Source organism: Nicotiana tabacum, chromosome 15 (genome assembly GCF_000715075.1).
Source record: "Nicotiana tabacum cultivar K326 chromosome 15, ASM71507v2, whole genome shotgun sequence".
NCBI lineage: Eukaryota > Viridiplantae > Streptophyta > Magnoliopsida > Solanales > Solanaceae > Nicotiana > Nicotiana tabacum.
Window position 1 is genome coordinate 128,988,448 of NC_134094.1, and position 71,856 is coordinate 129,060,303.

Genomic DNA, 71,856 nt, shown 5'->3' on the forward strand with positions numbered 1-71,856 from the left:
AAATAGGGCTGGCATCTCATCCGGTGATATTATCCTAGAAATTGACAATACAAGCACAGAAAACATGGGTATATATGATGCAGCAGAACGGTTACAGTAAGTTTTCTTCCGGTCCTGAAGTGCAGTGTCATTTTTCTACTTAAATGTTCTTTATTGTTGATGAGATAAGTGTTATTCTGGGTTCACTAGACATCAGTTTCTGTTTGTAGGATAAGTTCATTGTTTTTATTTTGTTCTCTTCATTTATTATTTTTATTTTTGTGGTATACAGAGGACCTGAAGGAAGTGGTGTGGAGCTAACTGTACGTCGTGGATCCGAGACAAGGCAGCTACCACTGATGTGTGTTCATCTTGTTGAACTCTTCTAAAGTTCTCTATGATCTTCATACTTTTGTTAGTTTTAAACGTCACTTGTTGTATGCATAAAAGAAAAAGCTAGTAATGCATTTACTATTTAAGATTTCTCTACTTTGGAGTGTTGTGAATAAGTTTTAGGGCATGCCTTGTTCCTTAGCTTTTCTTCAAGTGAAGATGTGTATATGTGTGCAAATAATTTTTGTATGATTATGTACGTTTATCTTTTTTAGCTAGAGATTCATAGTTTTAGCAGATACTAATAATCTGTTAACTTCCAGACGGGAGAAAGTTTCGCTTAATCCTGTAAAATCAAGAATCTGCAAGCTGCCCACTGGAGGAAATGATGCTCCACAGATTGGATACATCAAACTATCAACATTCAACCAAAATGCTTCTGGTAAACTATGTTATGAACCAATTCTAGTATTAAAGCCATTATCCTACTTACTAGGCTAACAGACTACACTCAGATCTTCTGTTTCATTTTAACGCCCATTTATCTGAGTTAGTGACAAGAGTAGGTTGTTCTAGTGGTGAGCACCCTCCACTTCCAACCAAGAGGTTGTGAGTTCGAGTCACCCCAAGAGCAAGGTGGGGAGTTCTTGGAGGGAGGGAGCCGAGGGTCTATCGGAAACAGCCTCTCTACCCCAGGGTAGGGGTAAGGTCTGCGTACACACTACCCTCCCCAGACCCCACTAGATAAACAGATTACGCTCAGATCTTCTGTTTCATTTTAACGCCCATTTATCTGAGTTAGCGGCCTTGGCTTGTTTTTTTTATTTAATTAAAAAAGGAGCATTTTGTCACTATGCAGATACATTGCATCGAATTAGAAAACCTTCTTTTCTACTTTCTGATTTGGTAATCTTAAATTTGTTTTCATCATTATAGGTGTGCTCACTATTAGTATGCCATAGTTGAAAATAGCCTTTCTGTTGTAGACAATTAAATCGTTTGGAAAGTGAATTCTGCCCTTGCTGCTATTGGACTTTCTTTCTCTTTCTCGCTATTGCATACTTCCACCAAAAATTCTCTAGAATTCTGATGATTTGGCTACATGTTCAAAGAGTTAAACATCTAGATAGTATTTTCATAAATTTCGGATTAATAGTTATATGATCTCCCTGTAGGTGCTGTAAGAGAAGCGATCGAAGCCTTAAGGAAAAACAATGTTAATGCCTTTGTGTTGGACCTTCGGGATAATAGGTGACATGCTCTCAACATGTCTTCATTTTGGATATGTTTAATTGTAATCTGAAAGTCTAAATCTTTGTGCAGTGGTGGTCTCTTCCCAGAAGGAGTTGAGATAGCAAAAATTTGGTAAGCTTTTTGTATTTGAATTTTCCAGCTTGAGCATTTTACGTGTTGCCCCTTTTAACACTAATATTATGGCTATGCAAGAAGACTAAAATGTGTCATGCAATGAATTTGCTGCCAACCAGGTTGAACAAGGGTGTGATTGTATACATTTGCGATAGCCGTGGTGTTCGAGATATTTATGACACGGATGGGAGCAATGTGGTAGCTGCTTCAGAACCCCTAGCAGTGCTGGTAAGTCTAGTCCGTAAATTATTCAGTCATGTGTAGAGACTAATAGCCTACTGCTGTTATCACTTTCTGCCTAACCTCAGCTAAGTAGTTTTTCTGTTGAAGGTAGAAAATGGAAGCTGGTTTTGTTTTTCCTTAGTGTACTTACATAACATGGGCCAATTTCTTGTTTCAGTGATGCTCTTGGAGTGAGACTATAGTTTCATTTTGCCAAATATTAGCGCTTAATGATGTATAATAATCCTATGCTTCTTGTGTACTTGAATTTTTCTTTACTAAAACATGAAATTCATAATTTTGCACCACAACCAAACTTGTTCTAGTTTCTCTTTCCGTCATTTCAAGTTCACACACTGATTCCAGCCATCTCCCCCTGACTTGCCAACTTATGTTTGGCAGGTAAACAAAGGGACTGCAAGCGCAAGTGAGATTTTAGCAGGTGCTTTGAAAGATAATAAGCGAGCCCAGCTTTTTGGTGAACCAACATATGGCAAGGGGTAATAACTATATTATGTTCAAATATGCTATAGCTGGCAAAAGAAGAGTGCTATTCTTACTTGTTTCTTCTTCTGATACAGTAAAATCCAGTCAGTTTTCCAGCTATCAGATGGCTCTGGCTTGGCTGTTACAGTTGCTCGGTATGAAACTCCTGCTCACAACGATATAGACAAGGTCCAGTCTCTCTCTCTCTCTCACTCTGTATAGGTTCCACGAGCAAATAGGGTTATCGAATGACAGGTTTTCTCTGTATGTATTGTCTTTTTAGGTTGGTGTTATTCCAGACCATCCTTTGCCAGCTTCATTCCCAAAAGACGACGAGAGCTTCTGTAACTGCCTTCTAAATCCTGCCTCTGCTTGCCACCTAAACAGAGTCGAGCTATTCTCGAAATAACTACTTCCCTACAGTCTGAAGAAAAGATTTTTTTTTCCAACTTTTGTTTGTAGATTCCATAATTTCCATTTGATTCTTTTACCTGATGCAAGTTGGTGAATTTGCTCGCATGCATCTGATGTCTGTACATACCAAGAACAAAGGACAACTTCAATTTCTTTTGTTAAACTCTTGCTGTAATAGAATCAAATTCAATTGTTTAGCAATCATCTTTTGAACTCTAAAGCAACAAAATTTCGATTACACATACTTTTTCCTTTGTGGTTTTAAATATATTATTAACATCTTTTTTTTTTCCTTTCATAAATTGCAAGACAAAGCTACACATTAACTTACATATTAACAAGTTTTTCTCTTATGCGTCAATGCATGAATTTGATCTTTTCAACCTCTTTAAATTATAATCCTATTAAAACAATTATGAAGATAATATCAAGAAAAGAAATTATACCACCGTATACGGATAAAATCAAGCTCGATATTCGATCGAGCTTCCGAACTCCCTCATTAGGCCAGGGTAGAAATATCTGTGATCGGGTGAAGTCGAGCTCGAAGATCGATCTGATGTCTAACACCATCATCCAAGATCGTCACATGGTGATTATGATCGAACCCAAAGCATTGTCAAAGTTAGCCATCGAAACCATCAGATTTGCACTCGAGTTTACCGAAGGCGTAACTGGTTCTGTTTTTAATGGTCTCGAAGAAAGATTTGCCAACTCATCCGACAGGGATCCGTAATTCTCGCCATTAACCAATCATTATGGCAGAAATCACAGAACGAGTCAAAAAGGGACCAACGGTCAGCAAATCATGGACTTTTGCCTTTTATAGAACAATAAGATAATATCTTAAAAGGTAGGTTTCCCCTAATATATAAAGGAGACTTAACAATTCATGAGACAGATGGTAACATATATTGATAAGCAATACATTCTCTAAGTTCTTACTCTCTAATATCTGTGTGTCAATAAAAGTACATTCAACTCAAGGGTAACTAGCTTTCTTAAGCTGAAATCATCCAATTCGTGTGGTTTGCAGTTAATTTATCGCTATTTATTTCAATTGCAATTTAATTTATTGCTTTGTATCAAGTTAATCTGCATATCTTTTAAACCACTAACAAATTCAATTGTTATCCGATTTCGAGGGTAAACAATTTGGCGCCCACCGTGGGGCTAAGGATAATAGTGGTTATTTGATACAAAACTCCATAACACACACTACTTTACACTTTCTCTTTGAAGTGTCTTTGATTTTAGGCTAAAAATGGCAAACTCTCAATTAGCACCCCTACATATCGACAACGAGTCCGGTCATCAGGGTGAGAATAACAACATGGCGCCCGGTAACGTAGGACCACCAGCTGATCCCGTTGGAATTTCGCTCGCAAGTCTGATTGACGTTAATTCACATGTGGCTATCGACACAAACTTGCCTACCGACCCCAAAAATAGGATCCGTGGTAGGGCCCGATCGGCAGCACGAAACACATAAAATAATGAAGAAGACGGGATCAGCCTACGGATAATCTTTGAAATGCTGCAAGCTCAACAGGTGGCGATAACTCAGTTGCAGAGACAAAGCCAAACGCCGAGCAGTGTTGAACCCGATCCACCCCGTGAGGTCACCCGTAGAAATGAATCGGTCATAGTAAGGTCAACTGAACAGGAATCGGGTACTAATCCCGAAATTATAAAGATGCTCGAGGAACTGACAAAATGGGTAGAATCAGGAGGGAAAAAATCGAGGCGAACAAAAAAAAGGCGGAAACCTACAATTCCAGGGTGGATCAAATCCCAGGAGCACCTTCGATATTGAAAGGACTGGATTCCAGGAAGTTCGTGCAAAAACCTTTTCCCCCGAGCGCGGCTCCAAAGCCAATCCTCAAAAAATTTTATATGCCCGAAATACCAAAGTATAACGGAACGACCGATCCAAATGAGCATGTAACTTCTTACACATGCGCCATCAAAGGGAACGACTTGGAAGACGACGAGATAGAGTCGGTTCTACTGAAAACAATTTAGGGAAACCCTGTCAAAAATGAGCTATGACATGGTATCACAACTTACCTCCTAATTCTATTGATTTATTTGCTATGCTTGCATAATTCTTCGTGAAAGCACATGCCGGTGCCATCAAGGTCGAGACCAGGAAATTAGACCTTTTCAAAGTTAAACAAAAGGATAACGAGATGCTCAGAGAATTCGTGTCCCGCTTCCAAATGGAATGAATGGACCTGCCGACAGTCACTAATGATTGGGCTGTTCAAGCTTTCACTCAGGGACTCAATATTCGGAGCTCGGTGGCTTCACACCAACTGAAGAAGAATCTGATATAATACCATGTCGTTACCTGGGCCGATGTACATAACCGGTATCAATCAAAAATCAGAGTCGAAGATGACCAACTCAGGGCCCTCTCGGAGTCTGTTTATCCCGTCAGAACCCTCGACAGAGTCAAAAGAGACATAGATCGTGAACCAAGATCAAATAGGGATCAATATCTGCCATATAATGGAGATCGGAGGAGCAGTGGGTCCGGGCGGAACCCCATAAGAAACGAAATGAGAAATGACCAAGGTCGAAGCAACCGGGGGCTCATGACCAAAAATATCTTCGATAGGTCCATCGGGCCTAAAGAAGCGTCGAGGCTATCAGAAAATAACTTTAATGTCGATGTTGCCGCCATCGTATCAGCTATCGGACGCATCAAGGATACCAAATGGCCCCGACCTCTACAATCTGATCCAGCTCAAAGGGATCCTAACCAGATGTGCAAATATCATGGGACTCACGGACATAGAATGGAAGATTGTCGACAACTGCAAGAAGAAGTAGCCCGACTATTCAACAATGGGCACCTTCGAGAATTCTTGAGCGACCGGGCCAAGAATCATTTCAGGAACAGAGATTCTAACAAACATACATAACAAGAAGATACCAAGCCTCACCACATCATTAATATGATCATCGGTGGAGTCGATATCCCACAGGGGCCGATGTTGAAATGCACCAAAGTATCCATCACTAGGGAGAAACAAACTTGAGACTACATACCAGAAGGAATTTTATCTTTCAGCAACGAGGATGCGGAAGGGATCGTACAGCTTCACAATGATGCACTGGTAATATATGTACTCGTAAATAAAACTCGAATTAAACGTGTGTTGATTGATCCAGGTAGCTCGGCCAACATCATTCAGTCGAGGGTCGTGGAGCAGCTCAGTCTACAAGACAAAATTGTGCATGCGGTCCGAATTCTAAACGGATTCAACATGGCATGTGAAACCACCAAGGGGGAAATAACATTGCCGGTCAATACCTCTGGAACCATACGAGAGGCCAAGGTTTATGTGATCGAAGGAGATATGAGGTACAATGCCCTTCTCGGAAGGCCATGGATCTACAACATGAGGGGCAGTGCCCTCAACTCTTCACCAAGTGTTAAAATTCCCAACTCCAGGGGAGATTAAGACAATCTACGGGGAACAACCGGCCGCAAAAGAGATGTTTGCAGTCGAAGAAGTGATTCCAATATCAACGCTCGCAACATCGAAGGAACCGAATTCGGGGGCAAACCAAGAGGCTAAATAGCAGTCACCAATACCGGTCGCAATCCAACCGGATAAGCAGAGGACTTATGAAGATGATGATTACGAGGTTTCCCGATCTTTTATAATCCCTGACGACTTTAACGCAACCAAATCGACGGTCGAAGAGCTGGAATAGGTTATATTGATCGAACATCTACCCGATCGAAAGATATACCTAGGCACAAGGTTAACTCTCGAGTTTAGGAAAAAACTTATTCAATTTCGTGTAGCTAATATAGATTATTTCGCTTGGTCCCATCTTGATATGTCAGGGATCCCATCGGAGATAACCACTCACAAGCTAAGCATGAACACGAAAATCAATCCGGTCAAGCAGAAGAGGAGGCCCCAGTCCGAGGTCAAACATGCTTTCATCAAGGATGAGGTATCTAAACTCCTTAAAATAGGGTCCATTCGTGAGGTTAAATACCCGAATTGGTTAGCAAACGTAGTGATAGTACCTAAAAGGGGGACAAATTAAGAATGTGCGTAGATTATAAGGATCTGAACAAAGCATGTCCCAAGGACTCTTTCCCTCTGCCCAACATTGATCGCATGATCGATGCCACGACCGACCATGAGACCCTCAGTTTTCTCGATGCATATTCCGGGTACAAACAGATACAGATGGATCTGGATGATCAGGAAAAAACCTTATTCATCACTAAATATGGCATGTACTGCTATAACGTGATGTCGTTCGGATTAAAAAATGCTGGTGCCACTTATCAACGTCTAGTAAACTGAATGTTTGAGGAAAAAATAGGAAAATCGATGGAGGTTTACATTGACGATATGTTGGTTAAGTCCCTGCGAGCAGATGACCATTTAAAAAATTTGCAGGAAACCTTCAGCATATTGAAGAAGTACAATATAAAGTTGAACCCGAAAAAAAGTATGTTCGGAGTCGGATCAGGTAAATTCCTTGAGTTCATGGTATCCAATCGAGGAATCGAGATCAACCCCAACAAGATCAAAGCCATCAAAGATATCACGGCCGTGGACAACGTAAAGGCCGTGCAAAGGCTAACCGGGCACATAGCCGCCCTGGGGCGATTTAGTTTGAGGTCGTCCGATAAAAGATACTGATTCTTTGCACTATTGAAAAAGAAGAATAACTATTTATGGACTCCGAAATGCCAACGAGATATGAAGGAGCTAAGGAAGTACTTATCGAGCCCGCCGCTGCTTCACACACCAAAGACAGATGAACGACTGTACTTGTACTTGGCGGTCTCGAAGATAGCGGTAAGTAGAGTCCTAGTTCGGGAAGAACGAGATACGCAATTTCCAATTTATTATATTAGTAGGACCTTAGGTGAGGCCGAAACTAGGTACCCTCACCTAGAAAAACTGGCACTCGCCTTGCTGAGCGCCTCCATGAAGCTAAAACTATACTTCCAATATCACCCCATATGTGTCATAACAACTTACCCGTTACGGAACGTTATGCATAAACCCAAACTCTCGGGCCGATTGGACAAATGGGCGGTGAAAGTAAGTGGTTACGATATTGAGTACCAACCCCGGACCACCATTAAATCCCAAATTTTGGCAGACTTCGTGGCCGACTTTACGCCGACCCTAATACCCGAGGTCGAAAGAGAGTTATTGATTAACTTGGGGACTTCCTCATGAATCTGGACCCTCTTTACGGATGGCGCCTCAAATGCAAAAGGGTCCGGATGTGGCATCGTACTAAAGCCACCAACAGGTAATATAATTAGGCAATCTATTAAGACTGTGAAATTGACAAACAACGAGGCTGAATATGAGGCCATGATTGCAGGCCTTGAATTAACCAAAAGCTTGGAGGCAGAGGTTATCGAAGCCAAGTATGACTCACTCCTTGTGGTAAACCATGTTAATGAGACATTCGAGGTCAGGGAAGAACGAATACATAGATACTTGGACAAGTTACATGTGACATTATATCGGTTCAAAGAATGGACTTTTCAACATGTACCTCAGGATCAAAACAACGAGGTCGATGCCCTCGCTAACTTAGGATCATCGGTCGAAGAGAACGAGATCAACTCGGGAGAAGTCATACAGCTTATGAGATCGGTGGTGGAAGAAGGCCACGCCGAGATCAACTCAATGAACCTAACTTGGGACTGGAGGAATAAGTACGTGGAATATCTCATTACAGAAAAACTACCCTCAGACCGAAAAGAATCGAGGGACCTAAGTACAAAGGCAGCCCGATTCAGCCTGTCCGAAGATAGAACCCTGTTTAGAAGGACATTCGATGGCCCACTTGTAATATGTCTATGGCGGGGGGATACTGAGTACTTTTTGAGGAAAATCCACGAAGGTACCTGTGGAAATCATTCGGGCGCCGAATCACTTGTTTGAAAAATAATCAGAGTCGGTTACTACTGGATAGACATGGAAAAAGATGCAAAGGAGTTCGTTCGAAAATGTGATGAATGCCAAAGACACGCTCTGATAATTCATCAACCTGGGGAGCTGCTGCATTCGATTTTGACACCATGGACGTTCATGAAGTGGGGAATGGACATCGTCATCCCCCTTCCATGGGCACCCTATAAGGCTCAATTTATATTATTTCTGACTGACTACTTTTCAAAATGGGTGGAAGCCCAGGCATATGAGAAGGTCAGAGAGAAGGAAGTAATCGATTTCATTTGAGACCACATCATATGCCAATTCGGGATGCCGGCCGAGATTGTATGCGATAATGGGAAATAATTCATCGGAAGCAAAGTAACTAAATTCCTTGAAGACCATAAGATCAAAAAGATCCTATCGACACCCTATCACTCTAATGGGAATGGACAAGCTGAATCTACCAACAAAACCATACTCCAGAGCCTTAAAAAGAGGTTAGCCGATGCCAAAGGAAGATGGAAGGAAATACTGCCCGAGGTCCTATGGGCATACCGTACAACCTCGAAGTCCAGTACCGGGGCTACCCCGTTTTCTTTGGTTTATGGCACCGAAGCTTTAATACCGGTCGAGGTCGGAGAACCAAGCATCAGATTTCGATTTGCATCAAAGGAATTGAACGACGAGGCTATGAGTACGAGCCTAGAGCTATTGGATAAAAGGCGCGAAGCCGCCCTTGTCCGGTTGGCCGCCCAAAAACAGCGGATCGAAAGATATTACAATCGAAGGGCCAACCTTCGACACTTCAATACCGGAGACTTGGTACTAAGAAAAGTCACACCGAGCACCCGAAACCCGAACGAAGGGAAATTAGGGCCAAACTGGGAAGGACCGTACCAAATTATTGAGATCACCGAAAAAGGATCCTACAAGCTCGGAACAATAAACGACGGACAATTACCAAACAATTGGAATATAAATCACTTAAAGCGATATTACTTCTAAGGTACGACCCTGATTCTTTCTTTTATTTTTACACTTCAAACTAACACCAGCAGGTAACCAACAAGGGATGATACGAGATCCTAGGTCTGAAAGCACGCGTTGCACTCTTTTTCCCTTGAACCGACTTTGTCCCAAATGGGTTTTCCGGCAAGGTTTTTAACGAGGCAACAAGTAAATCGTGCTAACATAGAATTGAAGGCCATCTACGAACCGGTGACAATGATCACAACAGCATTCGAGGCCTCTCTTCGGTCAGCCCCGAACACTGGGGGCAATACCCTCGGATATCGACTTTAACAAGGAAAGAAACTTCGTGATTAAAGGGTCTAGGTCAATAGGATTTATTGTAAGGGCCAAACGGTCAAATGAACCGTGCCCACACAGACCGATCGAACCTTGGCACAAAACATGTATATATGTACAACTATTGTGCACAAGAATAAAAAAGAAGACTCTTCCTTGCACATAAACATCTTGTCCTTTAAAATATTTCTTGCATTTTTCAAGGAATTTCCTAAAGCTATCGAGCCCAAGGGCCACCTTAATCCGAGTTCGAACATTCACTCTCACTCGGAGACTGCCGACCGAAAATAATCTCAGGCAGTCTGAGCTATCAGATCTCGGGGGCACAAGACCTATTAGGCAACGCCCAAATTTCAAAGGCCACGACCACCCCAACTCGGGGACTGTTATCTTAGGCATACCGGGATAACTCGGGAAAGCAAGCCCACTGGGAGACGCCCGAACTAAAAAGGCTACGGCCATATTAACACGACTTGGAGACGTTCGAGGCTCGTAACAAAAACAAGGCTTTCAAAAAAATTCTTTTTCATAACCAGTTCTAAAGGCTACCCTCGGCAAACCATAAACCTAAACTATTTTGGGGAAAAGTTTCGGTAACACCAAATCCCTCCGATGCCTAAACACAAAATAATGTTAAAGGCAAGGTTTGTTCGAACCTTAGAACACAACCTAATTATTTCATGCTAAGGCATTTCGACTTTTGCGAATACAAATAAAAAAGTAAAGGAAAAATTCAAAGTTGTGAAAGGGAAAAGCCTTAGATATATCAAAATTTCTTTTTACAAGAGCTGAATAGCCCCGATACATATTTTTACAAAGGCCGAACAGCCTCGACAAAAGGATAGTACAAAAAACAAAAGGCAAAAACACCTAAAAAGATCCTAAACGGCCTAATCTTCATCAGGGGCCACGTCATCACCTACGGGGTCTTCGCCACCATCGGACTCACCCGACTCTTCAGACCCCTCAGAATCTTCCTCGGAATAAGCCAGCTTCATGGCCTTGGTTTCGTATATATTGGTTGTCTCGATTTCAGCCAATAAGTCAAAATTCTGAGCATGGACTCCCTCGAGGGCCTCCCTTCGGGATTGCCACTTTGCATGCTTCACCATGTGTCTCGCTTGGTCCTGAATCACCTTGGCATCAGCCTTGTGCTGGGCCACCTTATCATCGGCCTCGGCCCTGACCACGGCAACCTCTGACTTGGCCGCCTCAAGCTTCTTGGCCAGATTCTCTTGACCGAAGACAACCTAGTTCAGCTGAGACTGAAGTCCCTCGATCTTTTTGGCATGCACCAAGTTTTTCTCCTTTTCACCCCGAAGCTGAACCTTAGCCGAAACCAACTGAGCCTGGGCAGTCTCCTTCTCCGAGGTTGGGTGATCTATGTTCTTCTTCCATTCTTCGGCCTCGACTTTGACCGTATCCACCTCTCCCCAGAGCTGCTCGATCTAGTCAAGCTTCTTTTGAACCTGTGGGTTTGGATCGTTAGCCACTGTGTCTGACTCATCATGACTAACTTCAAAAACTCTTCTTACCTACTCGACTAGGTCGACATGCTCTTTCCGAGCTGCTTTTAGCTCAGCCTGGGATTTCTCACTAAGAAGCTTGTAAGCATCCTTCTTCTCAGTAAGCTCCCGAGTCTCGAACTCGTGACGTTTGAACTCTTCCCGGCATCGAAGAAAAGCCTTGTGATGAAGTACCGAGGCCTGCAAGCATAAAGGAAAATGTCACAATTATTTACGGATAAATCTAACTACAAAATGAAGGGACATTCGAAGTTATCCGATTCAACGCTTGTTGAGTTTTGTTGAAAAGACATGGCGTTTCCACCTCGTTCATTTTGGCCTGATCCTCTTCAGTCACCAAGCACTGAAGGTAACTGGCAATCCCCACGGGGGAATAGAGAACCCGGGCATCCTCCAGAATGGATATAAAGATTGCTCGCTTCCCAGTAGGATCAACACTTGGAGCTGGGATTCAATTCACTAATTTTAGGCTCGAAGAAGACCCGCCAACTCACAAAGACGGTATCTTCTTTGGTACCGGTAGGTCACCCAACCCGGTGACATCCTCCGAGATGGTAGAATCCAAGCCATCGAAGAAGTTGTGAAAAGAATCTGCTGCTCCTTGGGGGCCCTCGTTGAGGTAACCTTTCAACATCTGAGCCTCGTTTATCATAGAATCAGTAAATGAAAGTGACCCGAAGAGATCTATCACCCCGAGTGCATCCTTTGAAACATTATCTTATGATCGAGAAGTACCGACCACAATTTCTTTGTCAGCCTCCCCAGCTCAGGGCAAAACGGCCTCAACCCTCCCTAGTTCGGGGGCCTCGGTCATTGCTTCTTCATGGACCTCCCTAGTTTGAGGCAGTTCGGAACTGCTTCTCACGCGGGCCACCAATTCAGATTCTTCTTCTTCGGACTCATCCCTCAACTGGTGGAATGAGTACGATGGGAGTTCTTGGGCGCTGGTATTTTCTTTAGGTTTGCACGCCAACCAATTTCTCAATTTCTTCTTTTCAAGGCTCGAGGAGCTCAGAGCTTTTCTCCTCTTTACCCTGCTTCGGAGCAGGGGGATCGATGATTATGTCATCATCGCCGGACAGAGGCCTCATTTCGACATCTTTTGGTAAACCTGCAAAAGGAAAGTAAAACAATTCAGAAATCGAGGGCGTAAAAGTAAGGTCGAATGTAACTTAAAGAAAAAAATCTCACCATGAGAACGGGCCTCCTATTGGCCCTTCGAAAGCTCATGCCATGAGCGCTCGAAATAAGATCTCTATGTTGCGATACCCTCAACCCACTGCTTGAGTCGAGGAACTGCCTCCGGAATTTGAGCAACAACTGCAACATCACAAAATATCGATGAGAAGGGAGGAAAAAGAAAAGCAACAAAAGAAATCTTAATGGCAAAGTTATACTTACGTTTTATGTTCCATTTCTCAAGAAATGACATATCCTCGTCCGGGATTAAATTCGAGGTCTTCACTCGAACAAATCGGCCCAACTAGCCTCGGTCCTGATCCTCGTTGATGCTCGAGAATAGGGCCTTACTGGCCCGACGTGCAAGCTTGATTAATCCCCTTGATAGAGTCGGGGGCTATACATGCGCATAAGGTGGTCGATGGTAAAGGGACAACCCTCGAGTTTGCTCACGAAGAATCGAAGAAGAATTACAATCCTCCAAAACGAAGGATGAATCTGCCCGAGAGTCACCTCATACCTTTTGCAAAAGGCTATGATGACTGGATCTAAAGGACCTAGCGTGAAAGGGTAAGTGTAAACACTTAAAAAAACCCTCCACGTGGGTGGTGATTACTTCCTCAGGGGCAGGGACCACTACAAGCTTATCGGCCCAGTTACAGTCCTCCTAGACCTTCTCGAGGACACTGTCAGTGACCGAACATATGTACCTCGAGACCAAATCGCACCAACCCGGTACCCAGGAGGTTTTCTCAACCTTGAAATCGGCTCCGATTGGACACCCTACAGGGGCGAACATCTTTAGAGGGGGTTCCAGTGTCGGTTCTTCGGTGACAACATGCGAGACGTTCTCAGACGGTCTCGAGGAAGAGGGGTTTTCTTTTTGAGGAACGGACTTTGAAGTCTTTGCCATTTCTTCTAAATAGAAGAGAACAGAAGGTGCTGATAAAAGAGGAGGTGTAATTAGCAGATAACTTATGAAAGCTTTCAGAAAACCATAAGAGAAGAAGTTTTAAACTTAAGTTTTCAGAAAATCAGAAGATGAGAGTGATGAAGTTTTCTTAAAACACAAGAGCCCAATGTAAAAGTTCTAAATGAATGGATGAAATGGGGTATTTATAGTTTTCTCAAAAGGCGGTTCGCATCCTGTAGCGGCCGACCATTAACTGACACACATTTAATGCCTTGAAGACTGGGCCGACGAGACATTTCAACTATTCTTGTCACTTACGTCATGAATTTGTCGTCATGATTTATCGGAGTGAGAATCGAAAGCTCGTATCGTTTCTCACCATTTACTCTCCAAAAAAACAAGGGAATTTGACGTCATGTTTTTGTCACTTATGCCATGATATGTCGAAGTGAGAATTTGAGGCTCATGTCGTTCCTCGTCATCTACTCTCCGAAATATCTGTGATCGGGTGAAGTCGAGCTCGAAGATCGATCTGACGTCTAACACCATCAGCCAAAATCAACACATGGTGATTATGATCGAACCCAAAGCATTGTCAAAGTTAGCCATCGAAACCATCAGATTTGCCCTCGAGTTTACCGAAGGCGTAACCAATCCTGTTTCTAATGGTCTTGAAAAAGACTTTGCCAACTCATCCGACAGGGGTCCGTAATTCTCGCAATTAACCAATTATTATGACAGAAATCACGGAACGAGTAAAAAAGGGACCAACGATCAGCAAATTATGGACTTTTGCCTTTTTATAGAACAATAAGATAATATCTTAAAAGGTAGGTTTCCCCTAATATATAAAGAGGACTTAACAATTCATGAGACATATGGTAACATATATTGATAAACAATACATTCTCTAAGTTCTTACTGTCTAATATCTTTGTGTCAATAAAAGTAAATTCAACTCAAGGGTAGCTGGCTTTCTTAAGCTGAAATCATCTAATTCGTGTGGTTTGTAGTTAATTTATCGCTATTTATTTCAATTGCAATCAAATTTATCGCTTTGTATCAAGTTAATCTGCAAATCCTTTAAACCACTAACAAATTCAATTGTCATCCGATTTCGAGGGTAAACAACCACATAATCCTAAAAATGATAAAACTAACACAAAAATGTCATATATATCAATCAATATATTAAAATATATTTTTGTTACACAAAACACTAAAGATAAGCAGTTTTAGATAATTCTTTTGGTTACATGTCGAAATTTTAATATAATAGTGCGTGATGTGTGTGGATTTGGCACATAGCATAGGGATGGGTCTGTTATCCACCTAATTTTGAATTGCCTTTGATCTTTCTCCGTTTTAAAAAATAAAATCTTTTTAATTCTATAAAATCTATATTAAGTGGTAAATTTGTCTTATCAATGCTTCCTAAATCCCACACTTGCCCATTAATCATATCCAAATTACGAGAAACCCCACTATAAGATATTTTGAGAGTCTATTCCTTTCTTCGTGCAGAAGAAGAAATCCAAAGTTTTAAGAGGTTTTATAAAAGGATTTACAGTTCCACTTTTTCTTCTTCTTCTTTGTGTTCATCATTGAGAGTAATCAACGATGGCCGCTTTAGAGTACTTAGATTCACTTCGGAATGCACATCCAGAGCTATCCGATTGGTACAATACGCTTTCAGATCTGTACCAGCGCAAGCTCTGGCACCAGCTTTCTCTTAAGCTTGAACAATTCGTTGCCCTCGCCGTTTTTCAGGTCTGTTTTTTGAGATTTTATTGTTGAATTACCTCAAAATTCTGCCTAATATTATTTGAGTATATGTTATTAATGTTATATTATAGATGGGTTTAGGTTTGTACAAAAGTTAGGGTTCTTGCGGATTAATTTGTTTTTTCTCTCACGCTTGAATATTTAGTATAAAGAGTTTTAAAAAGATTGAACCCATTTGACTTTACATGGAATTTAAGAAAAAATAGAAGACTTTGATATTTGTGTGATTAATGAGAAAAAATTAAAGTTATATTGTTTTCAAACTTAGAAAGGGGTCATTCTTTCTCTAACAAAGTAAAAAGGAAATAGGTTAATTATTTTAGAGGGAGTACTTTTTATTTCTATTTCTGTTCTGCATAGTATTGGCCTGGGATGAAATCATGTTCAGTAAGGATTCATATAGATGGCCCCAATAGAATTCAGGTATACATGACTTGTTTAAATAACAAACACAAGTTCTGGGGAAGTTTTGAGATAATTTTAACTAATTGAAAAGACCTTCAATGATCATAGGTGAATCCAAAATTTGAACTCTATGGGTTCTAAATTCTCAGATAGCAACATCAACTAATTGGGTTTTGAATTTAATTTTCGTACATAGTGAATTTCTTAATATAAATACAAGGTTTGGACTAAAGCTACTGGTTTGGCCAAACCCGTAGTTTACCTTCTATCTCCGCCCATGCTTCCATCTCTGAATGTCTTAATTTGTGTTTTGTTATTTAAACATGTCATGTATACCTGAGTTCTATTGAGGATGGAACTAGTAAAATTATGTTGCATTAGATCTTCTCAGAAGCGGGTAATACTCCAGAGGTGGTGATGCTTTTGGAGCTTAGAGTGTAATATTCTAAACGCATTTCTTGTTGTTCCCTTATTTTACTTTCAGGCAGGCGATGCACTGATACAGCTGTATCACAATTTCATCACTGATTTTGAGACAAAGATCAATCTTCTCAAGCTTGCACATTTTGCGGTCATTGTTTCCCGGCGGTATGCAGAGAAAGAAGCTGCTATAGGTTACCTTGAAGGAGTGATCGAGAAACTTCAAAATACTAAGGAGACACGCATAGAGGAGCCAATTCTATACATTAAGTTGCAGATTGCCCTATTTAAGCTTGAACAAGGGGATCAAAAAGATTGCAAGAATCTTTTAGAAGGGGGGAAGACTACACTTGACAGCATGACTGACATTGATCCCTCTGTTTATGCTAGCTATTATTGGGTTTCGTCTCAATACCATAAAGCTCGCCAGGAGTTCGCCGAGTTTTACAGAAGTGCTCTTCTTTATCTTGCATACACTTCTGTGGACTCTCTTTCTGAATCGTTTAAGCTGGTAAGTAATTGTTCGGTTGACATGTCACATTACCAAAAATAAAAATATTGTCATTTTTACTCCAGCCTCCTCTCTGTGCTGTGTATCCTTGCATTTTTTTCGTGCTCTCTCTCTCTCTCTCTCTCTCTCTCTCTATTTTTCCGTGTGATAAATGTTTTTACATTATGCTGTGTTCCAGTCTAGGTAGAGGTGGAGAGTATTCTTGGACGGAGCTGCTGATGCTATCATTTAGTTCCTTAACATATACAGAATTTGAACTTCTGTATGGCAGTGGCAGACTGGCAGCTCATGTTCATAGTTTGGTCTTGAGTGCAGTATTATTCACTAGGGTTTCTGAACTGATGATCATCTGTTTTTTTCTTCTTATTAATTAACTCTTCATAGTTTGGGAGAAATGGTTGAAGATCCTTGGTTTTGGATTTGTGATAAGTGTTTGGCAATCTATCTTGAGTCTTTAAAATGTTTATTCCCATAATGCTTATTTTGATTTTTCTATCAATTGATTGCAATAATCTGGATTGCCACTTGGTTTGTTATTGAGGGCCTTTCGTACTAGGTATTTCTAGTTTCTGAGTAGAAATAGTTGTTGGTTGTGGTGCCTTGCAAATTTTTGTAACTTTAGTTTGTTAATGAAGGTACACCTAAAATTTTGTGATTGCCATATGTTTTATTCTTGCTATTTTTAGTGCTAATTGTTTCTCCTATGTCATATAGGATTTGGCATTTGATTTGTCCTTGTCAGCTTTGCTGGGAGACAACATATACAACTTTGGTGAATTGCTTGCTCATCCAATTGTAAGTTTACACCATACATTTCCTTGTTTTTTATGCTGTCCATATGCTAGAGAGCCTAGAGTTCTGGGATTGGAAATGTCCGGTAAAGCTATTTCTTGAGGAAGTGGCTAAGTGATGACCCTTCTGGGAATTTGCTATTGGCGTCCTCTCCCGAGGACCTGAATGTTGTCAGAAGTTTTAACATGATGTCATCTGTGCTGCTGGAAGCTCACATCTTCTCCTGAAAGTTTATTTTCAGGGCTAATGCCAATGATACTGGTTGACTAGGTTCTTCGATCCATTAAACTGTGAACGGATCATGTTTCTAGTCTGGTTAGATACTAGATTTCTCCTAAGTCAAGGCAAAACCAGTCAACTGGTCTAAACCACAATGGACCTTCTTCAATGGCGCTTTCCAATTCCGAGTTCTTGAGTTGGGTATTATTAAGAAACCACTGCTTGTGTGCCTGTGTTTCTGTACTTTGCTTCCTCCTGGCTTTTGCTATAAGGATTTCAAGCTTTCCGCCATCCAAATAAAAGGATAAAAACCGTCTTATGGTATTAGCTAAAAAAAATTCAAGGATGGTGACATTTAGATGTCCGCTTCTGTCTGAAATTCGTCGTAGTTTGTGTCTTTGTGATACTTCTAAGTGAATATGTTGCTGGGAGATTTCCAGATTAATCATTAAAATTTATTCTATTTCAATTTGCCTGCTGATTAATCTTTGCACCATCTTCTAGGAAGTTTAATGATAAAACTTGTGTCTTCTACTATTTTGCTACTTTCAGAAGTTATTTATCATAATGTCTTCAAAAAAGTTATGGTCTACCCTATTTGTACAGTATTGGTTCTGGGTATCTAACATATTTTACTGTGTTGATCCAGAACATTCAAGGTCCTTATGGTAGAATTCTTTATCATCAGAGGATACTATGAATATTACATGTTCTGTGTGGATTAGGGACGTAATATCTTCTCTCTTTTTTTCCTTTTTTTCTTTTTAGGAATAAGGGTAGGGGATGTCGTATATTGTCCTAACTATCACTGGTCGTTCCTTACATCTTTCCTCTCCTCCATAAAGATCTTGTTTCTTCTCATTGGAATTTGGAACATCCAAGTTGGCTGATAGATAAACTACCTGTCTTTTCTTCTCTACTCCTTGAGTTTTCACATGAATAGGGTGGATTGAGTCTCATAGTCCTACACCTACTCCAGAATTCCAGATACCTTAACCTCCTTTTGAAGAGCTTTGTGACTTTAAAAGCTGTCATATGAGGCAAAAGTGAAACTATAGTTTTTCGTTAAACACTTATACCCGGCCATCCTGATAGTGAGCACCTTGACTGACTTTTTTCTTATTTCCCTTCAAGTTATCATAAAAGGGAAGATTTTCTTTTTCTTCTTTTTATTTTTTGTGGGAATTTAGTTAATTCAGTACCGAAAGACTGAAACCATGTGCAATAGGGTCAAAAATGTCCAGATCAATTATCAAACTGAAAACAAACTATCAACTTAGGAACAGCACTGTTGGCTAAGGAACTTAGTAAATTCCTTTTTGACTACTGTTAGGCTTCAAGAAGTAATGGGGGATGGACCAGAATTTGAACCACGGGAGCCATATAGCAGTCTTATGTTTGTATGTTGATGATGTCATGTAGAATCTAAGGGGACTTGTTTTAACTTGTTATAGGTAAATAGCCTCATGGGGACTAAGGTTGAGTGGCTCTATCATATTCTTGAAGCATTCAACACTGGCGATTTGATTCGTTATCAAGAATTGTGCCGTGTCCATCAAGCTGCATTGAATGCTCAACCAGCATTAGTGCAGAACGAGAAAAAGCTTCTGGAGAAGATCAACATTCTCTGCTTGATGGAAATTATCTTCAGGTACTGTTATGGGAGTTCTGCAGGAAATGAAAATATTCGTCCTATATTGCCTGTTACTATGATTTCTGAATTTCTGGATTATGTATTTTGCATGCAGTCGCGCCGCAGAAGATAGAACTATCCCATTGAGTGTCATCGCAGAACGCACAAAGTTGGGTGTGGAAGATGTTGAATATCTCCTCATGAAGAGCCTTTCTGTAAGTGGACCTCTTAGTAGTTAAATTAGAAGAGTTGCCTTCATATATCTTCGAGGGACAAGGGAATTTGGCTCTACCATCTATTCAAGGAAAAGAAAGAAATTAGATAGGTTGTTGAATCTTTCGCTTTCACGCTGCACCTTCCCTTTCTACTTCATCCATCATAGCTTCACGATCCTCTTTTCTTTAGCACAACCACCTATGATCTTCCTTCTTTTTATTGGTTTTGTGGATTAATGAAAATGAGAGATGTGTGGTCAATATTACAGTCATTCTGACGTACTTTGCTTATTCCACGCCTGCAGTTCTGATGTTAGCTGTCTCCCCTTGGAGGCGCCTGGAGGTTTAGGAAAGCCTTTTTGTTTTTATTTTACTTACGACTGTTTTGATGTTATCCTACTGTAGGTGCATCTGATTGAGGGAATAATTGATCAAGTGGAGGGGACAATTCATGTCTCTTGGGTGCAACCAAGAGTTCTTGGAATTCCCCAAATCAAGTCATTGCGTGATCGGCTAGACAATTGGGTGGAGAAAGTTCACACTACTTTGCTATCAGTAGAGGCTGAAACTCCTGATTTAATTGCATCATAAATCATAATCAAGCAGAGAACGTAGCGATACTAAATCTAGTAAATCAATGATCTCAATGTGTTTTTTGAGGGAAGCAGGTGCTTGTTATTGTATTTCATTTCTTCAGGTCCATAGTGACATTCCTAGGACACAGGGAGCCAAGTTGTGAAATGGCTGTATTTTACTGCCTTTAGATACTTCGACCTTTTCTGCACCAGCATTTAAAAGAATCCAGTTTCTGATGGATGCTTTGCGTCCTTTACTTTCTGGTTTTTGAACTATTCTTTTGTTTGCTACGTTCCCTGAACAGTTAAAGAAGTGGACAAGAACAAGCTTGTTGGACATGATTTCCATGCGATTTTGTGGGTTATTGCTCAATTTAATACGTATAATTTCATTAATTTTTTTCCACATGAACTATTTATATGTTATTGATATTAGGTATATTATGTTGGCTCTTCATTTATGTGACGAAGCAACGGTGTTATTTTAGCATAAATTGTACTTCTGGTTAAAGCATCGTACTCGTCTATATGTTTCAGTTTTCTCGTGTCAACTGAGAACTCACTATTGCAGAACAATGTTTGGTCACTTATTTCTTCACTGTAGAATTAATGGCATATCAATGAAAAGTGTCAGTGGCTAAATTAAAAATAATAATTTTAATGCATAACTAGTTGGGTCTGCAATGTAAATTTCAATACATTCCCCTTTATTCGTTCTCATTTCATTTCAATTACTAAATTTGTCTTTATGTTTAGATCACCTTGAAACTAGAAATAGCACACTTATAACTAATATGACAACAAAAAATTCTTTAAACCGACTAGTTTGCTAGCATTGTCTTAGTGTAGTTTAAAACTTTAAACTAAAGAAAAAATCTTATCATTGAGGTAGTTTCTTCCGAGTACTGCTATACCAGGTCACCCCCAAGATATTTACATATAATTCTTCATAAAAAATTAGAAATAATAATAGTAAAAATAATGTAGAAAAATATATCTACAATAAAAATTATCTTAAAATAAGGTATATTTGTAATAAAAAATAACTTGATAGTATAAAATAATTTTATACGTTGGTGGCTAATAGTTAAAGGGCAAAAGGGCAGCCCGGTGCACTAAGCTCTCCCACTATGCGCGGGATCCGGGGAAGGGCCGGACTACAAGAGTCACTTGTACGCAGTCTTATCCTACATTTCTGCAAGTGACTTTTTCCACGGCTTGAACCCGTGACCTCCTGGTCACATGACATCAACTTTACCAATTATGCCAAAACTCTCCTTCCTATTAGTTAAACTCAAAAAAAATTAACATAAACAGCTGTAATCTCAACTGTATAAACTAAAAAGAGGCGCATATATATAATGTATGCATAATTTATATATGATATATGTATAACCATATAAAATTAATGTATATTGACTAGTAAAAGGAAACAGCGAGTCCAACTGGCTATTTGTGTAAAGATGATGATTGAGTAGGTCCATGTTTGACCCGATTCTTCAACTTAAAACGCTATCCTTTGTATAAATAGGCCATTGCACCATTAGCCAAGTTTGTACAATTACAATTCGCAGTGCAACCGTAGAGAGAAAGAGAAGAAAAATCAAAAATCCCTTGAAAATCAACACTAATGAAGCCAATGGTTGTGGACTACTTAGCAGACATGGAAGAACAGGGATCTACAATGGCAATGGACGTTGACGAAGTGGACGCGCTCGACTTTTTCGGTGAAGGCCCACTCGCCGCCGAACACCTCCGTCTCGCCGACGCCGACTTCTTCAATTCCTTTCAGGATGATTTCGATGACTCTGACATTAACTGAATTTTCATCACCAAAAAAACAAATGTATGTTCTGTTCCTATCCTTTTAGGGTTTAACTTCGCCCTTTTTCCTTCTCAATGATGGTACTTTGTACTTAAATTTCTGAAGGAATAAAACAAAATTTCGAGTGTTCTAGAATTTTATCATAGTTTATATGCTTATTCGCGTCAATGTTTAGCTTTAGGGCTGTTTTCGGCTTTGTGTTCCAAATTTATGATCGTGAAGCAATATTTAATTGGATGTAGAATATTAGCTGATTATGAGTTGTGGAGCTGATTTTGGTCTTTTTGTTTGATTAATTGTTTGATTTTAGAGTTCTGAAATTGGAATTGTTTTGATAAAGTAATAATTTTATTGATGTACGCCGTGGTTCTGAACCCTGGCACACTCAAACGTCTGGTATTTAAGTGGACAAGGAGCCATTATCGCTGACTTTCGAATCGTACCCCATTGGCCCTGGGGGATATCTCGGTTATTAGAAAAAAGAAGAAGTTATTTAAGTGGACAAGGAGCATACGGGAGTTGCTTGCTTGCAATTCTATCACTAAATCATGTACAGTGTTGATGGAGGTGTAGATCTTCTCCAAAATTGCAGGTGAAAAAGAGGGGCTCGGTAGTGGAGGTGCAGTAAAAAATTGCTGGTGGTATGGGTGTGGAGGAGGTAGAAAGGAGGTCGATACCCATTTGGTAGAGGAGGGACAATGAAAGCACCAATGTAATGGATCCATACTTACTGAAGAAGATAGAGACAATTTCTATTAATTCTAACCATGAACAATACTAAGAACAAGGAACTAAATAAAACAAGAATGGAGGGAGGTTCCAGAATGCTCCAACAAGAGCTAAGCTAAAATAAAGAAAAGACTCAGTATTCGCGTAAGAATCCTCTCAGCAGCTATCCCACTTTATATCCATATAGCCTTGTCTTAGCCAGGGTCCCAAACGTCATTTGACAGGTTCTTTGGCGGATATTTGGGTCTGCTTCTCTTTTTAATGGATCCACTTTCACCACCTTTATTATCTTGGGCTGCATTCATAACAAAAAAGTAATACTAATTTTATTGATTTAGGAAGAACTGTCAGAACTGTCTTATGCAAGCCATAGATAGAAAGGCAGCAAATCTACCCAAAATATGGTTCTTCACTAAGACACTCAGTCATCTATAAACTACAATAGGTATAGAATATCTCGAAATCCGAGATAGAATACAAAGTTGAGAATCCATATAGGTTATAGCAACTAGAAGACAAATGCTTATTAGAGGACTCTTAGTATATTAGAGATATAACCAATAGTGTATGTTAGAGAATCCCTAGTCTTGGATGATCTTTAAGTATGGAGTATTGAAATACTGTATTTTGGATTCAAACAGAGCATTTATGTTAATGAGGTTTCATACTGTCGACGCCGACTAGCTTGGGATTGAGGTGTAGCTGCTCTTGTTGTTGGTGTGTTGGTAATTTACCTATGTGCAAAACCTTGTGTAGGTTGTGTAGGTTTCATACAAATTTACCTATGTGCAAAACCTTATTTGCCCCGAATCTGGATAAAGAAGGAATCTTGTGTAGGTTGATTTTGCTTGATAATAGGATGAATCCTCGACATAGGTGGTATTACGATTCATGTAGTCAACCTCAATTAATTTTAGGCATAGTCGATTAATTTTTCATATTTGTTACGTGGTGGTTGCCCAAAATCGAGCTGCGTGATTCCATTCATTGTAGTTCACTATTCCTCGTAGAACTTAAGCTGTCAGCTTCTTTAGTATCGTTTTCTTGGAGAGTCGAATTGCTGCACCTAAGTTTAGATTACTGTATTCTGGCATTTCATTGCTGATGGAGTACAGGGATAATACTCTGGGTGGCTTGATTCCACAGTTCTGTTAGGCATCAGTGTTGGCTTAATCTAATATCTCATTCGTACTTAAAAGGGCAGACCGGTGCACAAAGCATCCCACATTCACGCAAGGTGCGGGGAAGGGGCCACATTGCAAGAACATGAAGGCATTTTAAAATGCTTTTATCTAGGTTATGTGTTTGTTGGTTGTTCATGTATAGTAAGTAACAAGGTATGTTTGGTTTTGTATGAAAGATTGTATCTTTTGCTTTCCATCTCAAGCCGGGGAATATATTAACCTTTCTTTCATAACGGACGGTGGTGTTCTCGCCAACTTGTGTGCGCCTTGACTAATCCACCGAGTACATGCTATGTGTTGGTATCTAGGGAATATTCCTATCGTTGGAAGTTTAGTACTCAAGTGAATGTTTCCGATGACCAGTGTCTTGTTTATGTGGTTGCACGTCTGTTGCTTATTGACATTGCTGGTATTGATACTGATGTTATTTATGTAGCATGTGTAAGTACTTGACGCCTAAATTGGGCGCTTTAGGATCCTTTGCAGATAATGATTTACAACCTTATGATGATGATATTTGTGTTGGGATCCTTTGCAAATAATGATTTACAACCTTATGATGATGTTGATACTCGTGTTGTTTAAAGATGTCTCCGTTTCAATTTATTCTGGACTTCCAGCATAATATACTGGTCCAACATTATGCTGAAAGTTCATACACAGGTGCTCCAATTTTCAGTATATTATGCTGGAACTTTTCGTGTGTTGGAGTTCCAGCATAATATGCTGGAAGTTCATACACAGGTGCACCAGTCTCCAGTATATTATGCTGGAACTTTCTGTGTTGTAGCAAAATATTGGCTATTTTTCAATGACTTTGCAAACGCTGGCTATTTTTCAATTACTAGTCTGAAAACTGGCTAGCCCGTGCTATTTTTACTATTTTTTCAAGTGGATAAGGGCGAGACTTGATTACTGGGTCGGCCTTGTAGATTGTAGAGCGTAGTTAAGATGGGTTAATCTATTTAACTAACAACTTGTTTTGATTGTTGTTACATGTCGTTTCATAATGTATTGTATTGTATTATTTGATGAATACAATATATGGATCGATTATATCGTTTGTCGTCGTTTTATGTGTCATGCATCAACAATATAAAGAATAAAGTTGTAACATTACTAAGAAAAAATAGGATATGGAGTAAAATTATTATATAAAAAAGTAGGGTAAATGATAAAATATGATTATTTAATAATAAAGAGGGCAAGATGAGAGAAAAAAGTAAGGAAATGAAGCCATCACACTAAATTCGTTGTTCCATAAGGTGATATTTTTTGTCTTTACATAACAATGGATTTAAAGAAGAAAATGGACAAGAAGAAAAACTGAAAAAGAAAGAAAAATTACAGGTGGTATCATACACACTACTGAAGAATTTCAAGTCGGCTAATTTGGAGAGGCTTACAGTGTACATCAAAAAATTTCAAGTCGGCTGGTTTTGAAAGGCTTGAGAAACTGGACTAGAGCTTTGATAAACTTGAAAAAAATAGTATTATTATGCCTTTTTAATTTAAGCGGTTGGATGGACGGTTATTGAGTTAATTCTTCAAAAATATATTTGATTCAAAAAGTCGTTCAATCAATTCGAGATTGGTGCAGAAGATCCGAAATTCGTACTTGAAATTAATGAAAACAGGTTCTTCGACATCACCATCTATTTGGTTGAGTCTTTAAAACAAAAACTTCAATATAATATAATCAAATTAAGATTTATCATGTTTTTTCTTAATAATGAAATGTCGTAAGAACTAAACTTTTTTCAAATAGTACATATTATTGTAGTTTATTATTTACATTTAGTTTCCTTAATTTCTTCTTAGCACGGCCTTTTTATATTGTAGGAGAATTCTAGAAAAACGAAGAGAGATAGATATTAAAAGGAAATGAAATAAAACAGGATAACATTTAAACATGTATGGATTAACATAATTTGCGCACTGGCAAACAAAGATAGCCACAAAAAAAGCCAGATCAATAGCAGCAAAACAAGCATATCAATAATCTAAACCAATCACTGAAAAACCTCTCTATAAAAGCTTTTTATCAGCCCAGAAGTTTTTTAATTATACTGAATTCAAGTCCTAAACAAAAACAAATAAGGAGCATTTCTATAACTAATATCAAGAATCAAATATGGCAAGTGCTCAATTCAATGCTGATCAATCCCATGACCAAGCTGAGGTGAAATGTCATCTACTCTTTAGTTATAAAATGTATTCGAGTTATATGTATTCACATCATAAATATATTTTTTATAATACCAATGTAGTTTAGTATGTGATTTATAGCAGGTTAATTATTATTTTTATCATGTTATCAATTAATTTTGTTTTAGGTATCTATATGTAATCACCTTAAAAGTGACATAATTTGAAATTACTTCTTACGTTGTTGTCAGCATGTGCGTAGAATTTAAACTTATTAAAAGAATTACGATTTGACAAGTTCTCATATTTCTTTCTTCTACTCTACGTGCCATTTTTGGTAGGCCAAGACTGAGCAATGGGTAGAATCAGCAAACAGTACAGCAAATTCCTCTGTTAATAAAATTGAAGATGCAATCCAAAGAGCTCGTGAGTCAGCTCAACAAAAAAGGGAACAGAATTCTGGATTCCTTCACCAGGTAATTTTATTTGGGTAAAATACAGAATTAGTCGACTGAACGAAACTAATTACATTCGCTAGTCAAAAAGTATATAAAATATGTATATTATATGTATATAGTATAAATATATACAAAAAAATACATTTTATCTGTTATATTTGGGAGCGACTAAAAATATATATTTCTCATTTGATTTTTTACCAATGATTTTTAATAAATATTTTTGGCAATATTTAATTAGTTTTTTTCTCCTTGTTGGTTGTCTTTTAGACTGGAGAACAAATGATGCACATGGCTCAAGGTACAGTTGATGGGGTGAAGAACACACTAGGAATAGGATCGAACAAAAACAAATGAAAGTCAAGATCACTAAATAAATACTGTACCAATTTTTTCCATTGGTTTTATTCTTCCCCCCCCCCCCCCTTTTAGTGTGCCTTTATTAAGGTACGAGTGAAAAATTACTAGTTTGTATGTGATTTGAAGTGATTCTATAGTGAATGGTAAAAATTTATTCGCATTCGTAATCAAAATTATGATCACTATGTTATACGCATATAAAGTTTTATTGGCTTTTGGGTAATATAACCAAAAAGAAGAAAAAAATACAAGATAACTCATTACAAGTGTTCAGTATTTCACGCCCAAATAATAATTTTGTGACAATCCCCTAAGATATTCAGATTTTGGTGCCAATGAAAATTTATTTGCAACCGATATTTATATCAAATTATAAGTATAGATTTACCATGTATAATTATCTGTATTTTTATAAAACCATGTATTGCTCAATATTAATACAGATTGTTCAAGCCAAACGAAACAACCTCTTACAAAAATGAAATGTAGGGTGAGGCTGCATACAATAGACCCTTGTGGTCCGGCTATTTCTCGGATCTCGTGCATAGCGGGAGCTTAGTGCACCGAGTTACCCTATTATTTTTAGTTTAGTCCATTGAGCGTGCAGAAGTACAACTCTTTGTGAAATTTGAGATAGTAAATCACAGGAAGAAAATGAGGAGCATAGTTCAAGTCTTGTTTTCGCAGAGTCTGATTCTCTTATAGGGTGTGGACGTCTTTGATTGGAGGGAGATGGATATATAAAAAGTGTGCAGTAAGAGTGCTTGTAAATCACTAGGTAGCCATACTTAACTCGCTCCTAGCAAAAATTAACCGTCTCTTTGGTAAAAAAATAACCATAATAAACTGGACAAAGATGTCAAAACTACTATGTGAAGCACATTAATGCTTCAATGGAACCAAAGAAAACTATTTTAGAGTAGAGACAATAGTATAATTGCAATATGCAAACTCTTTTATGACACGCATATAAATGCTAGCCTTTGTTAAGGATTGTAACCTTCTTGTTGTAGCTCATAATTTTCAAACTTTGCCTCAAAATATCCACTTCTCTCTCCCTCTTCACTTCTTGTTTTTCCATTGAAGCAATTCTTTCTTTTAAATATGTAATTGCTTCTTCCTTTGCTTTCAACTTCCCATGTAGCTCCTCTAATAACTCCACCTCTTCTGTTCTACAGTAGAGTCTTTCTCCTATAAAACACATTAAGCACATCAAGATCGAATCTAAAAAAGGTTACAAGATTTGAATAAATTCTAAAGGATAACTTTAGTTAAACCACTCACATCACCAAAGGATATGTTTGAATGATAAAGAGTCACACAGAGCCAAGATTTAAACTATATGAGTTATGTATTTTAGAACGAGACTTCAAGTGCTAATAACTGAGTTTTAAATCAATATTTATGCATATTTAATGAATTTTTTTTATACAAATATATTATTTGAACAAAAGTTACCAGATTCGACTTAACCCACATTCAACTTCTAGCTCCGTTCCTCATTCCTTAACCAAAAGTTTAAAGCTCGAGCCCAGGGGAATAAAGTCCCTTAGCTTTTCACTCTATAGTGAACCTTCCTGATGCAAATACATATAGTCTAGACTGAATTTCGAAAACCGAATATTCAAGCAAATAACAAAACAAAAAAAATAAACACCCTCCTCCCCCTTTCACCAAAAAATAAGGAGTTGGAGATATAGGGAAAAAAGAAAATAATCAAGAAGAACTCTTTTTGTAGGGCATGAGCAAATAATTTGAGAAGGGCATAAACCGAAAAATACCATCAAAATCTGATCTTAACTGGTTGTTTTTTCCCCCTAAAGCAGTGCTATCTATAATTATGAAATGACAGCAATCAATACATTATGATACACGTAATAAGAAAATGAAAAATACCTTGATTTGTCCTCTGAATAAGTTCATCAAGTTCAATTTTGATAGCAAAATAGAGCTGTTTCCACTTCTCAATTGTCTCATCTCTTCTTACTTGTTCTTCCCTAATATAACACTCTTTATCCCCTTTTTCACTTATCATCTCATGATTTTCCACTCCAAATTTGAACTTCTCTTCTTCTTTCTCTTCCAACGTCTTTTTCCATTTATTCACTTCCTCTTTAAGTTTCTTCCTTTCTTGTTTCCACTCTGCTTCTTTCAATGCAAAAATAATCACCTCTTGTTGGTAAGCTTGATTCTCATGTTCCCTTATGCACATAATTTCATTCACTTCAGCTTGGAGATGCCTTACTTTATACTTCAACCCTTCAATAATTTTGATATTTGGGTTGCTTTTATCCTTGGTTTGAAGACTCCCCATTTGCTACAGCCTATCTCAACTCCCTTGCTTCCTATTCTTTTAGTTAGATTATTACAATTGGCCCCTATATACGTGTATATATAGAAAGTGTTTGAATATGCAGGTTTATTTGAATAAAGGGCTAACTCAGTGCAAGAGTCCACGAGGGTTCTCATAATAGAGTTGGCTCTAACACCAACAGGCAACAACAACAACAACATACGATCCCACAAGTAAAGTCCGGGGAGAGTGGGGTAAGCGCAGATCTTGGCCCTACCTCAAAAAACTTTTTTCCAACAAACCCTCCGCATAAAAAAGCGTTTTCAAAATAGGTTTGAGAAATACGAGAGTAAAAAAACTAAGATGAAAATACTGGGAAAAAAATTGACAATACAAATAGTAAAGATAACCAAAATAAAAGAAACACTAGCTCCAACACCTTCTTAATATATCTTTAAAAGAATTATCATCACATAAAAGAAAATAAGTGGGATTGGTAATCTAAAAAATAAGGTAGATAACCAAAGGCGAATCTTAGATTTAAATTTGATGGATTCGACCTTTAAGTTCTCAGCATTAAACTTATTAAACTAGCAAGATTATAAGTTCAAATATGATATTTGTTCAAATTTTAGTGAGTATTTACATATATGTCTATGCACCGCATAGAAAATACTAGACCGAATGAACCCGTTGCCGAAGGGTTGCATCCGCCACCTAGAGGTGTACATGGACCAGGTTGGTTCCTTTTTTTTTTTATCAAAACTAAACCAAACCAACTATATCGGTTTGGATTAGTTCGATTTTGTCGGGTTTTTCTGATTTTTTGTTACTTAAATATTATTTTAATCTTATTTTATTTTATTTTTGATAAGTAAATATATGTTTAGTAAAAATATAAAAAATTGACAAACATATTATCTATTAAAATATTTTTATGGGAGAATTTTCTTAGTAACACATAATAGTTATTTTTTTAGTCGTTTGACAATAATATTTTGTTGATGTACACTTTCAAGGTTAACCAAATTTAGTAATTAAACATAAAAATCAATATGGTACCTAAATAATAATAATCACTTAACATTCGAAAAAGATATAAGAATTTAATAGATCTTAACATATGATATAAATATGGAAGAACAAAGAGATTGACACATTTCAGTAACACTTGATGAGAAAGTGATCATTCAACCCATTATTTAAGGTTAATAAATATGGAGCACTTCATATACTATTAATATATCCCACAAGAGAATCCCAAATATTTTTAGACATTTTTAAATTTTTTTTTAATATAAAATCTTAAAAGTATATACAAAAATTATATATTTATATGTCGGTTTGATTCGGATTTTTTTACTCAATACCAAACCAAATCGGTTTGGTTTGACTTTTTGGTTTGGTACGATTTTCCGGTTCGATTTGTGCATCCTTATCGCCACTATAGCTATAACATATTAAAATATAGTGATACTGTAATTTTGTTTTACACTATTTGTGTATATAATTTTAATCCTAAAAAAGAATTAGTATAGCATTGTTGCAAAGGTAAAATTTTAGGATTGTAAAAAATCTTGCAACTCTTTGCTTGCAGTAATGGAGCTTTGAATTGGTGTGAGAAAATAACAAAATGCAAAAAAGGGTGTCTTGGATCAATAAAAAAAGGAGAGTGGAAAGGGACATAAATGCCTGAAAAAGAGGCTCCAACCATAGAATGTGAAGTGATAGCACTAATTCAATTATTAATGGGACTGTGTAAGATGCTTATGAAAGACGAGTAAAGCCAAATACTTTGAAAATTTTGACATGAGAATTGACAGCGTATGAAAGAGAAGTAAAGCCAATACTTTGAAAATTTTGACAAGGGTGCATGGAATAAATGAAGCAGAATCTAGAACTCAAATCATGTGAGTTTAACTTTTAAGATTTTAGTGTTGAACTCATTATATATTTAAAATTTTAAATTAATATATACTACTTCTATTTGTTATAAATTCAATAAATTTTTATATATAAATTTATAATTTACGTCAAAAGTACTGAATTAAGATAAATTTCATAATAGTAGGTTACAATATTCCACATATTTCCAAAATCACATGTAACTCATTTATAGGAGCGTTTTGTGTGGGGTATTGAATTTTTGATCTCTTTTTGCTAGCTCTTTCTTCCTGGGCCTACATTCTCGGCGGAAAACATGGTGCGCATATTGGCGCATATTTGACAACAAATATTTGTTTGAATATACCTTTTTTTTAGACATTATAATATTACTCTCTCACAATTTTTGTACTGTCACTGTAGAGTTTAATTTTTACAGCAGATGACCAAGAGTATTTTTCTATCTCATTTATTATACACCCACACCTTTCTATAATATGATTCTTATATAACAGTCATTCATTATCAAAGTCAAATTTTCATCTTAGAATAGATTTTTCAAGTTATATTTTACTTCTCTATAACAACTTTTTACCTATAACAGCAACAACCATATTTATAGCAGAACGCTCTTTGTAAAATTATCCCTCTATAACAGCCATATAAAATCTTTAATATTACTAATAATAATTCTAAAAATTCATTAAATAAAGTTTCTATCTTGCATACAATATATGATTTGAAGATTTGCACATGACATCATCATGTATATTCTTTTCTTTTATTTCACGAGAAATCCAAAAAAATTAGATAGAAAATTTTACTATTAAGCTCTTAGATTGTCTTCAAAGGAAAGCTATTGGATACTTTTTTGCTAAAAATTTGGACACGAATCTTTGCCAATTCAAGTGTTATATCGCTAGTAAGAGAATGAAATCTACGAAACAAGCTACAATTACAAAGTTCTTCCATCAGTCTTGAAAGAATTTTTTTAGGTAGCTTTAAAAGGTCTGCCTTAGAGTTTAAACCTGTATATGTTTAGTTATGAATTTATTAATAATGTATTAGCTTTCTTCAACATTTAACTAGTGAAATATGCATATCTTTTGAGATTTTAAATTTAAGTAATTTTTTTTTATCTTTTATATATAACATTAAAAAAGAAAAAATAATTGATTTTTTTTTAATAATTTTTATCTATAGCAGCCAAAAACTATTTAAATGTCAAATGTTGTTATAGGTGTATAACAACCATTCACTAAAAAAGCCAAAAAATATGGGAACAAACGAGGCTGTTATAACAAGGGTTGACTGTACGTGATAACATGTAGTTATTTTTTAGGTGAACTAATGTAAAAAAAAAATTCATTGTCAATCCATATAAGTTCAACTCGTGAATAAAAAAATTGATGACTAATAAAAACTAACGATCTTCATTTCGAAGATTAAAGAGAAAACTATCTATAGCCCTTCAAAATTTTATTAGCCCATCCTTTACCCCATGGACCCGAAATAGCCTTTAGACCCAATTTATTGATAAATTATAGCCACTATTCTCAATACACTTCTACTCTCTTTCAACCGCACGCTCCTCTCTCTTTCTCTTCTCATTTTCTTCAATCTTCAATCTTTCCCTTTCTTCTTATTATCTTTTCCCTTCTTCACTCCCTCATTTTTTTTTTCTTTTTTCTTTTCTTCTCGTACAGCGACACCAACACACTTTTTTTTCCTTCTTTTTCTTTGCGATCTCCTCCTCTTTTACTTAGATACAGAAATATCTATCTTCTTTGAGTAATTTCTGGCAAAAGTATAGCGGTGGTTACCGCTTTCTTCGCTTTCTGTCCACTTTCAGATATAGTATTGCATGATATTTTTTCGGATGACTTTTGCAAGAAGATGAGAAATAGAGAAAATAAAATAGCCGCTGTCGGAGAAAAGCTTTTTCCGGCCAAGTTCGATGTCCTCCATTATCGTCAGTGCTCCTTTATTTATACACTGTATAATCAGTGTATAATAATTGCATAATATAGTGTATAATCGATGTGTATACATTATATACTAATGATACAATTATTATACATTTATTATACACATATTATACAAAATTGGACGTAAAAGATTACTGTACTATGGTGAGTGTTGAAAATATTGTATATAATATGTATATATTATGTATGCACATTTATATGAAAAGTGTATCTACATTGATATAATGCATATACACTTCTTATACAAATTTAATGTTCATATAGTTTTGTATATAAAGTGTATAATAGTATATATATTGTTCGACGATGTATAAAAAATGTATATACACTTTATACTAGTGTATAATGTGTATAGTACGTGTAAAACCTATACATCACCTTCTTCCTCTTCTTATATCATGGGTATTTTTGCTTATGCAATATTATATTTTTTCTAGATCGGATCACTAAAAATTTAATTTTTTTTGTAAAAGATAAAAAAGGGGATTTTGGTAGTTATGGAGAAGACGGTTGGGTTTAATGAAATTTTTGGGCTGAAGGGGTGGATTTTGACGGGGATTTCACTAGGTTTGAAGGATTACTGGGGTGCTTTGAAATATTTTGACTACTAATATTAAGTGTAAAAGAAGGTTGCATTGAGGAGCTAGAGTGTCCGCTTGTTTTCTAGGTTTCACTTGCTAGCCCTTATAGTTGGTTTTGTGCTATGAATTGTATGCCTTATTTTATGGCTAGCAGTTGTCATTTGTTTTTATTGAGTGGCTAAAAATGAAGTTCTCTCAAGATTAAGCACAAAGTGAGGAGTAATTTGTTGATAAACTGACTCTAAAGTGCTTATAATTCAGGTAACTCAATAAAAGCTACTAATAATTTTTCAAGGCAATTTCATACTAATAATACATACTAGACATTATAAAACTTATCACAATCATTCCAGAGAATAAAGTCTTATGCTCCTACCTAGGTTGTAGCACTTACCATATTTACAAATATTTTAATGCACGGGCATTGTCATACATAGGATATAGGATTTCTAGGGCGGCTACAAATCCAACTAAAAATAATATAGTATAACTTTAAAATTTCCAAGAAAATAAAAAAGGTAAGCCTTTTGTTTTTCCCGATCTCCTCTACACCTTATCTTTGGGTGTTTTACTCTCTTTCAAAGAGATGACTATTCAAACCTCAGAGTATTCGGATGCACGTGCTTTGTTAAAATTCCATCTCCTGCACAAGACAAACTGAGCCCTACACCTCACTCTATGTGTTTTCTTGAGTAAGGTTGGGGTACTCCTCTCTCAAAAGGGCTACAAGTGTTAATGATCCTTCTACACGACGATTCCACCTTTCTTGACATGTCACCTTTTTCGAACATGTGCCTTACTCTAAGGAGCTCGGGGCTTTGAGATTCCCTGTGATGGTGGGCCATTACTCCCAAGATGATGAGACTCATGGCTATACCGTCGAGTAGTGCTTGCGAAGCAACCGTCACATATGTAGACAATAGAAAAGATCAATAGAAAAGATCCACATGTCTATAAATAATTTAGTAATCGGCCAAGACAATTCTTGTGACAGTTGGGTAATATGAGGAAAATGTGCACTAGTGCAACACAGGTGAGTTGAACCCGCTTTATCAAAAAATAATACTGGATATATAAATAAATTAAGATTAAAAATGCATAAATTTTGTATAAATATTTTATTTGAACCCACTTAACAACTACTATTTTACGACTAAAGTTATGTACTTCTAAGATTGAACCCACTTGCACAAAATTCTGGATTCACCACTGAGTGCGAATATTGATGTTTACCAACAACATGAAGATTTTTTCTTCAAGTCAGCAAAGTGGTTTCAATTGTTTTTTTGTTAAGAAAATTCGAGTAGTTCAACACTTCAACTGGGTTGATAAAATGTGTTCGAGAAGCACCTACCTTCCTTTTTTTTTCTTTTTTTTTTTGAGAAATTAAAAAATAGTCAGATTTATAAGTAGTAATTAAAAAATAGCCACAGTTTCAAAAGTAATTGAAATTTAGCCGCTTTTCATGTAAAGATAAATCTGAACGAAAACACTATTAAAAATATTAGCTCCAGCATATTATGCTGGAGCTCCAGTATAATATACCGGTACTCCAGCATAATATACTGGAGTTCCAGTATAATATAACGGTCCAGCATAATATGCTGGAAGTTCATACACAGGTGCTCCAATCTCCAGTATATTATGCTGAAACTTTTCGCGTGTTGGAGTTCCAGCATAATATGCTGGAAGTTCATTCACAGATGCACCAATTTCCAGTATATTATGCTGGACCGGTCCGTGTTGCAGCAAAATAGTGGCTATTTTTCAATGATTTTGCAAACGCTGGCTATTTTTCAATTATCAGTCCAAAAACTGGCTAGCCCGTGTTATTTCACTCTTTTTTAAGGTGTTTTTTACTCGGGGTCTGCTACCTGCTTTTGGCCTCGACTAATTCGAATTCATGCCAACATATTTTCATTTTGTGGGGGTAAATCCCTACCAATAGCAAACCAATACCCAGGACTTGAACTTGATACTCTGGAAAGTAATTATCACGACACCACAACCCTTGGTGGTTCAGAAGCACTTAACAACCACCACAAGGGATGTAAAGAAGGCTGTGCACACATTTGATCAAGCTTCCTGAAGAAGATTTTAGTTCTACCATCCCTGAAAGCAAGTTTCCTTATGCATTTTGTTTTTAACCCCTCCATCCTTTCTGGTGATTTACTTGTATGCTAAGTTATAACTTCAACCACATTAGCAATCTTGGTACTGAGCATGTTGAAAGAATTGACGAGATCATTCTTTTGATATTTTGGGTTAAAAAACAAATACACTAGTACTAACAACACCAAAAGTAATTAATAAAAAAAAATCCAGCAGGAAAATGATACATTTAATCCTTTTCCTCTTCCTTTTCCTATTAATTCACAAGTAAAACCATCTCCTAAATATAATACTCCTATTAACAAACTTCATCTTGAGTCTCTCCGTAGTAGTTTTTCATCATCCCCTAACTTTTTCTGTAGCAATTTCTCATCTCCAGTCTCCGATTGGGCGTTCAGTAGGTGGAAAAAATGGACAAAGGTTCTGCTCTGTTGCCAAATCTGTGAAATTATCAAATATCACATCTTCTAAAATGCCTCCTAGAAGCAATTTTCTTCTGGGGAAAAAATGGGACTATGAACCATTAATAGTACACATCAACCATCTCCATCAGGCCACAAAAAATACAAGGCGCAGAGGAGAAAAGATGAACTTTTGATGGATAACACTCGTCGAACTCCATCATGGAAACTAAATAAGCTTGCTGGTTCTCCGCCTTGATGGTCCTCCAGGAAATAGCTTTATGATCCATCCCAAGACTCGTTCCACCACCTGATGCAAAAGAAGAAAGTATACTCAAAGACGAAGGCAGCAACTATCAAATTTAATGTTAAGGAGATGAGTAGGTCAAAGAATGAGAATGGTTGACATGCAAGAAAATGAGCACCTGATAACCAGCTGACAAGCTGTATTATAATACTTATTGCAAGATCTCTAAATTACATAAATCTACAAAAGGTTAGAGTTTGTTGGAGAAAAGAGTGTTGGTAAGAAATTGGTATTGCAACATGATCACTTCATTGGTTGATTAACGAAAACATATATATTCTCTTTATTCATGAATGAGTTTGGGTACATTTGATTTGGTGTTCAATTCGTAGTTCTAGGTGTTATTTTGGCGATTTGATCGCGCGAGCGAGTTCGTATGATGTTTTAGGACTTGCGTGCATACGTGACAGGACATGGCCATGTCCTGCCATGTCCTGGTCCTGCCACGGTCATGTCCTGCCACGTCCGACGCCACCCAGCCATGATAGAAGCAACTAGAACTGCCCGAGGAATTGGAAGATAGGTCTCATTCTGGCTCGGGTCTAGCCTGCTACAGAAAAAGGTTTGCCACCCCTGAAGTGCAAACTGAACTGGCTGACCCACAAAACCTCTACCATGTCGTACCCTCCCTCCAAAATAAGGACCAGTAGATCATTTTCGTGTGCTATAGCCCACTCCTTCTGCGCGGGTTCGGGCCGGCGGACCCGAACAACCTAAAAGTTTTCGGTGGTCTTCTTTCGTTCGGGCCGCCAGCGCGGACCTATCATTTTCTTCTTCTTCTTCTTCTTCATCCCTTAGACGCAGAACCGATTCTACGGTCAAAGGAATAGTATTCTTGTTCGGCTTACGAGCCGTCCTCTTCTTCGCTTTTGGATATTCGGGAACGGAGGCCCTTTTCCTCTTATTATCTTTCACCGGATTTGGGACAAAGGGCTTCAGAAAACATAAAGTAACAGTCCTTTAGGTGGATCTTTTAAGGCATCGTTGCTTCATATCATTCCTGTAACCAGTTATGCTATGTTTGAACCTCTACAATTTGCAGATACTTGAAAACTTATATCTGTATTTTATAACGTTTCTACATCTCTGACAGGTCCATAAAGCTCCAGCAAGCTCAGGAAAAAAAAAAGAAATTCAAATTTAGATCTCTTAGACTATTCTATAAAAAGAATTAAAGCAGCTCACTATTGAAGCATGGCTTAAAAATTATATAACAAATCCAAGGGCACAATGGTGTTCCCTTCTTTTTAACAGGGTACTACGTGCCAACTTATTCTTCAAATTCCAAATACAGAGTGAGATAGAAGTAAAACTGTTAAAATTGACAGATTAAAGGGCAAGAAAAATAACTTTAAGAGGATGATATTTCACAAGCATACAGAAGCAGTTATATGTACAGCAGTACAGGTCATATTAGAGTACAAGAAAGTTCATACAGCATCATTATAGAATGAAAAATTTCAAGGTATGAATGTTACCTCATCACCTTCATCAGCATATGTGGTGCTGTCGTGCACAGATAGAGCATCTGGTTGCCTTGCTTGGTTGTTACCAGTTGCCATGCTTTGAGCAGTCAAAAGCTCTAATCTTTGTGTTTGAGCTTCAAGCTTTCGGGTCAAGTCCTTGTTTACCTCCTTTACTCCGCAAGGAACAAAAGAAAAATCCACCAAAAAAAAGTTGAGAGAGAATATTGTTAGTATCCACCTTTAAACTAAAGGTGAACCCCGTGAATGTTTAATTGCACTTCCCAAAGCACTATATGAAGATTGAAAGATCTTGAAAAAACATGTGCAAGCATACTAGAGGGGCTGGCTTACAGAAGGAGACACACGGCCAAAGAATGGTACATTTGCAGTTATACATCGGTGATTTATGTAGAAGCAACAGAAAGGGAAAAAGCGCAAAAGGATCCTAAAGTTAAGGTGAAACTATAATTTGACTCACATATTAGATCCAAAATGAAAAAGAATACTGAATGATATTACTAACAAGGGTAGTGCTGCCTTCATCAAATTACCTGCAATTTAGAGCACTGAGATGATTCCAGTGACAAGCCTTTCATCAACTCTTCTTTCTCCAAGGCTAACTGTAAGCATCCAAGTTGGAAGAAAATTGTTCAGATCTTTTGGTATGGTAAAAAATGCCTTAAAATATAAGCAGCTACGCAGACAGGAAGTAGAGGGAGCAAAAATGATCAATCTCAAATATGTTATGCGAAGGAAGCTACCTCAGAAAGCAATGTATTGATGTTTTGGATCATCCTTATCTGATCTGGAGGAATAGCCGTTGATAAACTTTCAAGACTGAGCTGGTCATTCTCAGGCAGATCTGAAAAGGTCGGGCCCTCAGTACTGTGAGCTTCTAAGTCAGGGTCATCCATGGTACTATTTACGACTTTATCTTCACCTGAACCAATACAACACCGAATAATTAAAATTTATGAAAATGTAAAAACAAATATAAAGAGACATTCTGAAGATGTAATTGGTGAAATCTGACACCACATACAGAGATCCTCTGTTGAAGTTGATACATCTCTTTTACTAGGCATACTCCTGCTAACATCAAGTGACTTGCCACTACCAGAAGCTTTTCGTAGTTTCGCCTGCAACAGCTTCTTTTCTGTTGAGAGAAAGAAAAATAAGATCTGACTACACGTATAGGAAACTGGTGGGGAAAGAAATGGAAACTCTATATCACTCTAAATAAAGTACAAACAAAATCACTCAAGTCAAAAATAGGGTCTCTAATAAACTGGCAGGGGAAGAGATGACGCTTCAATATTTCTCTAAACCAATTACAAGTAAAACCACTTGACATTCCTTGATAGCTTAATATTGCTCTAAATCAATTACAAGCAAAAAACTCTGAAGAGTCCAAATAGGTTCTTGGATAAAAATAACAAATGCCTCTAACACCTGCAGCATTTGTCCAAGCAGACTCTGAGAGAACGATACAGCTTTTAAATTTTCAAGGTTTGAAGATCAGATATCAGAAGAGGAATTAGTGTATATATTAGAAAGCAAGACCAAGAGAGAAGAAAACTCAATCATTTGCTGGCGCAGTATAAAGAAGACAATATTTTGAATTCCTGCATGATAAACTTACCAACCACTCAAAAAGAAAACGCTCACACATTTCTTCAAAAAAAAAAGGTCAGAAAAGAAATCGTTCATTGTTTTAAAACATGTCGAATGGGTCTATTATTAATAGTCAGACCCAGACTTTAAAGACTCTCCGGATGCCATACTGTTTCAGCTTACAAGATAAGCATTTAAAGACTCTCCGGATGCCATACTGTTTGAGTATGATAATTGACTTATATAATAGTTGATGTCACAGAAAAACATTGTGAAATAGCTTGTTTATATTGACCCAAGCTGCCATAGGAGGAAGCAAGAAGTATTATCTATGTGAAGTTTATTTAAGGCAGTGAAGAGGAGACATCTATCAATATAGCCGCAGCTCATGTATTCCTACAAATCAAAACCACCTTGTTATCTAGCACACAACAACTATCAGCATCTTACCTTCTTTTAGAGCATCAATCGTCGACAACAGATCCTGACGGTCCTTTTCAAGGCTAGCCATTTTCTTTCTGCAGAAAATCAAGAGAAAGTTGAATGAGATCAGCACCAACATTTAATGCAATTTAGAAGTCAATGATTAAGGCAAAACGAGTCATATGCTACTCAAATATTTGGCCCATAAGACAGGCGACTTTAGATAATTTATCTTTTTATAAACAAGATGAGATGGGCGCAAGTGGGGACAAGGAAAGCTGCTTTCTTTTCAAGAGGTAAGGTTTGGAGCATATAACGTTACTTTTGGGAGTAGACATGAAACATATTTCTTATTTTCAGAAGATCGATGTCAGGTCAAGGAGCCCATATAATTAAATTCCTGGAGTTAGAAGTATTTTGGTACTTTGGCAAATTGCCATATCTCAAAAGGAATCATAAAGTATTCAGCAGTTGAGTGTAAAATATTCAGCGGTTTCCTAACTCATTCCAAGTCCAATTATCTGAGTGCAAAATCAAGTCATTGAACTTATTTTAATATTAGTAAGAAATAAGAATCCTCGTGGGAAAATGTCAGTTGGCAGCTAATTTAATTTCTAGATTTTCCTTTCAAACCTTTTCATCCTCTAATGTTGCCATTCTTAACTTTTCAAACAGTAACCTCTATCCACACTTCCAGAGCATTTGCTTTCATTCCTCAAGCTGTATATCCTTATTAGCATATACCTTTAATCATCACAATAGCACTCTAAATCAGCCAACTAACGATTAACATCAAACTCCAAAATAAGTGAATCAGATCAGATTTACTTAGTTTCTGGAGATATGTCTTTATTACCAGTTGCACATCTTTTCTATTACTGAAAAGCACAAGAAGTCCCTTGCCTCTGCAGTGCCAGCTGTTCCAAGACATGCATGGGGCAGACTTGCAGTGCAAAAGGAAAAAAGCACCAGCATGATTCCGTTGTTTAATATCTAGTATGCGGGATATCCTTATCATAGTAATCAACTATTTTTTATTTTTTTTTGATAAGGTAAAGTTTTATTGATTGAGGAAGGGGAGCCTTGGCGTAACTGGTAAAGTTGTTGCCATGTGACCAGGAGGTCAAGGGTTCAAGCCGTGGAAACAGCCTCTTGCAGAAATGCAGGGTAAAACTGCATATAATAGATCCTTGTGGTCCGGCCCTTCCCTGGATCCCGCGCATAGCGGGAGCTTAGTGCACCGGGCTGCCCTTCAAAGTTTTATTGATAAAAGTACCAAGATGGTACAGAAAATTACATAAAAGGACCAGACAACATCTACAGAAACCTCCAATTACATCTTTCCTAGCAAATCCAAAAATTCCATATACTGATCCATGTTTTCTAACAGACACCTCTTACACCAAAAAAACAAGTTATGTAGACAAGAGTTTTTGATTCTAGAAATATGATTTCTTTTATTTTCAAAACAAACATTGTTCCTCTCACTCCAGATGGTCCAAAATATGCATAATGGGATAGTTCTCCAAATCTGCCTCATTTCCTTTCTTATCTTCTGTCCTTGCCAGCTAGCCAGTAGATTTCTAGTGCTTGAAGGCATAACCCAAGTAACTCCACAAAGGTTCAAGAATAGCTCCCAGCATTGCTTTGCAATTTTACAATGAATGAACAGATGGTTGACTGATTCCAAACCTTCTTTACACAGATAGCACCTATTGCTTAAATTGAAACCTCTTTTCTGCAGATTGTCTTGAGTTAAGCAGGCCTCTCTGATAACTAACCACCCAAAGCAGGCTACTTTAACAGGTGCCTTTGTACTCCATACCATTTTCCATGGCCAATTAGATACATAATGGTCTGCTTGTTCCTGAAGAAGTTTATAGCCACTTTTGACAGAATACTTCATATCTGCGCTTGCTGTCCAAACCATGGTGTCCTCCTTATTTTCCTCTATCACAACTGTATCCATTAACTGAAAAAACTGACAAACTTCTTCCATCTCCCAATCATTAAAACCTCTTCTAGAATTTAGCTGCCAGCCATTGGAAGAATAATGCTCAGCCACACTTCCTTCTTTATTAAGAGAGCAGTAGTATAAGGATATTAATTTCACTAAAATGATAGTGTTATCTAAGTTTCCCTTAGCTTTTACCCCAGTTATGATATCTTGCTATCAATAATTTCCACCTGCATTAAACAAGAAAGAACGAAACCACAAACCAGTTTCCATTCTCGCTCCAAAAGAAAAAGAGGCATCTCCACTGTCGAAAAGGGTGGGTCGTCCAGAAAGGACAAGGCGAGGATAACGAAGAGATGGTAGGAGGGGATGAACAAATATAAGCGAAAGATGACTATGACCAGATCAGATTGGGAATGAAAATTATGGCCTAGACGTGTTCACAGGAAAGCTATGAGCATACCTGAAAGAAGACATTTCAGCTTGTGATTTCTCCAATTCCCTCTCCAGTTTAAGCTCATTAGATCTCAGACGAAGTGCCTACAAAATTGTTTAGTCAAAGTTATTATCTCAGAGTGGAGATTATCATTTATCAAAAAAATAAGTGATCACACTTAATCATCAATTCTGAAGAAAAGAGAACTAGAGAAGGCACAATTACAAAAAAGAGAGAAGACAGTCCCAAAATTCTAATATCAACAGGAAATATAATAAAAAAAGAAACATGAAAGCAACCGTATGCATCGATCCAAAGAAAAATAAAATAGACAACAAATATTGGACATATAAATTACCCAAGTCAGCATTGTGACCAAGTTAATTTCAATTTTATTTTTAAACCACAAGAAGAAGGGACAAAAGATCAGACTTCACATACCACACCAGTATTACATGTGACTGACATTTATCAAAAACTAAGTATTGCATGTGACAGACATTGAAAAGATACCTCGGTGGAGGACTTAGCAGAGAATGTGTGAAACTAAAAATTCAAGACAAATGTAATTCCCTTGCAGATTTCTGGACAATTGATGAAGAAAGGCTAATTTCTTTGCATATGACCAATGCATTATTATGAGGCTACCATATGAGTTCTCCGATAGCCTCACTCTACACTCTTAAAGTGAATATGTCAAGTGACTCCGCATAAGATGTGTTGGCTAAAGATTAACCAAAAAAAAGGACAAAAAGGGAACCGTATCTACAACAGACTTTGCTGGCTACACCCACAAAGCTAAGTTGCTTTCAAGTTCAACAAACATGAAATATCAATATAAACAACACTATCTACGATTAGATTTTAAATACGATAGCGTTCTAGCGGAATATAGATTCTCTTTTGAAAAAAAGAAGGTATGTTTCTCTTCCAATAAGTATAGCTCAATAGTTTCATTCAAGTTTTAAATTCATTTTAAATTCTCAGTAAGGGCTTTGTGAAGGAATTGGTTCAACATCAGGCAATGCTATTGTTGGTTACCTTCTCTTCCAATCCAATAACTTCAGAAGCCAATAGCTTGGCACGTTCATCTGCAGCATTACATTCCAATTGTATGTTTGCATATTCCATTTTCAAAGCTTCAAGTTCGACCTGCTTACATTGAACGCAACAAATAGAAAATCACATATCTCCAAGATTATGGTAAGAATCAAGTCCATTACTATGAATAGCTAAAACTCATCAGGCTATGTTAGTACAAAGATTGCTTGCCAGAAATCTGAAATAATCTCAATATGAGAAACCAGTTCATTCCACCATTCCAATTGCAAAAACTTTCTACAATAATAGGATTGCAGATGTATCCTTTACTATAGAGTTAAGATGAATGAACACATTCTTCAACAGGCATTAACATAGAAAATAAGGTTCAAATGGTACCCATTACAAAAAATTTATCTGGAAAACCATTCAACATAACTCCGAGAATCTCTTGCCTTGCTGACATAGTTTCAGACTAAATGAAGGTAAATATACTTCATGAAGCCCCTTCAAAGGAAAAAAAGAAGAAAGAGGGGTGACCAAGAACTAAGGTTCAAGACCAAGTTTTTAATGTCAAAAATCTATGTATAAGAAATAAAGATGTAAATCACTACAATTTATCAAGAAAAACAAAAATCATTAGTGCGACATGCTCAGAGAAGAAAAATTGTTGGATCCTTCAACATACTATCAACTCTCTAGATCAATCATTTGTAATCAGGCATTTCATACATAACTCATTTATAAGAGTCGAAATGCTAGTTATGCAACCCAGCAGGAGAAAGAAACTAAAAATGAAGAAGGGAAGATCCGAACAACCACATTTATAAAAAATGAAGAATGGAAGATCCGAACAACCACATTTATTTGTACTGTTTAGAAACAATGGAAAATATTTATACTAACTTTCTGCAACATCCTTGTTGTTCTACCACTTTTAAGATGTCATATCAACAATAGCAAAGCAAATAGGTCGTTTCATTTCTTGGTCGATCAAATTGAAAATGCACACAGATAAAATCAGTGGCAGACACTGACACCTAATAACACCAATTCGCAATTTTAGCTATGTTGTGCAATGAAATTCAATGTGTCAACATTCAAAAAGGAAAATACAGATCAGCTAATACAGCAATTATTGGGAGTAAGTAAGCAAGATATGTACAAACCAGTTGTGCTTTAATTTCCGCCTGCAAGTTTTCTATGTCGGCCTTTAATTGGGTTACAAAACTGCCCTGCAAGGAAAATTAAGCAACTGATTGAAGTAAGAAAAATCTTTTCTTTTAACTGATCAACAAAACTTTCCGAGAATGTTAGACATGTGCAGACAATACTTAATGCAACAACTGTTAGCTGGTGTTACGCAAGTAAACCCTCAAGGAGAAGACGTGGACCACTTGTTGATACACGTTCAGGTTGTTAATCACTTGTGTACCGAATCAGTTTGGAATACAGTAGTCAACATCGGCTATACTTAAGCCTGTGACGTTCAGCAGGTCTTTCAGAAGGAAAAAAAGATGTAGATCATGGGATGTAGCCCTTTTAGCTATCATGTGGGTTCTTTGGAGAGTAAGGTACCTAAGATCCTTAAAGGAAAATGATTTGTAAAAATGAAGGCCTACATTGTGTTTCTTAATTTTTTTTTGTGCACCCATGAAGTTCATATTAGTACAGATGATAGGTGTTATTTATAGAGAATCATAACTTTGTGTAGATTTTTCCACCACGTTAATGAAATAATTACTACTCCTATTCCATTTTATGTGGCATCCTTTCCCTTTCAAGTGTCTGTCTATGTATTCAGCCAATCTGTTTTACATATATGAAAAGAAAATGTGTACCTGTTGGTTATAACTCTCTGTCAGGGCTGAATTTTCAGCAGCTAGAGACTCCGCTAGAACTCGCGAAGCCTCAAGAGCACGTTGCGAAGAGAACTTCTCTTGCGTTAAATCTTCAATATGCTGTCAAAAATGCAAAAGTACACATCATACAGGTATTTAACAATTTAATACCCTGATGCAAAATCCTACATCCCTGAGAGTTATGGAATCATGCATGGCCCCTATCATCCCTGTTCACTGCCCCTCGATGTAAAAGTGAGTATTCTTGCACTAGTAAACAAAGAATCTTTTTTAAAATTAAAGAAAAAGAGCGTGATTAGCCAATGTTTACTTCACATCAGAGTCTATTTATTAAGATATTTAACATGTTAAATTATTTTACTTCTTTCAGCTTAATCTCTTGTGCACCGGGCTGCCCTTCAGCTTAATCTCTACACAATCACATACCTTTCCAAGTGCATATACCACAACATAAAATTAAATCAAATCTGACTAACGCACACGTCAAAGTTGCGGCAGTATTTTACCTTACTAACATTTTTGCATTCCATTCAACTTTACCGAGCCACCATCCACTATATTTTATAATGAAACTTTTTTAGTCTTCATATTTCAATGTGAAAGACTCAATATCTTGCATTCAATCCACAGAATCTGTATCTTTGAAACTATATGGGAAATTCGGTAGCTCAATTTCTGCAGTTCTCTCCAAGACGCATCACATAACTAGTAAGTGAACAGCTTTATTATTAGTGCAACGTTCTCACTACTAAGAATAATTTTTAACAGCAGAGCGCTTTTCATATATTAGCCATCACATAGCAGTAGCTTCAAACTATATTTTGACTTCGAAGACATCCTGACCTAAATTTCTCACTTCTAAAGCGAGGGAAATAAATGAAAAAAAAGACCTGTTCTAAAGCAGCAAAATCTTCATTCTGTTTTTTTGCATAAAACTGATAATGGTTGTCCATGTTGCCCGTGTCTTTCTCAGTATGATGATTCAACTTATCAGACCCCTTAGCAGAAAAAGTTGAAGAGTTCATCATGTTCATGGAGTTGGACGATTCCAAAGTGTCCGTGGGATGGACCTTCGGGTCAAATCTGTCTGCAGAAACTGATTCAGTTTGAGAAGGGGATATAGCAGGAACTTTTGAAATGCTGATAGAATCGAGGAAGGATGGACGAGATCTCCTTCCAACAGTGGGAGGAGACATTTTTGAATAAGTAGAAGAACTTCTTGCTTCTGAACTGATGCCATCAGATGCCCAAGAAGATGAATTGTTGGTCATGTAAAAACCAGAGCTGCTAAACTGGCCATGCCCAATATCAGAAACCATAGAACTATTAGCTTCCACGGCACTATCTTTTTGCCCAACTTCCAAAGAAGAATTTGTACCGCTGGTTGCAGGGTGCATATAATCTATCAAAAAATGGGAATAATATGTCAGATTATGCAACCCCAAGTGATTAACTGAATAGATATATAGCACATAGGCAATGAGGTTTGCTAGGTACAGGGAAAGCACAATACAAGGGATAAAAGTAAGTTTAAAAAAAATTAAACATACCACAAAATTACCTTCATATGATGATGAAGTCAACCCACTAGCCCAAGGATCCATGTAACCTGGTTTTTCTTGCAGTTGAGGACCAAGGGAATTTTCAGGTGAAACATTAGCAGGAGCAGAATGAGAAGTACCAGTATCTATTACAGAAAGATCCTTTCTGTTGTTATCCTCTGGTATGCTTTTACTCAGACCATCATGAGTAAACTGACTGGAAATTTTACTGTAACTAGGGGCTGATGAAAGAAAATTAGCTGTAGAATGACTACCATTAAATCCAAATCCAGCAGTTCCTAAGGCTCCATAATTCTCTGTTTTCTCAGAGGAATCATAACTATTGCTGAATTGTTTAGACAACTTCGGGATTTCAGCACCCTTAAACACTTTATCTCCCGAATGAGATGACACTGAGATGGAAGAATCAAAACCATTATTGTTTCCACTAACAGAAGAAATAGTGCTAGCATCATTGTCATTGTTGTATAAACTGTGAGTAAAACTAGCATTAGCATCATAGGAAGAAGCAAAACCACTCTTCCGGGAAAGATCAGGATTCATGAAATCATGCTTAACATCTACTCGAGCTAACTCTAAAGCAGCTCCACCAGCTGCATCAGATGTACCAGCCCTACGAGAGTCAATGATTCTTGCGTGTTCATTTTCCGAAGACTGATTCTCAGAGCCTCCATCCGGATTGTGAAGCTGATTGTTGGACGTAGACTTTTTAGCCCTTTGTGCTGCTCTCTGTTTACGAAACTCTTCTAGCTGCAAATGATACAAAATAAAGAATTAAAAGATCAAAGAAACATTGCACCAAAATTTAATATAAGGAAAAAACATTCTTATACTCCAACCAAATATTCACCAAAATCAACACTCCCCATCACACATCGTTGCTATTGCTAATCAAGGCATTAAGCATAGGCATATTCTTTCTCAAAAGAATAGGCATAAGGGAAAACAGAAACTACAGAGGCTAACACTAATTCTGCAAATGGTCACCCTATCTAAAAGATAATGTGCATGTGAGAATACAAATAAGATAAGTATTGAGAAGATCCTGTTGATCTTAACTGAAATTCAGATCATTAAGGCTCAACGGTTCGTTATCACCTTTACATGTTGTAGCAGGTAACCTGCCTTATTCTCAAGATTACGAATGCCATTTTTATGCATTACAACAGGTAAATTACAATTGTTCCTGAAACATAGTCTTTTAAACTTTTAATGATAGTGCATATAAGTTAAAACTTACCGTTCATTAACATTATTCAGAACAAACATTAAGCAAAAGATAACATAAAAAACTGATCAAACAAACAGTAAGAATATCCTTAACTACAATGACTCATTATTTTCCGCCAATCTAGTAATTCAACACATAAATGAATTAAATAAATACAAAAGCAATTAAATAAAAACTTTCTAGAATGTTCGAATTCGTACCTTCTTTTTCCCAGCTTGCAAATGCTCTTGCTTACGCAGCACCTGAGCCGACGCCATTAAATCCGAAAATCTCAATCAACAATTTTTTTTAAAAAAAAATCAGTTAAATCATTGTCGAAAACCCCAAAATAATTAAATCAGGTTATCCACTAAAACAAAGATCAATTAGCAATGTAAGTGAATCTGGAAATAAATCGGTGCACGAATGGAAAAAAATAAAGAACTGAATTGTCGTTTACAAGTATTTAATGGGATAAAATTGGAAATTTTGGAAAATTGAGGAGAAAAATGAATCCTAAATTCGATTAAAAGGAATCCATAAATTGGATCGGAGAGGAAGAAAATAGAGGGAGAACGGCTCTCTTTATTTTGTAAATTTGATATTTTGGAGCAAGATCTCTCTCTCGCTCTCTTCTCTTTTAATTTCTTTTTGTTTTTCCTTTTTAATCTCTCTCTTAATTTCCCTTATTTTATTTTTAATCTCTTTCTTTTTATTTTTCTTTTACTTTAAGGTTCATATATTTATTCCTTTGAAGTTTTTGGAGGCTGAGACGTATACTTGAAAGTTGAAACCTTTACGAATCGTTTGGTTCAAAGACAAATTATAGAGGGATTAATAATGCAAAAATTAATTGAATAGCTTCTGAAATAATAACCAAACAATATTTGATTAAAGCTTTGAACATAAGAATTCTGCATATTAGACATAGGAAAGAAATATTTTTTTGTCATCGTAGTACTAATTTCTGTAATGTTATTCCACATTATAAAAAATAATCTATAGATTCTTGTATTGCTTATGCATATATTATTCATACACAAAAGGCGAAATGCAATCATTGTTTATGGTAAAGTTTATAAAATGATTGTTATGCAACCAAACAACGTATTATACTGAAACTTATACGGAAACAACTTGTATATTAGTTATGCTCCTAATTATGTATTTTTGTTTGTCCAATTAGACAATGATAAAACTGATATAATAGAAACTTCTTCTTTTTTTCCCATGAAATATATCTTAGTTTTGTAGGTAATCGTGGCTCGAAGTCATAAAACTGTTCGTATTAGCTTAACATAGAATTCATAAAAGGATTGAAGCATTGCTGATTAACGACTGAACAAGACAAAATGGATACACAAAATTCATATAGAGATTGAAGCGTAGTTGATTGAATCAATAATGAAGATAGTTGGTGGAGGTTTTACTGATAAAGAAATCTCCCTATGGTGATGCTAACATCTTATACATATATATATTTTTTTTAATTTTATCTTCGACAATTATACAGAACGAAATAGATATCGAGAATTCATATATAGGGATTGACGCGTAGTTGATTGAGTCAACATATGAGAAATTTCCCTATGGAGATGCTAACATCTTGTCCCTAGCATTCTTCATATACACAAACATCTCATGACGATCAGGGAGATTTTCTTTGATTGCTGGAACTTTTTTGAAATTCTTGATCCATGTGTTGATACGAGGAAAAATTTGAGGATCAAGTAACTTAACTCCCACAATATCTTCTATAATCTCCATCCACTGAGCATACCCTCCAAAGGCTATGTCCACAAGCCCAATATTTTCACCACCAAATAACTTCTTTTCTCCCAAAGCATTTTCCCCTATAGTTTTAAGCATTTCCAAGCTCTCTTTTATGGCATTTTGTTGCTTCTCTCCAGTGTTGCAAAACACATTCCAGGTATTATATGACTGCAACATAAATTAAAATCCTTTGTCAAGCATTTGAAAGGAAAGAAAGAGAAACTAAGGCATCTGTTTCTGTATTTTAGTTAAATGCATTAGTACCTAGTTCTTTTATGTGACTATGTTTGCTTTGAGCCGAGAGTATATCGGAAACACCTTATCTATCTACAAAGGTAAGGGTAAAGTCTACGTACACACTACCCTCTGCAGATCCAACTTGTGTAATTTCACTAGGTATGTTGTTACTGTTGTTGTTGCCACTAGTAATTCTTTCTTCTAGCTTGTATAAAATGGATGAAATTGTAATTTTTTCCTGATATTTAAAGCTCATTGATCTGACTAATTTGAGCTAGTAAATAGAAAGATTCCCTTTCTCAAAACTTAAATCCCGGACCTTTAGTTAAAGGTAGAGGAATCTCAATCATCTCATCGCACCCCGGATAGTATGAAATTACAATTTTGCTAAAGAAAACAGAAGGAAAAGAATGTAGAACTTAATAACATCATACCTTATCGTCAACATATTTAGCCCAAAACCGAGCCATGGATCTGTCGTAGGGGTCAGCCGAAAGCAATGGATTCAGTGGCCATGTCTCATCGATGTATTCGACGATGACCATGGATTCACAGACTGAATTTTCACCATGGATTAGCACAGGGACTTTCTTGTGAATTGGATTGTATTTCAGAAGCAAAGGACTCTTTTTGGACATGTCTTCATTTATGTATTCGTAAGTTATTCCCTTTAGCTTTAGTGCCCAAATAACTCTGTATGTGAAAAAACTGAAAGGAGTTCCTATTAACTTTACCGTTTCCATTTCAAAAGCTGGATTTAGTGGAAAATGAAGGATGAAGAGCTCACATGTTGTAGTATTTGTGTGTATTTCTTAGGAAACAATATGGCAACTTTCCAAGTTCCAAGATAAGTTTTATTTCACTTTCACTCTCGTTTAAAAAAACTTTAGTCAGTGTTTGTTGTTGACTTTTTTTTTTTTAATGAATTTAAGTTAGTATATACTATCAATATAAAAAATAAAATTATACTATCAGATTATTTTATCTGTTGCAGCAAGTAACCTAATTATAAATCTCACTTAGGAGGACTAACCTATGAATATCTTGATTTCTTTGTTGTAGTGCCCGAAAACCCTGTTCCCAGAATTGTTGGTTCTATTGTTTCGTCTATATCCTAAGGCTAAGTATTGCGCAACTCTTCAATTATTTATTTATTTCAGGATCAAATTAATTAACTTGTCTAGAAACCACGTATAAATTCAACTGTACCATTTTACGGGTAAACAGTTTGGCGCCCACCGTGGGGACTAGATAGCCGTGTAATTAAATCGATCTTTGCCTTTTTTAGTAATGTGTTTTGATTGTTTTTGTCTTAGAAAAGATTGTAAGATATGGTAGATAACATTGTTAACGACATGCACAACCCCGAGATTCGAGGGGATCAACCTCATTCCGAGGATTCAATCAGCGACACCCATAACGAAGGGAGTGACGCTACACTAATGCATGACAGGCAGCATCCTCGACATGTTCGGGGGGCCACTCCCGATGACGCTGATGAGGAGCATGTTGTCGACACGGTAAGGGTCTTGCAAGAGCAACATGCGATCATTCTAGGCCACATCACACGACAGGATAAAGTTATGATGGAGTTGAAGCAAGCGCTGTCGGGAGCTTCAAATAATGCAAATATACGAGATCCGATTTCTCCCGGGGTTCCCACGAATCAAACGATGCGGAGGATCGACAACAACACTCCCAGGGATGAAATTGCCTCCGATGAGGCCGGGGGGAACGAATCCGGTCTCAACAACGAGAATGATTCTTTCAAGAATAAAATTTTACGGTTCATGAGGGAAGTAAACGCCTGCATGGACCAGATCCCGGGTGCGCCACCAGTGCTGAAAGGCCCGAACTTGAAGAAGTATACTCAATTGTCGTACAAGCCAAGTGCGGCAACAGAGTTAATTCCGAAGCGGTTCAAAATGCCTGAAATGCCAAAGTATGACAAAATTTCAGACCACCATGAGCATATTACCACCTACACAATGACGATAAAAGGGAATGATTTAACTCCTCACGAAATTGAATCTGTGCTTCTGAAGAAATTTGGATAAACCCTCACGAGGGGGGCCTTGACATGGTATTTGTTGTTACCCGTGCATTCCATAGATTCCTTTGAAATGCTTGCGGATTCTTTCATCAAGGCTCGTGCCGGGGCAAGAAAAGTACAGGCCCGAAAGGCCGACATATTCAAGATAGCGCAAGGAGAATCTGAGCTACTACGAGAGTTCGTTACTCGATTTCAGAAGGAAAGAATATTGCTCCCGACTGTCCTGGATGAATGGGAAGCCGAGGCGTTCACCAAAGGATTGAATTTGAGGAGTTTAGATGTTTTCCTAAAATTGAAGGAAAGCCTACTCGAGTTTCAAGCAACCACATGTGCGGACGTCCACAACCGGTATGAATAAAAAATAAGGATCGAAGATCAGGTTGGTTTTCCATCGTCGACCAAAGGACGAGAAACGAATAAGGAAAAATCAAAGGATGATTATGACACGGACATACGGACTTCGAGGGGCCTGTTTTTGCCTTACGAACGAATCGAAGGCCGCAACAGAGGTTTCCGGACAACAGACAGGTTCACTATTGATAGGAGGACTGATCGCGGTCGGAACAATCGATCATTTCGGGATAAAGAAGTGGCAGGATCGCGGGATCCTTCCTACCCTAAATTATCAGAATACAACTTCAACGTCAGTATAATGGAATTGGTATCGGCCATGAGAAACATCAAAGAATCACGGTTCCCAAGACCGATGAGATCTGATTCTAACCAGAGGGATCCCAACTTGAGTGATCGAGATAAGAACAATTATGGTCCTAACCGAGATAACGCGGAACCCTTAAAAGCAGTAGAAGATCCCCCGCTCAAACAATCAACATGATCTTCGGATGGAACGAGATTAACGGAGTCACCTTTTCAGCAACAAAGAAGATGAAAGTATCAATAACGCATAGCAAAATGCTTCTGAAAGATGATATCACTTTTACGGAGGAGGACGCAGACGGATTGCTGCTACCACACAACGACGCACTGATAATTTCTTTAAATGTGTTAGATTTTAAAATTATACGTGTTCTAGTGGATCCAGGGAGTTCAACTAATATTATACAATGGAGAGTATTAGAGCAAGCTAAACTCACCTGAGGTATTATACCGGCCACAAAGCTCCTCACCGGATTCAACCTCGCAAGTGTGACAACTAAGGGAGAAATTTATTACTCACAAACGCTAAAGGAGTAATGAAAACAACTCTTTTCGAAGTGGTAGATGGTGATATGGGATACATCATCATTCTGGGAAGGCCATGGTTACACGAGATGAAAGTTGTACCATCAACATACCATCAATTGCTGAAGTGTCCAATGCCCGAGGGAATTAAGTAGAAAAGGGGCGACCAACCGGCGGCAAGGGAGATGAATGGAATTTCTTTCTTCAGTATCAAAAGAAAGGAACACGTGCATAGAAATTATAGGGCCCAACACCTACTCCTGAATTAGATGAAGTTAGCTAGACGTTGGAAAATTATCAGGTGCCGAGATATTTCCAAGTTCCAGAAGAGACCGATACAATGAAGTCCAAAACAGAAGAGATGGAGCAAGTGGCATTGTTAGAGGAATTCCAAGAAAGGAAATTCCACTTGGGGACATGACTGTATCCAGAACTCAGGTTCGACATCATTAAATTTCTTAAATCTAACACCGATTATTTTGCATGGTCGCATGAGGATATGACAGGTATCCCGATAGAGGTAGCCGTACACAAGTTAAGCTTGGATCCTAACATACCTCCAGTAAGACAAAAGAAGCGCGTGATCACCGAAGCCAGGAATAAATTCGTCAAAGAAGAGGTAACCCGCTTACTTAATATCAGTTCGATCCGAGAGGTATTATATCCAGACTAGCTAACTAATGTAGTAGTAGTTCCTAAGAAAAACAATACGTTTCACATGTGTGTAGATTATAAAGATCTTCACAAAGAAAGCCCGAAAGACTCGTTCCCACTGTCAAACATCGATCAAATGATTGATGCCACAATCAGGCACGAGTTAATGAGTTTCCTTGATGCTTATTACGGGTACAACCAAATTAAGATGAACCTGGAAGATCGGGAAAAGCTTCATTTATAACGAATTTCGGTATATATTGTTATAATGTCATGCCCTTCGGGTTGAAAAACGTCGGAGCCACTTATCAACGGCTCATGAATAAGATGTTTGAAAATCAAATAGGAAAAACTATGGAAGTTTATATAGATGATATGCTCGTTAAGTCTTTAAATGCAGGTGATCATCTTAAACATCTGCAAGAGACTTTCAACATCCTAAGGAAGCATAATATGAAGCTTAATCCCGAGAAATGCGCGTTCGGGGTCAGCTCTAGTAAGTTTCTAGGATTTTTGGTATTACAAAGGGGGATTGAAGTAAACCTCTAAAAGACCAAGGCCATAGAGGATATCCCGGACTAACTGTCAAATATGAAGGAAGTCCAAAGGCTTAAGGGGAGATTGGCAACTTTGAGTAGATTCATTTCCCAATCGTCAGAAAAGTGTCATCATTTTTTCGCACTGCTCAAAAAGAAAAATAATTTTAAATGGCCCCCGGAGTGCCAGAAGGCTTTGAGGGATTTAAAGAATTACTTGTCAAATCCTTCATTGCTTTCAAAACCAAAAGAAGGGAAAATGTTGCTGGTTTACCTCGCGATCTCGGATGTTGCGGTAAGTGCGATTTTAGTCCGAGAGGAAGAAGGTACGCAATCTCCCATTTATTATGTTAGTAAAGTTGTAACGGGAGCAGAAACTCGTTACCCACATTTGGAAAACTGGCCTTAGCTCTCATAGTCGCCGCTCGGAAGCTGAGGCCCTATTTCCAATGCCACCCGATAGTCGTGGTATCAACTTTCCCTTTGTTGAACATCCTCCATAAACCCAAACTATAGGGTAGATTGGCCAAATAGGTCATCAAAATGAGTGAGTTTGACATAGAATATAAGTCGAGGACTGCAATTAAGTCGCAAGTCTTGGCTGACTTCGTGGCCGATTTCAGTTTGGGATTATTGCCTCTGGCAACCAAGGAAGTAATAATAATGTCGAAAGTGACATCAGGGGTTTGGACCTTATTTGCGGACGGAACTTCTAACGTGAAAGGGTCCGGGCACAGTATAGTCTTAATCACGCTTTCGGGGGAAACCCTAAGTCAAGCCATCAGGACAGTCCATTTAACTAACAATGAAACAGAGTATGAAACTTTGATTGAAGGACTCGAGTTAGCCCGGGGACTTGACTCTGAGGTCATTGAAATCAAATGCGACTCACACCTGGTGGTAAATCAGGCATACGAGATCTTCGAGACCAAAGAGGAGCTCATGCAACAATACATGATAAAGGTTCAAGCTCTACTGGCGCGATTCCGAGAATGGTCAATTACTCATATCCCAAGTGAAGAAAACGCAGAAGCAGATGCATTGGCAAACCTAGGATCATTAACAGAAATAAAGGGATCAGAGTCCAGATCGGTAGTACAACTGATGAACTCAGTCCTGGATACAGATGGTTACTACAAGGTAAATTCAGGTAATATGGTCTAGGACTGGAGGAATGAAATTATCAATTATCTCGAACATGGGAAGCTACCTGAAGGCCCCAAAATATCCCGGGCGTTACGCACCAAATCAGGGCGATATAGCTTCAAGGGAGGCCAATTGTATAGAAAATCTTTTCAAGGCCCGGTGGCCCGATGCTTAGGAGCGTCCGAAGCTAACTATGTCATGAGAGAGGTTCACGAAGAGATATGCGGAAACCACTCGGACGCAGATTCCTTGGTGTTGAAGTTGGTAAGGGCAAGATATTACTGCCCCGCATGGAACAAGATGCCAAAGACTTCGTGCGGAAATGTGATAAGTGTCAACGTTACGCGCCACTGGTGCATCAATCGGCATAACCCTTACATTCGGTCCTATTTTTGTGGCTATTCATGAAAAGGGGAATGAACATCGTCGGACCATTACCACCGACTCCTAGAAAGGTAAGATTTCTTTAATTTTAACTGATTATTTTTCTAAGTGGGCGGAAGCAAGTCTTTATCAGAAAATCGGAGAACGCAAAATGGTGGATTTCTTATGGAAAAATATAATTTGCAGGTTTGGAATACCAAAAGAGATAGCATGCGACAATGGGCCACAGTTTATCGGCACAAAAATTACAAAGTTCCTCCAAGATTTAAAAATAAATAGGATCACATCTTCACCTTATCATCCGAGCGCAAACGATCAAGCGGAATCGACAAACAAAGTGATTATTCAAAGCCTCAAGAAAAGGTTGGAAGTGGCTAAAGGAAATTGTCCCTAGGAATTACCTGGAGTTCTATGGGCATTCCGAACTACGGCCAAGTCAAGCACAGGGGAAACCCCTTTTTCCCTCAGGTACGGTGAAGTAGCTTTAATCCCAGTGGAAGTAAGGGAACTGACCTTGCGATACTTCCAGGCAGATGAAGAATCGAACAACGAAGCAATGCTAGTCAACTTGGAACTGCTCGATAAACGTAGGAATTGGTGCATGTAAGAATGGTAGCTCAAAAGCAGATCAAGATTGAGCGGTATTATAGTTGAAGAGCCAACCTTCGTTATTTCAAAGTAGGAGACTTGGTCCTAAGGAAATTAACTCACAATACCTGGGAGCTCAATGCGGGGAAGCTAGGTCCAACGTGGGAAGGCCCCTACCAGGTTTCAGCAATCACCGGAAAAGGTTCATACGTGTTGGAAAACCAAAATGGAGAAAAGTTGCCCAGCAATTGGAATGTGGCACACCTCAAAAAATATTATTGCAGATGAACATTATCCGATCACAAAGTATATGCTGCACTCTTTTTCCTTCGTTCAGTTTTTGTCCCAATTGGTTTTTTCTAGCAAGGTATCTAACTAGGCAGTAACATAAAGCATACTACGAAGACAACAACAATAAGACCTTTAATAGCAAGGCACACAAGCAAAGATCCACCCGGGGATGGTTAGATAATCTTTTGCTTTATAGCAAATTCCCACAGGGAAGTTAAGTTTGCTATTGAGTAAAGGTTACCCGATCATTCACGAGCACAAATCACTAAAGGGTTGTTAGATAGTCATTCGCTCGATAGCATAAGTTCCTAAGGGGAAGTAAAGTATGTTACCAAGTTAAGGATTATCTAGCAATACATTAGTGCAATCTTCGAAGACACAAGACTTCCAGTGTTCCAATTTGCACTCTTCGCATTCAAACACTAGGAGGAATAATATGAGCATATGACTACAATGACTGTCACGTCAACTAGGAATTGAAAAATCGGAAATATAATTGCATCATCGGGACCGGGGACTAAGCGGCCAGCCCCATAGAAACAAGTTGTACAAGTTAGCCACAAGTAATGACAATTTCTTTTCAGCATAGCAAATGCTTATGTACTTTTTGAAAATAGAAGGAATAAAATAAAATCCTTTTGTTTTTATCTTGTTTCTTGTCTGAACGATGAATTAACTTTGTCATTTGAAAGTTAAACAAGTACTTCAAATGCTAGTGCCGTAATGAACATGAGACGTCCTCTTCAAGAGCACCGCAAACATAAGAGGGCCATCTCTTATAAAATCACATTAAAGGGTTGGTTCCGTAAGAATTTATGCCCAGAATCAAAATGCCTTCGGGGAAAGATACACCTGAAGCTGTATACGAAAGGATGCCAAAAGTAAACTTGCGCAAATACTTATCAAAGCCCTCAAGAAAAAGGGCTGATGCCCTGGGCCAAAAATGCTTTCGGGGAGAATACACCCAAGGCTTCACATAATAAGACGCAAAATAGAAAAGCTTGCACAAAATTATTAAGAAAAAGGAAGAAAATGCAAAGATTAAAGACTTGCATGAATATTCAAACGAAAGGAAGGCTCAAACAATACTTGAGCAAAAGATGTTTTTATTTACAAAATAATGTCAAAACGGCACATGTACAAGAATTGGAAAAAGAAAAGAAAAGCTAAATTATAGTATCTCTGGAACGAGGAGGAGGAGGAGAAGTGTCTGCGCCCCGAGGAGAAGTAGACAGACCCACCGATGGCTTAATATTTTCACCAGTTTGGCCTTCAGCATCATCATCCTCCGATTCTCCTTCAGTTCCCGAGAACTTGGAACCGGAACCAGAAGGACCAGGTGCATCAGACCTCACTGGGAGTCCACTTTTAGCAGCTAACTCAAGCCCACGGGCCTTAGCAATTTCGGCATCAAAATCGATGACACTAGCTTTGGCCTATTCCAAGATTTTTCTCCTCATGCTGTACATAACGTAAGTTTTCTCAACAACGAGGGAAGCCGCTCGACGCTTAAGTTCTTCTTTGATTTGGGTTACCTCGGCAGAAAGGTTTTTCCGGCAGACCTAGCAAATTTGAGGCTAACATCAAGGTCACAGATAGTTGAACTAAAAATCCTGTTATGCTCGATAGTTTTCTTATACTTCTCTTCCAACTGGGCATGTTTCACCCCCGTAGTAGCAAGCTCTTCAATTTTGGAGTTCAAGGCTGCCTCTAAGTTGATCACTCTTTAAGCGGAGGCAGCCTCGCGTTCTGTTGCAGCAAGAACTACGTTATGGACTTCAGCCTATTTGGCCCTGGCTTCATCAAATCTAACCCTCAGCGGGCGAATTTCTTGGCTAAGGGTTATCACTTCTTGCTCGCTTTGCTGCAAATGAGCCTCTAATACAACAACTTCAACATTTTTGGCTTCCAGTTCTGAAAGGCGAGCGACATATTGCTCCTGCTCTGCCAAAAGCCAATCTCGTGCGGAGGTAATCTCTTTTTTTTCACAAACCAACCTTTAAAGGCCCTCGGAACCAAGAAAGTTATCCTACAAAGTAAGAAGGGTAAAATTCAGGATATGTTCATACCCAAAAATATAAGGAATAATAAAGGAAGAAAGGAACGTACCACTGTGGAGTTGTTCATGGCATTGTTCAACAAACACTCCCCCGTGAGTGCCTGAATATTTTCCCAGTCTTTCTCTGAAGCCAAAGGCTTCAGATAATTAGCAAGCTCCACCGGCCGGGATAGCAAGTTGCATCCGGTCGAGACCGAAAAAGTAACATTCTTCCTCCTTTGTGGATCTTCAGAAGGGGCAGCATAATTTTGCCCCAAATTCCCATGAACTAGGGACTGTGAAAGAGGAAAACCTTCTTCATGGTCAGGTGTGGCCGGTGGAGATGATGTAGCAATTACTGGTGGATGAAGATAGAAGTGATATAGCAGTTGTTGGTGTTGGTGAAGATGGAGATGAAGCTGATGGAGTTGAAGAGTGAGAAGCAACTGCATCAAATGTAGTGCTGGTTGTTGAATGTTCGCCAACCAAAGATGCTAAGGGTCCGGTACTCAGCCCCGCAGTACCAGACACACCAATTGGAGCCCAAAAATGGGAGTTGATATTATCTACCAAATCAAATTCTCCCCAAAGTGCCGAGGCATCATCCTCGGTTGGTGTAACTCTCTCAACAGGTTGAGCATCCTGTTGAGATGATGAGGATCATCGTCTTCTATGTAGAGAAGCTCCCTATTCACTAGCTTCTACATCATTTTAAATCATCACGGTGTCTATGACCGGCCTGGAAGGAGGACCAGTTACCATCTCCATCGGAGATGACTCGGTGGCATCAATCCTCGCCCTCTTATTCTTTCCCCGGCTACAGAGGAGCGCCTTCTCTTTGGTTGTTTGTCTTCCAACCGGGGACTCTGTAAAGAAACATTTGCTCTCAAAGCAGGCCCGGAGCCACCTGTTCGAGTAAGCGCCTCCTGAAGCAGCCTCATTGCATCAGCAGGATCAACCAAGGCATCCTCCTCGGGAACAAGAACAGAGTCCACGGGTAGACCTAATTTCATAGACATGTTAGAAAGGATCAATCAAATTCTTCACATGAAAAATTGAAACAAGATGAGTTTGAATTACCATGATTCTTGGATTTCCACCCGTATTTAGGGGCCAGTTCTTTCCACAAGCGAATCTCGGACATCGTAACGTCCAAGATATTTTGCACCCACCGGTCCAAACCTTCAATTACCGGTGGGATCCAGCGAGTTGCTGAAACAAACAAAGGATGGAGGATCAATACGGCTATAAAAGTTTTTAGTAAAAGGAAATGCTAAACAAAGAGCTTACGAATGCAGTTCTAAGTAGCCGAAAAGGATGAAGTCGTTGCCGGAATGATGTCGTTGGTGTCAATTGCATTGAACCGTTCCATCCACCCACATTTATTATCTTCATCCATGCTAGACAACAAAGCATGGTGGCCACGCTTGCAGAGGTTTATCATCCCCCCACAGAAGATTTTGGGAGAATAGAGATTCATCATATGATCTAAGGTTAAATACTCTCTAGTTTCCTAGCACAAACGTCGAAGGCAAGCAACCGTCCTCCACACAAAAGGACTTACTTGTGCCAGATACACCTAGCAACGGAGGCAAAACTCCGCAATTATGGAGTCAAGCTCTCTGCTCAAAGAGAATGCACCCAAAGTAAAGGGATATGTGTAAACATATGTAAAACCCTCCGTGGATAGGGTGACTCGCTCCGATAGATCAGGAGCGATAATTTCCAAGTCATGGCAGCGACAACCTTCCTTCACAACAGGAATGCTCGAAGGACATATAGAATAAGGATACCTGCTAACGGCTCTTGTACGAGACTTAGCAGTGGAGAATTTCTCTTCGAAGTCTTTTGTGGTAATAAGACTTCTAGGGATGATGTAATCCACTGTTGGAGGAGCAGAGTCCTCGGCCTTGTTCTTCCTTTTTGAGGAACCGGTACGTTTTGAGGAAGAAGCCATTGTAGGAAAGAAAAAAGGGTCTTTCATTTGAAGAGAATTAGAGAAAAGATGAAGAAATAATATGCAAGTTAGGTAAAGGAAGTTTGAACAGTTATGAAGTATAAGGGAAAAAGTTGATACGTATAAGTAAAAGTTTTAGCACCTAAATTCATGGCCATGATTACCTCGATAATCGGTAAAAGTTGTGCTAAATCATGGGACGACGTGTTTTCAGGACATTAAATGTGGAGAGACATACGCCTAATCAACCGTCAGAAGCCTTTAGAGGGAATTATAGTAATTCCCGCTAAAAGAGTGTTTCTACCAACTTTCCGGTAACACAAAGTTATGTCATCGGAAATGAGAGGGACTATCTGTATAGGGTAAAATATGTTATGACACTTGGCCGTCCGAGAAAGGGACACATGGAACCCAAGACAGGGGGATGGTTGAAGACTAAAGACAATTGTTTCGTTTGTCACCGGAAAGAATAATACTCATAAAGATATGATAAATGCTCTTCTCCCGGTAACATTTAATAGAGAATATTCATACCATTAAGAGTAGTTACCTATTACAAGGAATTTAGCATTTATGTTCACCGTTATATCTTCATCAATGCCTATCATAATTGACATTGAAGAAGGGCACGACCCTAGGACCTTCTTCATAGCAATAAATAGTGAGTTTAGTTGTCGTTGTAAAGGACATGAATTTTCTGGCAAACTTACACTATATTTTATACAAAGCTCAATCCACTCTTATCTTTTTATTTCTTGATTTCTTCGTTGTTGTGCCCTGAAACTCTGTTTCCGGAATTGTTGCTTTTGCTGTTTCGTCTATATTCTAAAGCTAAGTATTGTGCAACTCTTCAATTATTTATTTATTTCAGGATCAAATTAATTCACTTATCTAGAAACCACGTATAAATTCAACTGTACCATTTTACGAGTAAACAACATGATAGTATAAAAAATTATTTTCACTTTATATAGCTTAAAATCTTTCTTTATATAGTAATTGTTTGAATAAATAAATACTTCATCTGATAAGGATTAGAATAAAGATTAGCAGTTAGATGAATAGGTACGTTGTTGTCATATTTGGAAAAATGTAAAGGAAAAGTCAATTGAGATTTTTCACTAAAACAATTAAAGGTGACCTCGATGCAATATACTATACATTATTATATCTTTCATTTATCAAAAGTCTTGCTAGAAAACTGCCACAAGGATTTTAAAACAAAAATATTCGTCCTGGTAGATATGTGGAGTATATTAATAATTTCATCAACTAATCCCTTTAATTTACTGAACGCCTGTGACCTTTAGAAAACTGTAAAAGACAAGTTGACTTTGACCAAAATATATAATTAATTTCAGATAATTATAGTTATTTTCCCAACATTGAGATTGATAAAATGGGATTGCGACTCAAACCTCGGAAAAAGAGCCCCAAAAGCATAAATTCAATTACTTTCTGATCTTAATTTATCACTTAATCAAGATAAATTAGTATGATAGCGGATTTCCGCGCATGCTACAGTGAGAATCTTCAAAGAAATTAGAAGCCTCTATTGGTTGTAAGAGATGTGAATCCGCCTGTCCAACAAATTTTTTGAGTGTCTGAGTTTATTTATGGCATGAAACAACTTACAATATGGATCTAGCAGTCTAGCTTATTGATACGTACGAGGAAACTCTATTTGAATTCATTTAATTGTTTTTACCGACAAACCTGTGCTCGAAAATCAAACTATTTTGAGCACGGATTTTTATGGTCCAAGTGTATCTTGTCTTTACTACGAATAATTTTCCTTGGTTAACAATAATTGTAGTTTTTTCAATATTTTCGGGTTCCTTAATTTTCTTTCTTCCCCATAAAGTAAATAGGGTAATTAGGTGGTATACCATATGTATATATATTTTAGAACTCCTTCTAACGACTTATGCATTTTGTTATCATTCCCAATCGGATGCTCCATTAATTCAACTAGTGGAGGATTATAAATAGATCAATTTTTTTGATTTCCATTGGAGATTAGGAATAGATGGACTTTCTATAGGACCCATTTTATTAACATGATTTATCACTACATTAGCTACTTTAGCGGCTTGGCCAGTTACTCGAGATTCTCGATTATTCCATTTTCTCATGTTAGTAATGTACAATGGTCAAATTGGATCATTTTCGTCTCATGACCTTTTACCTTTTTCATCATGTGGGAGTTAGAATTAATTCTTGTTTATCTACTTCTATGCATGTGGGGAGGAAAGAAACGTGTGGAGGAAAGAAACGTCTGTACTCAGCTACAAAATTTATTTTGTACACGGCGGGGGGTTCTGTTTTTCTCTTAATGGGAGTTTTGGGTGTTGCTTTATATGGTTCTAATGAACCAACATTAAATTTTGAAACATCAGTTAATCAGTCATATCCTGTGGATTTAGAAATAATATTCTATATTGGATTTTTTATTGCTTTTGCTGTCAAATCGCCCATTATCCCCCTACACACATGGTTACCAGATACCCATGGAGAAGCACATTACAGTACTTGTATGCTTCTAGCCGGAATCTTATTAAAAATAGGAGCGTATGGATTAACTCGAATCAATATGAAATTATTACTTCATGCCCATTGTATATTTTCTCCTTGGTTGATGATAATAGGTACAATACAAATAATCTATGCAGCTTCAACATATCTTGGCCAACGGAATTTAAAAAAAATGAATTCATTTGCCTCATGCACAATTTGATTGTTTATATGGGGAAAGGTGATTAGGCATGACATGACGCAAATTCAACTTACTAAGGACATTGTATACGGGTAAAACCGAGCCCGTTGCATGACTCGTCCTCCCAGTGATCCAATCAGAGCAAGAATGTGATCATATTGTATCGGAGTCAGAAAGAAGAACCCCTTGTCAGGGCTCGGGAAAGGCACTTGCCCTCGGGGATATCAGGGCCATATCCTCGAGGACCATTCTGAAGATTGAAGACTTCAGAGAATATTACCAAGTAGCTGCTCACGACTAATAAAGGGTTGTGATGTTCGTGCCTAACAGGATATCACAACGCGAATCTCGGCTCGTATCGGTGATCAGCGAAATGGAATTTTTTTATCTTTTGTAGAATTGTACTTAGGGTAAAACTCTCCTACTATATAAGTGGGAAATATTGTTATTCATCTGGACACATTGTAACACGCATATCAAGGCAATATACTCTTATTTTCTCTGTTATTGAAAGTTCTTACTTTTGTTCATCAGTTCTTCATTAATGTGAGCCCGGGATAGAAGGCAGACATTTCATTAAGACGTTGCTGAGTTAGGGATCACTCTCCTTATTAGTCTGAAAATTTATTACGTCCTTTATCTGTTTAATCTAACGCCATTTATTATTTATATTGAATTAATCCGCATATCTTTAAAACCACATATAAATTTAATTGTTATCTGTTTTTAGGGTAAACAGTTTGGTGCCCACCGTGGGGCTAAGCATAATAGTGGCAATTTGATACAAATTTCTATAACACACTCTATTTAACACTTGTTCTTTGAGCTTTTAATTTCAGGTCAAATTAAAAATATCAAACTCCCAATCTGCCCATTTGAACATTGATGCTGAGTCCGACCACCATGGCTAGAACAATAACATGGTGCCCAGCAACGAGGTGGCCCCTGTTGACCCCAACGGAGTCCCAGTTGCGGATCCGATCGATGCTAACACACACGTGGCTATCGAAGCAAACTTGCCTACTGACCCCGAAAACAGCATTCGCGGGGGAGCCCGGTCGATAGGCTAGACTGCACATGACGACGAAGGTGATGGGATCAACTTGCGGGTGATCTTCGAAAAGTTACAGGCTCAACAAGAAGCAATATCCAGTTGCAGAACCAAAGCCGCACCCCCAGCAGAGTTGAGCCCGAACTATCCCGGGAACTCATGAGCAATAACAATTTTGACAGACCCATCGAGTCTAAGGAGGCACCAAGATTGTCGGAGTACAACTTCAGCGTCGATGCTGCCAGCATCGTATCAACCATTGGACGCATCAAAGATACTAAGTGGCCTCGACCATTGTAATCTGATCCTACCCAAAGGTACCCCAACCTAATGTGTAAGTATCATGGCACTCACAGCCACAAAACCGAAGACTGCTGACAACTGAGAGAAGAAGTAGCCTTGTTATTCAATAATGGACACCTCCGAGAATTTCTGAGTGATCGAGCCAAAAATCACTTCAGGAATAAGGAGTCCAATAAGTAGATCGAGCAAGAGGAACCTCAACACGTCATTAACATGATCATTGGTGGAGTTGACGTCCCCCAAGGGTTGATTTTAAAGCGTACTAAGGTGTCCATTACAAGGAAAAAACAGACTCGAGATTATGTACCAGAGGGAACCGTATCTTTCAATGACGAGGACATTGAAGGCATCGTGCAATCACATAATGATGCACTCGTAATATCTATACTCATAAATAAATCTCGAGTTAAGCATATGTTAATTGATCTAGGTAGCTCGGCCGATATCATCAGATCGAGGTTTGTGGAACAACTGGGTCTACAAGACCATATAGTGCTTGAAGTCCGAGTTTTAAACGAATTTAACATGGCATGCGAGACTACTAAAGGGGAGATAACCCTACCGGTAAACACTGTCAGAACCATTCAGGAAACAAAGTTCTACGTAATCGAAGGAGATATGAGATACAATGCTCTATTCGGAAGGCCATGGATTCACAACATGAGGGCAGTACCCTCGACACTACATTAGGCGTTGAAATTTCCCACACCGGGAGAGATCAAAACTGTTTACGGAGAACAACTGGACGCAAAAGAAATGTCCGCGGTCGATGATGTGACCCCGATATCTGAACTCTTGACATCAAAGAACCCGAGTTCGGTTACCAAGGAAGAAACCAAATAGCAATCACCGGCACCGGCACCGACCGAACCAAAATAGCAGGAGACATGCGAGGATGATGATTACGGAGTCCCTAGGTTGTTGATTGACCATGATGATTCCAATGCCACCAAGTCAACGGTTGAGGAGCTGGAGCAAGTCAGATTGATTGAGCACTTGCCCGATCGGAAGGTATACCTGGGCACGGGGCTAACTCCCAAGGTGAGGAAGAAACTCATTGAATTCCTTAAGCTAACATAGATTGTTTTGCTTGGTCCCACCTTGATATGATAGAGATCACGCCAGAAATAATCACTCACAAGCTGAACTTGAACTCGAAGTTCCACCCGATTAAACAGAAGAGGAGGCCTCAGTTTGAAGTCAAGAACGCATTCATCAAAGACGAGGTATCCAAACTCCTTAAAATAGGTTCCATTCGGGAAGTTAAGTACCTAGATTGGTTAGCAAACGTAGTATTAGTGCCTAAAAAGGGAAATAAATTAAGAATGTGTATAGAATACAAAGACTTGAACATGTCATGCCCTAAAGACTCTTTTCCGTTGCCTAACATCGATTGCATGATCGATGCGATGGCCGGCCATGAGATACTCAGCTTTCTCGATGCCTATTCTAGGTACAACCAAATCCGGATGGACCCAGAGAAAACTTCCTTCATCACTAGATACAACACCTATTGTTATAACGTAATGCCATTCAGACTAAAAAATGCCAATGCCACTTACCAATGCCTAGTTAAGTCCCTACGAGCAAAGGACATTTGTAACATTTACAGGAAACCTTCAACATACTAAAGAAATACAATAGGAAGCTGAACCCGAAGAAATGTGCATTCGATATCGTGTCCGGGAGGTTCCTTCGATTCATGGTGTCCAACCGAGAAATTGAGATCAATCCCGACAAAAATCAAATCTATAGAAGACATCACCATAGTGGACAATGTCAAGACCGTTCAAAGGTTAACCGGGCGTATAACCGCCCTGGGTCGGTTCATATCAAGGTCCTACGATAAGAGCCATTGGTTATTCTCATTGATGAAGAAGAAGAATAACTTTTCGTGGACCCCGAAATGCCAGCAAGCTTTGGAAGAACTCAAACGGTACCTTTCGAGTCCACCTTTGCTTCATACTCCAAAGGCAGACGAGTAGTTGTACCTGTACTTAGCGGTATGTGAGATAGTGGTAAGTGGAGTCTTAGTCCGGGAAAAAGAAGGTACATAATTTCCTGTATATTATCTTAGCAGGACTTTAGGCGAGGCCGAAATAAGGTATCCTCACCTGGAGAAATTGGCACTCTCTTTGCTAAGCGCTTCCAGGAAGTTAAAGCCATATTTTCAATGCCATCCCATATGTGTCGTAAATACTTACCCATTAAGGAACATAATGCACAAACCCGAGCTCTCGGAACGATTGGCCAAATGGGCCGTGGAAATTAGCAGGTATGATATCGAATATCGACCCTGAACAACCATCAAATCTCAAATTTTGGGAGACTTCGTGGCCGACTTCACGTCGGCCTTAATACCCGAAGTCGAAAAGAAATTGTTGTTAACCTCCGGGACCTCCTCGGGAATCTGGACCCTCTTTACGGACGGTACCTCGAACGCAAAGGGGTCCGAACTCAGCATCGTGTTGAAGCCACCCACAGGTAACATAGTTAGACAAGCTATTAGAACTGTGAAATTGACTAACAATGAGGTTGATATGAGGCCATGATCGCACATCTCGAATTGGCTAAAAGCTTGGGGGCCGAAGTGATTGAAGCCAAATGTGATTCCCTCATCGTGGTAAATCAAGTCAATGGAACATTCAAAGTGAAAGAGGAATGAATGCGAAGATACTTACATAAACTACAGGTAACGCTACATCAATTCAAGGAATGAACCCTACAACACGTGCCCTGGGATCAAAATATTGAAGCCAATGCTCTAACTAACTTGGGGTCGTCGATTGATGATGATGAATTTAGCTCGGGGACGGTCGTACAACTCATGAAATCGGTAGTGGAAGAAGGCCATGTCGAGATAAACTTGCCAAGTTTAACCCGGGACTGGAGAAACAAGTATATAGATTACCTGAAGATAAGGAAGTTGCCCTAGAATCTTAAAGAATTGAGAGCTCTGCGCACGAATGCAGCCATGTTTACCCTGTCCGAAGATAATACATTGTTCAGAAGAACGTTCAATGGCACACTCGCCATATGTTTTGAACCGGGAGACACCAAATATGTTTTGAGGGAAGTTCACGAAGGCACACGTGGAAACCATTCAGGGGCAGAATCGTTGGTTCGTAAGATAATTAGAGCCGGCTATTACTGGATAGACATGAAGAAAGATGCGACGAAGTTTGTGCGAAAATGCGAAAGGTTGTCAGAGGCACGCACCAATGATCCACCAACTCGGGGAGTTGCTACACTCGGTCCTATCATCATGGATATTCATGAAATGGGGAATGGACATCGTCGGTCCCCTACCATGGGTACCCGGTAAGGCTCAATTTATACTATTTTGACGGACTATTTCTCTAAATGGGTTGAAGCTCAATCTTTTGAGAAAGTTTGAGAAAAAGAAGTCATTGACTTCATTTGGGACCATATAATATGTCAGTTCGGTATACCACCCGATATTGTATGTGATAATGGGAAGCATTTCATCGACAACAAGGTCAACAAATTTTTCGAGGACCATAAGATCAAGAAGATCTTGTCAACACCTTATCACCCTAGTGGGTACGGGAAGGCAGAGTCGACGAACAAAACAATCCTTCAAAACCTTAAGAAAAGGTTGACTAATGCCAAAGGGAAGTGGAAGGAGATTCTTCCCGAAGTCTTGTGGGCATATAGCACGACCTCAAAATCCAGTACCGGCGCTACCCCATTTTTGTTGGTCTACGGTGCCGAAGCACTAATACTGCTCGAGGTGGGAGAATCGAGCCTCATGTTCTAATATGCAACTGAAGAATCAAATGGCGAGGCCATGAGCATGAGCCTAGAACTACTGGATGAGAGGCACGAGGCCGCTCTAGTCCGGTTGGCCGCCCAAAAACTACGAATAGAAAGATATTATAATCGAAGAGCCAACCTCCGACACTTCAACATCAAGGACTTGGTATTAAGAAGAGTAACACAAAACACCCGGAACCCGAATGAAGGGAAGTTAGGACTTAACTGGGAAGGTCCATATCGAGTCATCGGCATTACCTATAAAGGTTCGTACAAACTCAAAATGGGAAATGGCACAAAGCTACCAAACAACTGGAGCGTGATCCACTTAAAACAATACTAATTCTAAGGTACGCTACCATTCATATTTGTTTTGGATAACACTTGCATGCAACAACCAAAGGAGAATGTAGCTGATTAGGCCTGAAAGCACGCGTTACATTCTTTTTCCCTTGAACCAGTTTTGTTCCAAATGGGTTTTCTGGCAAGGTTTTTAACGAGGCAATAATAAATCATACTAACTTAGAGTCGACGATCGGTTTTAAATCGGAGTCAATGGTCGCATCAAAAGTATCCGAGTCCACTTGAAGATCGACCTCGAATACTGGGGGCTATCACCCTCGGGTCATAATTTTTAGTAAGGAAGGAAACTCTATGCTCGAATAGTCTAGGCTTGATGGTAAGGATTCATTGTAAGGGCCAAACGGTTAAATGAACCGTGCCCACGTAGGTCACCCCGGCCACAACACGAGCTTTTATGCAATCTTGTACACACATAAATAAAAGAAAGTTTCTACTTTGCTAACAAACACTCTTTGCTTCTTAAAAGTATCGAGCCCAAGGGCTATTCCTACCCAAAACTATCGAGCCCAAGGGCCACCCCTATCCGAGCCCAAATGGCTAACCCCACTCGAGGATTGCCGTCCTTGATAAGTTCGGACGACTAGGGTTATCAAAACCCGGAGGCACAAAACCTATTAGGCAGTGCCCAAACATAAAAGGCCACGTCCACCCTAAAAACGGTTCGGAGACGTCCGAAGCCCGTAATCGAAACATAAGGCCTTCAACAAAATTCCCAACCTGTTCGAAGGTAACCCTCAACAAAGATATTGTCTAAAAACATTCAAACGAGCATCTTGCTCCTTACTTCCGGTCACTCCGAGCCCCCATAAGTTTCAAGCAAAACTTGTATCGAGCACGAGTCTTGTTCGGACCTCCGAAAAATAACTTATTACTACGTTTGATTCCATGCTAAGGCATTTGAAATCTTTGCAATTAGGATGCTAAAAATAATAGACTTCAAAATTACCAAAAGGGAAAAACTTTATATACATTCCGGAATGTCTTTACAAAGGCCAATGAAAACGACCTCAACAAAATAAATGTATAAGATACAAAAAACAAAGACAAAAAATCCTAAGGCATCTACGCCTGATCTTCACCAGGACCCGACTCGTCACCAGAGCCGCCAGGGCCTTCTTTATCTTCGGGTTCTCCGAAGCCTTCTGAGCCTTTTTCATCGTCGGGTTTGGTTAGCTTCTTGGCCTCAACCTCAAGTCTTTTCGTCTCCTCGAGCTCGACTGACAGGTCGAAGCCTCGGGTATGTATCTGCTCAAGGGTCTCCCTCCGGGATAGCTGACTCACGTACTCAGCAATAGTATTCAGGCGAGCCTCACCTGCTTCAACATCAGCCCTATACTAGGCCACCATCTCTTCAACATTAGCCAAGGTTGCTTCCGACTTGGACCTTGCCATTTCGAGTTCCTTGCCAAAGGCATCCTGTTCGGCAATGGCCGAACCCAGTTGAGCTTGAAGGTCCTCATTATCGAGCCCGAGCATCAGCTTTCTCGTTCGCCACATGGAGTTGAACCTCCACTGATGCCAGATATGCCTGGGCGGTCTCCTTCTCCGAAGCCAGCTGGTCCATTTTTCTCTTCCAAACATCGTCCATGGCTTGGACCTCAATCATTTCAGCTCAGAGTTGGTCGATTCGGTCAATCTTCTGTTGAATCTGCGAGGTTTGGTCGTTAGTCTCCATGGCTAAGTCTTCATTGCTAACTTTGAAAACCTTTACCTTTTCCACCAAGTCAGCATGCTCCTTCTGATAGACTACTGAGGCCTGTAAAAGGGTAAAAGAAAGAAGATATGAGAAATATCAAGGACTAAGTCAAAGGTCGAAAGAGAGTAATGATGCCTTACCCGATTTAATGCATACTGCGCCTCGTTGAACAGGCACGACACTTCCACCTCATTCATTTTTGCCTGGTCTTCTTTGGTCACCAGGCATCGAAGATGGCTTGCTACTCCCACGGGAGCAGAAAGAACCCGGGCATCCTCTAGGACAGTGATGATTATTGACCTCTTACGGCATGGGTCCGCACTCGGGGCGGGGAACTGGTTGACTAACTTTGGGATCAAGTTTAGCCCTTCGACTTCTGAAGACGGATCCTTTCTCGGCAATCCTAGGTCACCCAGCCCGAAAAATTCTTCCAAGATGGATGAGTCCACACCGCCAAAAAAAGGAACGAAGGGGATCGTCCACGCCATGAGCCCCTTCGTTAGATTTCTCCTTCCTTGCTTGGGCTTCTTCGAGCATAGACTCGGTGTAAGAGGGTGTCTCCGAGATCTCAATCATGTCGGGAACTTCCTTCGGTGCAGAACCGATATCCTGGGAAGTTTCACCCCGGGGATCCGCGTTGGCTTTCTGAGTTGGAGGAGGGTCGGTCTCACGAGTCTCCCCCTCGATGCCTCCCAATCCCCGGGATAGGTGGTTGTCCCATGATTTACGAAAATAGATTCATCCTTCGACTCATCCCTAAGAAGAAGGAGGGAGTCAGATGCAGGCACATGGGAACTGGAGCCCCCCGGGCTTGCGGAGCACCCACTTCTTTGGTTTCTTTGCCTCGGAGCTTGGGGAGCCCGAGGGTTTTCCTTTTATCTTCTTCTTTCCCTACATGGCAGCAACAAAGGGATCAATAGGTGGGGGTACATCTTCGTCCCCTTCCGAAGGCCTAAGTTCGGTGGTCTTAGGTAAATCTACAATGATAAAGAGAAGGGGTTAGTATAATATAAGATGGGGACATAATGATGACTATTCGGAA

General features: G+C 38.5%; 5 protein-coding genes across 5 annotated transcripts in view; 2 read left to right on the plus strand and 3 right to left on the minus strand.

The window, feature by feature from the left end:
- The window catches only part of LOC107815466 (carboxyl-terminal-processing peptidase 2, chloroplastic), a 5,952-nt gene extending 2,908 nt beyond the window's left edge, over positions 1-3,044 (plus strand). Inside the window, exons 5-13 of the mRNA XM_016641052.2 lie at positions 1-96; positions 272-340; positions 636-754; positions 1,488-1,563; positions 1,636-1,677; positions 1,800-1,908; positions 2,305-2,402; positions 2,484-2,577; positions 2,672-3,044. The exon at positions 1-96 is cut by the window's left edge and continues 113 nt beyond it. Coding sequence (XP_016496538.1) covers positions 1-96; positions 272-340; positions 636-754; positions 1,488-1,563; positions 1,636-1,677; positions 1,800-1,908; positions 2,305-2,402; positions 2,484-2,577; positions 2,672-2,797 — 829 coding nt within the window. The 3' untranslated portion in view covers positions 2,798-3,044. The remainder of the gene's footprint in view (positions 97-271; positions 341-635; positions 755-1,487; positions 1,564-1,635; positions 1,678-1,799; positions 1,909-2,304; positions 2,403-2,483; positions 2,578-2,671) is intronic.
- A 12,112-nt stretch (positions 3,045-15,156) lies between these two features.
- LOC107783713 (26S proteasome non-ATPase regulatory subunit 13 homolog B) lies at positions 15,157-20,565 on the plus strand. The gene is made up of 6 exons (XM_075231276.1): positions 15,157-15,443; positions 16,348-16,794; positions 17,509-17,589; positions 19,260-19,456; positions 19,554-19,653; positions 20,059-20,565. The coding sequence occupies exons 1-6, from the start codon at positions 15,294-15,296 to the stop codon at positions 20,242-20,244; spliced, it is 1,161 nt and encodes a 386-aa protein (XP_075087377.1). The 5' UTR covers positions 15,157-15,293; the 3' UTR covers positions 20,245-20,565.
- Positions 20,566-27,334: 6,769 nt separating this feature from the next.
- LOC107783712 (uncharacterized) lies at positions 27,335-29,340 on the minus strand. The gene is made up of 2 exons (XM_016604728.2): positions 28,829-29,340; positions 27,335-28,123 (listed from the first exon to the last, which is right to left on the minus strand). Exons 1-2 carry the CDS (start codon positions 29,244-29,246, stop codon positions 27,909-27,911), a joined length of 633 nt encoding a protein of 210 aa, XP_016460214.1. The 5' UTR covers positions 29,247-29,340; the 3' UTR covers positions 27,335-27,908.
- Positions 29,341-35,904: 6,564 nt separating this feature from the next.
- LOC107783711 (protein BLISTER) lies at positions 35,905-48,732 on the minus strand. Its single transcript, XM_016604727.2, has 13 exons — positions 48,291-48,732; positions 46,859-47,609; positions 46,188-46,699; positions 45,277-45,396; positions 44,605-44,670; positions 43,436-43,546; positions 42,422-42,498; positions 40,029-40,096; positions 39,007-39,120; positions 38,726-38,904; positions 38,516-38,584; positions 37,977-38,132; positions 35,905-36,501 (listed from the first exon to the last, which is right to left on the minus strand). The coding sequence occupies exons 1-13, from the start codon at positions 48,345-48,347 to the stop codon at positions 36,421-36,423; spliced, it is 2,361 nt and encodes a 786-aa protein (XP_016460213.1). The 5' UTR covers positions 48,348-48,732; the 3' UTR covers positions 35,905-36,420.
- A 670-nt stretch (positions 48,733-49,402) lies between these two features.
- Positions 49,403-50,911, minus strand: LOC107783709 (putative glutathione S-transferase). Its single transcript, XM_016604725.2, has 2 exons — positions 50,514-50,911; positions 49,403-50,010 (listed from the first exon to the last, which is right to left on the minus strand). The coding sequence occupies exons 1-2, from the start codon at positions 50,820-50,822 to the stop codon at positions 49,657-49,659; spliced, it is 663 nt and encodes a 220-aa protein (XP_016460211.1). The 5' UTR covers positions 50,823-50,911; the 3' UTR covers positions 49,403-49,656.
- Positions 50,912-71,856: the final 20,945 nt, after the last annotated feature.

What these genes read in the sequence shown, in the direction of transcription:
- LOC107783709 (XM_016604725.2), bottom strand. Translation starts at nt 50,822, where the DNA reads ATGGAAACGGTAAAGTTAATAGGAACTCCTTTCAGTTTTTTCACATAC. An exon ending in CTAAATATGTTGACGATAAG is followed by an intron (nt 50,011 to 50,513) that starts GTATGATGTTAT and finishes TTTATGTTGCAG; the next exon opens with TCATATAATACCTGGAATGT.
- LOC107783712 (XM_016604728.2), bottom strand. Translation starts at nt 29,246, where the DNA reads ATGGGGAGTCTTCAAACCAAGGATAAAAGCAACCCAAATATCAAAATT. An exon ending in TATTCAGAGGACAAATCAAG is followed by an intron (nt 28,124 to 28,828) that starts GTATTTTTCATT and finishes TGTGTTTTATAG; the next exon opens with GAGAAAGACTCTACTGTAGA.
- LOC107783711 (XM_016604727.2), bottom strand. Translation starts at nt 48,347, where the DNA reads ATGGCGTCGGCTCAGGTGCTGCGTAAGCAAGAGCATTTGCAAGCTGGG. An exon ending in CAGAGAGTTATAACCAACAG is followed by an intron (nt 44,671 to 45,276) that starts GTACACATTTTC and finishes TTTTCCTTGCAG; the next exon opens with GGCAGTTTTGTAACCCAATT. An exon ending in AACTTCAACAGAGGATCTCT is followed by an intron (nt 38,905 to 39,006) that starts GTATGTGGTGTC and finishes GTATTGGTTCAG; the next exon opens with GTGAAGATAAAGTCGTAAAT.
- LOC107783713 (XM_075231276.1), top strand. Translation starts at nt 15,294, where the DNA reads ATGGCCGCTTTAGAGTACTTAGATTCACTTCGGAATGCACATCCAGAG. An exon ending in TTGCCCTCGCCGTTTTTCAG is followed by an intron (nt 15,444 to 16,347) that starts GTCTGTTTTTTG and finishes TTTTACTTTCAG; the next exon opens with GCAGGCGATGCACTGATACA. An exon ending in TCCTCATGAAGAGCCTTTCT is followed by an intron (nt 19,654 to 20,058) that starts GTAAGTGGACCT and finishes ATCCTACTGTAG; the next exon opens with GTGCATCTGATTGAGGGAAT.